Consider the following 69,304-nt stretch of genomic DNA (forward strand, 5'->3'; position numbering starts at 1 on the left):
TGCCACCACCTGCAATGCCAGATGTCTTGGCTTGAGAAGACAGCCATAAAGCTACAGGGAATTCAGAGTGGGGCCAAGGAACACCGGGACAGCAGCAAAGCCCATGAAAGGATGTGAATGAAGACCAGGGTCTTTAAGATGCTTATCAGAAAAGGGGAAGTTGGAGCTTGGATCCCCAGGTATGCTGGAGGATACTGGAAGCTTTTCAGGGTAGCTCCCTGGCTGAACTGCTCGGGGATGCCTGAGGCTTTAGGGAATTGAGGCAGGAGCAGAAATGCAAAAGTGAATCCGGAGTCTCCGGTCTGGAATAGCTGCTGTGGCTTTTGAAAGGGGGGCATGAAGCTGTGGCTCTGACCCGCGCTCCTCAGCTGCCCATGGGGACAGCGCTGCCTGTGCGTGCCTGGGAAGCGTCCTGCTCTGACAGCAGCAGGGGACATCGAGCTGAAGTCACCCTGGGCTGGGGTTAGTGTGTTATTGCTGTGCTTGATCTCTGCCTACTTGGTGATATTGCTGGGGAAAGTCTCAGAGATAAGGTAGAAAAATGCACTGCCCTTACTGAGAGGGGAAGGAGACAGTGACTGCTGCTGCTTGGAGGTGTTGTAACAAGCTGTGGTTGAACCGGGCAGGTATCTGCTGCTCCAGATAGATAACAGCAGGGCTCTTAAAAGGATAGGTCTTAACTCAGTGAAGCCAGTCTTCCTCTTGTGTTCTGTGACCTTCCTCTGCTTATCAGTGTACCGCTGGCTTGTGCTTCCCCACCCTGAGATCCATCGCACTTCCTCGCTAAGAGCTGGGGCCGCGCTGCCTGCGGGATCGATGGAGCTGTGGCCTTAGAAGTGGGAGCGGAGCAATTCGTGCTCCTCAGGGATGAGTGGTCTCAAGTCCTGGCCCATTATGGCTGATGGAGTACAGCCCTGGGACCTACAAAAAAGCTACTTAATGTCAGGCTAAGGCAAGAAGTCTTTGTCTGTAATGGCATTAGAGAGATTGCTTTTGAAATTCAGTTCAGTGGGGTACCTGCCTGAAACGCTGACTGCAGGGAGAAGTCAGGTGGGAAATGAAGACATTTGAGCCCTTATTTATGGCCTAGTGTCTAGCTCCTGGCCTGTACCGAGGTCTAGCGGTGTCCAGTATCTTGACTGTAACAATAATCGTTTTAAAATGAAAGAGAGGAGATTCAGATTAGATATTTGGAAGAAATTCTTTCCTGTGGGGGTGATGAGACACTAGCCAGGGCTGCCCAGAGAAGCTGTGGCTGGCCCATCCCTGGAGGGGTTCAAGGCCAGGTTGGACGGGGCTTTGAACAACCCGGTCTAGTGGGAGGTGTCCCTGCCCAGGGCAGGGGGGTGGAACTGGATGATCCTTAAAGTCCCTTCCAACCCAAACCGTTCTGTGATTTCCTAGTTAAAGCACTCTACCCCTGCACAGTGTGCAAGGCTGAGCTGCGGTTACAGACCCTGACACATTGTCACCAGCTGACGGATGGCTTCCAAAGCAAGGCTTTGTACACCAGCGCTTGAAGCCCTCTGACAAAAAGGGGGGATAACGTGAAGTAAAGCGGTTAAAGTGTTCCGGTTCCCCTATATACCGTCCATCACGGAAAAAACACAGCTCTAAAGTGAAAATAAACATGGCTTTAATGAGAACTGGTTTTAACAGTTTGTAAAGTAACACCAAATGTCTCTTTACCTACCCTTTCAAGTCAGTGCCACCACTACCAGATAAGAAGATCAAAAAGTATAAACATGCATTGAAGTAATAAGCCAGACCTCAGCTGGGATGTTACTGCATATCTTCCACCCTGTAACACCCTGTAGCAACTGTTCCAAAAGGCACAGAGGAGCTAAAGTGGTTTTTAAAAAAACAACACAAAAAAACAACACAAAAAACACCCAATTGTAAAATTCCCAAGCACCCAGAATCTCAAAGTAGTAGTGCAGAGTGTAACAAGGCAGGCTTAACTTGCTGCTGTTTTCTTAAATGTGCAGAATAATTAAAAATAAAAGAAAACGGCTACTGCAAACATCTGCCCAGCCACTCTGAGCAGCAGAAACTCAGCTGAGGGCCAGCAGGTGTCAAGAGGGAACACGCTCAGCCCTGTGCAAGTAACTGTCCTGCTGTTACAAGAACAGTATGTGGTGCTGGGGCAACCACAGATGTTCCGGCATCAACCTTCCTTAAGTAATAGCAGCACAAATGCAGCAAAACTGTCACCTGAATAAGGACTAAAAAAACCCAACTCTGCTTGTAGCTCTTCAGAAAGAGAATAGCCACTTCACATGCGTCTTAGCCAACATGGAAAGAGTCCCTGAGGCCAAGAGTTATAGGCAAGTTGCCTTCAGCCAGGGAAGTTAACCTAGATGCCTCTCGGGGAGGAGCATTAAATCTTTGAATCGTCTTGGAGCCAGATAATAGAGTTTGATACAGATTGTGTGTCTTAACATTCACTGTGCTGGCACAGAACCTGTTACATCTTAGCAGCAGTGGGAAGTTGCGTTTCAGTACCCATCCTGCATTAAGACTGGTCCCTGTAAAAACATAGAAGAGAAAAAGCGTTCTTCTGCAGTGAAAAACAAAGCTTTCCTTGTTGCTTGGTTACCCTAGGCTCTGTTCAGTTCTTGCAGTAATCTCAGTGCAGCTGTGTTCTTTGGTTCAGTTTTCAACAAGCTCTTGATATCAGCAATACTTGATTTGTAATCCTAGGAGGAGAATATTTTTTTAAGTGTTAACAGATTGAAAATGCAGTCTCTAGCTGCAGAATTACTATGCTGCAACACAACTAAGCCCGTGACTCCCCTCTGTATAATTGCTTAAGCACTGGCATCAATGTGGCTGTTATAAAACATGCTTAAATGAGGGCTGAGAAGACCGTTTCATTACTCAAGTGGTTTCTGAGTCCAGCATCAATGCATTAAGTCTTGCAGTACTGCCTAGAGAATCTCTCTCCAGACACGAAAAGATAAAGCTCAGTGCAACACACAGCTGCTGCCAGCATCTCCAGAAATGGGACCTGTGAAAACTCACGAGATCCAACCATCAAATAGTGATGTGAAAGAGAAACCCCCCAAGTCCACACAGGTCTCGGCCATCTGATGGCGGATGCTGTCTAGCACAGAAATGAGTTCTAAAGGGCATCTCTTGCCCTGATCATGCATGAACAGGCTTCTCGTCCTGGCCTAAAACTCTTCAAAACCTCCTGACTTACCTTCAGTTCTTTAAGTGCTTGAGCACGTCTGTAGAGCGCCTTAACGTTTTTAGGATCTAATCTCAGAGCTTCCGTGCAGTCCTGCGCTGCTTCCTTGTACTGCTTCAGGGTCAGGTAACAGAGGGCTCTGCAATACAGATACCTGGTTAGAGACCCTTGGCTAACAGCAGCATCTACTGCTGCAATGAAAGTGGCAGACCTCAGCCAACCCCTGAGCAGCACAAAGCTGGACTCCAAAAACAAGTCTTTATCCTCATATGGTGTGTAATCTTATTTCTTGAGCTCAAGTTTGTTTCACTTACACGAGTGGGGGAAAAGAAAACATTTTTTCAGACTGAAAAAAAAAAAAAGAATTCTTAGAGCAACCTGCTCTAAAGCTAAGGACCTGCACCTGAAGGGTGCTATACCTGTCCCGGATATGCTCTGCCTGCTGCAATTGCCTTAGAAGTACTTTAAGTACAGCAGTCTGCAATTTGTGGTTCATGGGGCAGCAGACACTACGCAAAATACCAGAGTCCTGGCAGAGAAGCAGCAAAGGGGGAAAACTCTTCGCAGCCCTAAGCTGAGAGTCTCCAAGAGTTTTTGCAGTACTTGATCAAAGAACGTTATACAAGCTGCGGGGAAGACTGCACTTGGGGCAAATGTGTGGGTGGTTTTGTTTTATTCATTTGTTTAGGAGCAAGCAGTAGACAGCTCTGTCAGAAGTACCACGGTGGCTTTTATAAAGGTACTTTTATAAAGAAGGACTTGGGCAAAGAGACGAGTAGTACCTGTTGGTGTAAGTCGCACATTCCTGGCTGAGCTGTAAACTCTGGCTGTACTTCTCCACTGCTTTTTTATGGTTTCCTTTCTTTACAAGTTCATTTCCTTCTTCCTTCAGAGTTCGAGCTCTCTCCGTGCCAGCAGCAGTCTGGTCTGGAAACAGCATGAAAGAACACAGAATGCTATAAAACTGACAAGATCAGCACAGCCCCTCGGAAAGCAAATATCCCCATACCAGCGGCAAGACACAGAGACATCAAAGGAGCCAGAATCAACCAAAAAAGGCTGTGGCAGAACCAGGCCCAGGTTTCTCCTGGCCTCAGCCCCAGCTGCAGACACACCATGCAGGTGTGGCAGCTGCCACCTTCGTCACTTGTCTGAGCCACGGGGCTCCATGCCGGGCCCCAGGGCACGTTCTCACCTGGTTCTCCCTGCGGTGCAGTCGCAGGAGGAGTGTTTGCCCCGGGGGCTGCGGCAGAAGGAACGCTCCACCTCGTCTGGGCAGAAACAGGGACCGTGGGGATTGGCGGAAGCTTCTGGCGCCAGTTCACACCATCCTTCTCCAGCAGGGCTTTAGTCATCCTGGAAGAGATGGCTGGCCGTCACCCCATCATTGGCTGGACAGGCCATGCAGCAGGCAGTAGGGTGACTTTTTAACCTGGCTCACGTATCGGGATGGCATTTCTCCACTAACCCCTTTACATGCATCTAAACTAAGCTCCTTCTACAGACAGGACACTGATGAAAGGACCATCTTTGTGTCAGCAAGGCTAAAAATACCATAGGACGAGAGCTGGGACTGTCGGAGCAAGAGATGTGTGGGTCCCTCCTCAGCCTGGCAAGCGATGAAGTGAAGCAGAGAGCTCCAGGAAGAGAAAAGGACCACAGCAGCCTGTAAACCCAGTCGGCATAGGGAGGCTTAATGGATAGGGTGCTGGAGCCTGTAGTTTATTACTTGGTTTAAAATAGGCCCTGACCAAAGCAGAAACAGTCCCTGGGGAACCATTCCCACCCTGCAACCAGCATCTCAAAGGGAACAGACACAGGGAGCTGGGTCAGGCCTTGCCTGAAGCATCCGAGACCTCAGGTGTCTCATCCCTGTGCTCAGGACCCTGCTCGCTCCTGCCACGGCTGCAGACGCAGCACAGGGCCCGCAGCCATGGCTAACGAACCTGCCATACCCCCAAGCCCTCTGGCGTGACCCGCAGCCATGGCTAGCCAACCTGCCGTACCCCCGAGCCCTCCAGCGTGACCTGCCAAGGGCATGGTGTTACCTGTTGACGCCGTCGTGTGCCGCCTGTACGGTGCAGTCCACCTGCAGCACGGTCTTGTAGTCCACGTAGGCCAGCCGGTAGCTCTCCAGGGCCTCGTAGGCGGCCGCCCGCCTGAGGAGGGGCTTGATCCCGAAGGGGACCAGCTCCAGGGCGCTGCAGCAGAGAGGAGAGAGATGGCCGGGGCGGTTTAGGGATGGCGGGCAGCCTCGGAGCCCTGTCAGGGCGCGGCCCCCGTTGCTCCGGGGCTGTCACCGCCCCGGCCGCACCTCCCGCCAGACCCTAACGGCGGGGGGAGCAACGAGACCCCCGCCTCCGCCGGTCCCCCGGCCCCGCCGCCGCTCACCCGCTGCAGTCGGCGACGCAGAGGCGGCAGGCGCCGTCCTTGAGGTGGCAGGCGGCGCGGTTGGCCAGCAGCACGCTGCGCTCCTCGGCGGCGGCCTCCCCTGCACCGGGACACAAGCGGGAGAGAGATTCAGCCTGGGTCCTCCCGCCGCCCGCCCGGCCCGGGGCCGCGCCGTACCTGAGGCCTCCAGCAGCGCCAGGGCGCGGGTGTAGAGCGCGGCGGCCGGCCCATACTGCCCGCGGCGGAACTCCTCGTTGCCGGCCCGACGCAGGGCACCGGGCGACGCCGCCATCGCCGCGCCGGGCCGGGACCGGAACAGGCCACGCCCCTCGTACCAGACGGATGGGGGGGGCCTGTGTAGACCACACCCCCAGGGGATGAGGGGCGTGGTCTCTGCAGGGCCACGCCCCCCGCCAGGCAGCGGGGCGGGAGCTCCCCGCTGGCTTCCGGCGGCGGGCGGAAGTGGCGGCGCGGAGCGGCGGGCTGCCATGGAGGAGTGAGGGGTTCGACCGATCCATCGACCGCCGCCCCGCAGCGCCATGGAGACAGTGCAGCTGCGGAACCCCCGCCGGTAAGCAGTGGGGAGTGTATCCCCCGCGGGAACTAGAGGTACTGTGGGCTGGCCCACCCCTGTGTGCGTGCGCGTCGCGGCCCTCCTCTCGCCGGCGGGCCCCGGGCCTGAGGCGGCGGTGAGGGGCCTGAGGCGGCGGGAGCGAGGCAGCCGGGCGGGAGCGGGGCAGCCGGCCGCGCTCAGCTTCTGCCTCTCCGCCTCTCCGGGGCCCGGCCGGTGCTCCCCGCCCGGGCAGACAGCGGCTGACAGAGGGCCGAGGTCGCTTCGTACCGGAGCGAGCCGTGCAGCGCCGTGCGGTGACAGCGCCGAGCTCAGGTGGTGGAAAAGTGGCTTAAATTGAAGTACCGGCGCCTGCGGAGGAGGCGCTGGCCCCGGCGGCTTCGGGAGCTCGGTACACTCGCTGTACCGAGGGATGTCCCGGTGGTGACAGAGCCCCCAGGAGCTTATTCTTCCCTCTTTTGGGCGAGTTCCGTGCGGGTTGGTCACCCTCTCGCAGCGGCCTGCTTTTCGGGCACGGCGGCGAGGGCCGAGCCCGGCTCGGCCGGGGGCTTCGGGGCCACCTCGGAGCGAAGCCGTGAGGCACCCGCCTCCGAGCGGCGGCGTGGAGCGGGGCGGCGGGGGTGGGAATGGGGCACCGGGCGGTCGGAGCGCTATCGGTGGTTTGCAGCTGGGGCCCTTTGGGCAGCCCGGAGGAAGCAGCCTGCTCTGGGCTTCAGCAACACGGTCTCTTTTTGTTAAACATCACACATGTGGCTTCTGTTTTAAAATAAATTCCTCTGTATTTATTTATAATTGCTTAGGCCAGTTTTTAATTGGAAGGTGATTCTGATTAGATCTGAATAGCAACTCAGGGGAGGTGGGGTTTGTGTTGCTTATGTGTACATATAAATATATGTCTGTAAACATACACATATTTATTGTATGTTGGGTAAACATACAGTAAAAAGGCAGAGTGTGTCTGACAGCAGCGGCTGCACTGGGCAAACTGGGCAGTGCACAGTAATCGTGCTCCTGGATTATGGCAGAAATGAGGGACTTTGATGCAAGTGCAGGACTTGTCTGTCTGTTGTGTTTAGGTATGTGAAAAGCTGCTTTTTTTTTTTTTTAAATAGCATTTAGGCCTTATCTTAACTTCAGCAAGAAGGATCTGCCTCTTGCATCGCCACTTTTTGGGCTCCTTGGAAATGGCGGCTTGTGCGGTTACAGATACATCTTTATTTTTCCCCCTTTTCTTCTCTTCCCACACCTCCCTGTTTTCACAAGGACAAGTGACATTCTGTTGGTTAACACTTATCTTTGCAGGGAAGCTAGTGACTACTTTCAGTATTTCACCACTTCCTGAGTCTGCTGCTTTATAATGTTTCCTTTGCTTCAGGAAGCCATTGTGTGTGCCCCATGCGTGAGCAGCTTCTCCTGTGTGGCTTTTGTGCATAATAGCCAGGGATTAATGAGTGATTTCTCACTCTGTTTCTGAGGAAATTGTTGGGAAAAAATAAATATTTAGTATCAAAATTAGCCTGATAGTGGCTGGAGCTGTGATCCTTAGCAGCAGCGGTAAGAGCTTTCTGTCGTAATTTGCAGTTCAAGTGACCACGCACATTTCATTTTAAACACTGCTTACTGTGTGACCAGTAAGTTCTGAAAACTCCGAGACTAATAAGTTTCTGTGTTTCAAAAACTTGTATGAGCTGGTTTGAGGAGTTGGTAGGTTTTTTTTGTTTGGGTGGTTTTTGTGTTTTTTGTTGTTTTGGTTTATTATTTTTTTTTTTAGTTGGTGTGAAAGTGAAAGAGCGTTTGTTTGTGGTCTGTTGGTTACTGTTTGTTTGACAGTAAAATACTTTGTTTTCAGAACTTTTTTTCTTTAGGTAGTCTTCAGCTATTCGAAGAGGTTTCCTGGTGAACTGCCCTCTGTTGTGGTAGTGGTGGACTGAAACAAATGAGGTTGATCTCATGGCGTTTTGTACGGAATCTCCCTGAAAGTTGTTCTGGGGGTGAGGGGCCCGAAGTGAAGGATCACAGTACAGAGCATGGTAGCAATGCATTTAAAAGAGGTTTGAACCAAGCAGTGTTAAGATCCTGAAAGAGTCAGGTTATCAGTTTCCTTTCTTTTTATTTTTTTTTCGCCCTGATAGAATTTTCCTAGTATCTGTCCAGGCCTGCAAAGTTAATATCTGAACTTCTGATGTTAAAAATGTACAGGCAAGATCAGTATTGCCTCCTTCCTCCCAACAAATGTATTCCATGCATGCTCTGAGGCATCAGGGAAGATGATGTTTCTTTTTGCATGGCTTTAGTATGTATCCTTCCATTCAAGATATTGACCTTTAGCAGGTATGTGCAATAGTTGCAAGACTCTGCAGTGCTGTGTTGAGATTTGACCACCAGTGTACAGATTCTGAGATGCGTTTCCACCAAAAGGAACTGTAAATTTGTGTGCCTGGTCAGGTTCTGTTCTCTGTAATTCCCAGTCCTCTTTTGCTGTTGGATGTTAATAATATTCGGTCTCCTGGTCAGGTGAAATAAACTTTCTTCATAATCAATTTGCTTCATGCTAAGCCTTGCGTATGTTTAAGTGGTGCTATTTACTCTTCTGTTTCAGCAAAGCCCAAACTGCTCTAAAATTAGATGTAATAATTTCTCTATTCTCACTTATACAGGCAGCTGAAGAAGTTAGATGAAGACAGTTTAACCAAACAACCTGAAGAAGTATTTGATGTATTGGAGAAGCTTGGAGAAGGGTAAGTGTTCTATTCCAGTGTGTCCAATGTACGTTTCTCTAAGAAAAAATCTATGTAACAGGGATGTGTTCAGTGGTCTCTGATTTTTTCACTTCTGTTATGATCCTGTTACTGCGAAGGTAAGTATTAATGTAGTGACAATGTTTGGTTAGTAACAGAATAAGGAATTTCTTTCCCAAAAGTAAGATATCATAATCCAAACAGTAGCTTATGGTTCAGCAGCGGGGAGTCAACACTGTTGAAAAATGCCAGCCTAGAGTTGATAGGGCTCTGTGGAAACTCAAGAGGTTTTGTAGTTCATCCCTGGTACCTCTTGTGGAAGACCTGTGTGGTGGAAATGAACTTCTGTTGCATCGTGCCACTTGATAAGGCAGAGCAGCGTGGGAATGCTCATGTTTTCTGCCTTAAGCAGTTCATTTGAAAGACCCAAGTTGTAAATCTGCCTGGCTGCTGTAAGTAAAGAAGCTGGCAATAAGACAGATAACATCTGACAAGAACAAGCAAACCTCTTTGATCAGAGCCAAAGTAGACAGACGAAGTAGTTCTTACTGATGCTCAGCTGGTACTGTATGCTGGAAAAAGGGAGAATTGTATTTGGTTTTGTGTAAAAGGCCCTTCCAAAGCAATGAGCAGCATAATGATGGTTGGCTCATTTCTGACTGCCTCAGTGTGCTGTGACTTATTTGTATTATTACAGTGTTTAGAAGTTAGTGGATTGATTATTTACATTAGAATACAAAATATGTTTAGCAGGATAGTTAATTTTTACCTGATGTCTGCACTTGCAAAAAGCAAACCCGTAACATTTGCATTTTTAAAATGTTATTATATTCAGTGTTTGTTTAATATTTTGTTTCATAGTTCCTATGGCAGTGTGTTCAAAGCCATTCATAAAGAAACGGGTCAAGTTGTTGCAATTAAACAAGTTCCTGTGGAATCTGACCTGCAAGAGATTATAAAGGAAATATCCATAATGCAGCAATGTGACAGGTAAACGTATACTACAAAACCCATTATTGGTATGCAAAAAAAAGTATTGTCTGTGATTTGGCATTTAATCAAATAAAAGCCATGATGTTGCCTTAAATGTTTTTTAAAAGGCTGGACTTGTACGATCAAGTTACTTCATATCAGCTGAGTCATGTTAACTGACCATTTGGGTAGTGTTAACCCAGGTAAAGGTAAGACAACAAAAATTCAGCTTCCACCAAGAGAGCGTTAAGCCAAGTCGAATAACCTTGCACTTGCTGCCAGCGACAAGCCACGCGTGCGAGCAGTGACTGCGGTTCCCCCTGTGCGCCATCGCTTGTTGAACAGTGGTAACTTGATTGTGTGCTACAGCAGCAGTTCCCATGCCCAAAGGGGTGATGACTTCTAAATAAGTTTTGGTATGAACATAGAAAACTGATAGAAGTGGGGGTTTTGTTTGTTTTTAAGAGGCACGTGGATGAGAGCCACTAATGCATGACTGCTCTTGCATGTGCGTAATCTACGTGCTGTCATCTGCTTGGGTGGCAGAGTTGTCCTTCCCGGCCGTTTTCTGCCTGTGCAGGTTCTAGTGCGGTACGAGCTGTCTGCTGATCTGAGCATCCCCAGAATAACTCACTGGCAGCTCTGCAGGCTGGTGGTTGGCTCTCTGGGTTGCCTTTGCATGGTTCTTTTGGGAAAAGATGTTGTACTAACTTTGCTAATGAAGAGCTCATGGGTGCAGAAGACCTCCTCTCCAAGTGTGTCCTAGGCCGAAAGTTTAAAATATGCTAAGAAGCCTTAAGAAACACTACTTTGATGGAATTCAGGCATGGAAAACCATTTAAAATAAATTCCATTCGCAATATAAAACTATGGTCCCAGTCCCTTACCTCTATTGCACTTCACTCTCACTATCTTTAAATGAAGGTGACTGTGTGTCAGAGAACAAAATGTAACTTTAAAAGAATTTGTTCGTGAAAAATCTTACTGCGTAACTTGAAAAGCATTACTAGGTGTCTGTTTCTTAAAAGAAATTAAATATTAACATTGTAAGGCCTAAAATGAGAGCTTACGGTTATGAACAGCAGAGGGAGTTGATCACTGGAGCATCGCATTTTCTGTGCAAGCATTAAGGGACACAGCGCAGTGTGACTGACTTGCTAGTTTTATGGTTTCTCGTTAGAAAATACTCAGTGGATAATAGATTAAGTGCACTTTTGTTCCTTAGCTCCATTCCCATAAAATCAGGAACAGTCTTTCTGTTAGTTTTCTGCTTTACCTTTCCAGAGGACAGATGGTTATTCTGACCAACGTACTTTACTAGGTTGTTTGCTTTCTGCGCAGCCAGATACGAGAGGCAGTCTTAGGTTGTACTGGATTCCTAACATACATTGTCAACTAAATTGTAGGAACAGGTAGGTCCATGTGGTAGTGGGGGAACATTCCTCTTAATGAACATTATAGCCGTTTTCCAGCAAACTTTGGACCCTGTTTAATGTTTCCATTTGGTTGCAAATGCTCTGCAGCAGCTTTACCAGGGACTGCCATGGTCCGTTTCTCATTGCCTTCTCCTGCCTTCTTGCTTGCCACAGTGCTGACCTTGTTGTAATGCGGTTCAGGGAGTTAAACCAGGTTGAAGACTAATAACTCCTTATTTCTATAGGATTTATTTTCAGACAGTTTAGCTCTCTGAATTGCCTTACTGGCAGCTCGGATGAGCAGCGCTGTGGGGAAGAGGCTTGGCAGGACTGCAGTAGCCCTGGGCAAGTTCAGATTGTTTTGGAATACTTTCAGTCAGGGTTCCAGTGGCACTTCAGCTCTGAATTTCTAAAACATAGGTAGGGACTCTGGAGTTTTTTTGGTTTTTCGCTTATGCTGGTTACTGGTATTTGACCCTTTGTTTTCTTCTCCTTTTTTCACACTTCATAGTCCTCATGTGGTGAAATATTACGGCAGCTATTTTAAGAACACCGACCTGTGGATAGTCATGGAATACTGCGGCGCTGGATCTGTGTCTGATATTATTCGATTACGAAATAAAACTGTACGTCACTTCTCCTTTGAGCGTATGAATGTGAAGTACGGGTGTCCAGCAGCTCAAGGAAGCAGAGTAGTTTGGGCATAATTCTCCCGGGGTTCAATGTCTGACACAACCAGTGGCCATGGCTTGAGGTGCTGGTCCTTTGTTCCTCCGAAAATGGGAGAGATGATTGCACTGACTGAGTTTTGGTTATCTGGATAATGTAATTGGTGGAGCAGATTTTTGTTTGTTGGCTTTCCTGAAAACCCAGACTGATTCTGAATAACAGACTGCACTTTGCCTTGCTGTGGTTATTGCAGGGTAGGAATTAATAGTTGAGAAGAAGTTTTGGTGTGTGAAACATCGTACGTGTGTATATGTATGCTGATTGTAATCTAATTCTTCTGCATAATGCTGTAAGTCGCTAACTGATTTCACAGTAGTGTGGCAACCTTTAGTGAAGGCAATTAAATGGTAATTAGTGAATCTCAGGAAAACACGCTGAAACACCATAGTGTTACACCTCAGCGACTGAGAGGTTGGCGGTAACTCTTCTTTTCCTTAGCTCACAGAAGAAGAAATTGCTACAATAGTGCAATCAACACTGAAAGGACTAGAGTACCTGCATTTTATGAGGAAAATACACAGGGACATCAAAGCTGGAAATATATTACTAAATACAGAGGGACACGCTAAACTTGCAGATTTTGGAGTGGCAGGACAGCTTACAGTAAGTAAACCCAAGATGGTTGTGTACCCTTCAGTTTATCTTCTTAACTTGTATGCAAGTGTGGTGTGCTTGCGAATACTTTGAGAAATTGTTCTAAACTGTTTTTTAGCACTTTATATCAACATAATGAGATACTAAAACAGCAAAACATTAGAGCAGAGCTTCCTCTGTGGAAGCTGCTGTACCTGCGTAATGGTTTGCAATAGCATTTGCTGTTTTCTTCAGGATATTTTTAACTTCTGTAAGCACATTTCAGTTCCTCTTTGCAGCCCCCCTGTATCCCAGTCTTGCTGAATCTAATAACGTGCATCGTGTGCAAGTGAAAGATAATTAGAGTGATAACTCATTAGTGAGTGTTTGTGGCTAATACAATTACTGTTGTCTGGATCTTTATCCTGCTCTTCTCAGGACACCATGGCGAAGCGGAACACAGTTATAGGGACCCCATTTTGGATGGCTCCAGAAGTGATTCAAGAAATTGGGTATAATTGTGTTGCAGACATCTGGTCCTTGGGAATCACTGCAATAGAAATGGCTGAAGGCAAGCCACCGTACGCCGATATTCATCCTATGAGGGTAAGGACTGTGGTCTCTTGAAATGTATTGCTGTATGGAAAGGATTTGCTATTCTAGCTGGCTGAACATCAACGTAACGTCTTGCTTTTAATTTAGAGTAAATGATTTGTTTTCTGTCAGTTCTTTTTACTGTTGATTAAATGAAAAACAGGTCTTTGAGAAGGAAAATCTTAATGGGGAGGAAAATCATGATCCTCTTCTGCTAAGACATAGCTGAAGCTCCTTGTGTTGGGTGTGAAGAAACATATTTTTAGCTGTATTATCCAAAGTGATTTCTTTTTTTTTTTTTCTTTACATAAGCACAAATTTTTAAGACTTAAAAATGGCAGATTCACACCTTTTGCGGCATAAAATGGCTCAGACAGAAGTGTAAGCACCTGGTGAGAAAAGTCAGATTTCTGGCTGCTTGATCCCTCTGAGCAAATTTTTGTATAATATTGTCACAAACTCTTCAGAAGCAGCAAACTTGAAATATCTATAGTTCTTTAGTACCAGTGTATGTCTGAGTGTATTTATGTTGTATTGTTCGAAAGCTTTAAACTGAAATCTGGAATATTATTCTGTTTTCAGGCAATTTTCATGATTCCTACCAATCCACCTCCAACATTCCGGAAGCCAGAACTCTGGTCAGACAATTTTACGGACTTTGTAAAACAGTGTCTTGTGAAGAGCCCAGAGCAGCGTGCCACTGCAACGCAGCTTCTGCAGGTCTGCCTTTTCTTACGAGAACGTAAGCTCTAGAGAATTCTTGCTAGGGTAGGCAGTGCTGCCTGTCTGCCAAGCTGTTGGTTTCATTTCTTGCTGCTCTTGCTCACTGCAGATTTTACTTTTTAATATCTCATTTTAAGAAATCTTCCACTTAACTTCAACTTTTCAGTTCTTCTCTAAGAACCAGTCCAACTTCCTATCTTTGTCTTCTCTGGGTTATTCTTTCTTTGTTTGGCTTTTGGAGTTATTTTTACTTTCAATTTCTCACCAGCATGGCCAAGGAACTGCCTCTTAAAGCACTAGAAAGGAGAGGCTAAATTAAAGTGATTGCTCAGAATGGTCTAGGCATGGTGATGACCTGTGTAGTTGGTTCTTGACAATTAAGCTGCTAAGGAAAGAAAGTAAGAGTTGTGGGAGGGGAATGAGCCCAAGGTCCCACAGCAGTAGTGCCTCTGGAGCATGTTTGGAGGGCAGGAGGTCTCCCTCCTCGGCCAAACAGAAGTATTGGGTTTTTATTTTAGTAATGTATTGAGTTAAACCTTAATTTTGATTAAAAGTAGGCCATAGTAACAGTGTTTTACCATTATATCTTGGTTTGGATGCAGTGCTTATTTGTTTTTAATATACTTCTCAGCATCCGTTTGTTAAAAGTGCCAAAGGAGTGTCGATTCTGCGAGACTTGATTAATGAAGCAATGGATATCAAGCTGAAACGGCAAGAGGCGCAACAGCGTGAACTAGATCAAGATGATGAAGAAAATTCAGTGAGTATTTAATAGCAACGGTGTACGAAGTCCAAACTCTTGCTCCTTTCATAAAACTTAGCTGCTCTGGGTTTTGGGTTTGCAATATTTTATCCAATTACTCGTGGATTTGACTTAATTCTTGAGTTTTCTACTTTATGACTGCTTGACCCAATGCTTGGTATCCGCTAAATCTTTATATTTGAACAGGGTAGCCAGCATGGATGGCTTACTGCTTAGCTTAGAGTGTAGCTAGAGACTTGTGATTGAACAAGCCTGCAAAGTAGCGTACGCAAAAGACTTGATACATTTTCCCAGTTAAATTATATTATTTATGCAGTAATGAGAATTTTTCACTGTAGATTCAGTTCTTAGACTGCTCTCCTAGTATAAGATAATAATATCGTCTGAAATGCACTATGATATAAGTATGTTATGTTGTTTTACTATTGTTGTGCTTTAGAACCCCCCTTATAGAAACTTTCTACTCCACAAGAGCAGCCGACAGAAACCTGAGGTGAGGGCATGACAAGTGTTCAGGGGATTGCTGTGAATTTAAGCTCGGGCTCCTTGTTTCAGTGGTTCCAGCATGTGAATATGGAAAGCATGTTGAAAGCTGTTTTTTGAGCCTGCCTGCTTCAACCTGAATAAATGAAACGGGCAACAAAAGGCATTGTATGCCAGAGTCCTTCTCAGAGGTTAGATTTGAATAGCATGGTCCACGGTATCTATGCTGAAGATGTTGTTCGTCTAATTTTCCAGTTTAGGACTGCCTATTTGTTCAGTGTGGAAGTATCGGTCATGTTGCCATGATGTTGACTCTATGAGTATTGTCCCTACCCTCTCTGCTTAATTTCTGACCGATCTGGAGTCACGTTGCTGAGAGATGGTGTCTATGTAACGGAGCTGAGTGGTTTCTGTTGGTGTGTGTGTTTTCCTGAATCTGCTCTGCTCTGTGTCTGCCAGCAGGAAAGTGTTCCCAAGCACTTCCCAAGTGCTGTGGAAATTTCTGCTCTAGTCCTTTGTTAAATGATGTGTAGCTGACAAATTTATTACTTCCTCTCACTCATTCATCCCCACATAAAATTGCTTTTCCTCTGTTAACATCACATGTAGTTTTCTCCTTCTCTTGCAGTTGTTTTTGAGGTTGGAAGTAAATTATATAGACATCCTTGACAGAACAGACGAAATGTATGAAACACCAGAATGTGGAGGGGTGTCCTTTCTTTCAATGACATTGAGATGGAGTATTAGAGTTTGATGTGCAAGACCTGTGTTTTCCCTCTAGCACTAATACAGATCAATAAGCCCATGGTCACACCATAACAAAGCATGAGCATCACTGTAAACCTAGGAAGTGACTTCTGTTGCTATAGTTGGATACCTGGTCCACGTTTCCAAGACTAAACAGATTGTGGAAATTTTAACCTTGTTCTTCATGAAATCCTAGGCACAATATATACCTGGTGAAGCACACACCATCTAATGAAACTACTGTCTCTGGCCAGGGTAACTGTCTGCCAGGAAGTCTTCCTACCAGAATTTGTTTCAGGAGCTTGTGTTTTCCTACACAGTCAGTCTCTCAAGCCTTGACAGCAATAATTCAAACTTCTATAATATTAGTACCTGTTAAGAAAAGAAATCATTTTCATCTGAAAACAATGACTAGACTTTGATAATTTCATTCCTTTTTAAAGATTTGCAAATTCAGTTCATGTTTCTTCAGTGCTTCTGAAGTTTACAGCAAGTAAAACTACCTAAATGTTAAAGACAAACTCCTAAAAAATAGGTAAATCATTTTTCTTCAGTGTGCCACATGCACTCCAGACTTAGACCTGTTGTTGTCTAATAACTAATGACTCCTCAGTGAAGTGTACCATGTGAGATAGGGGGTTTAGGTTAAATGTTAAAACTAACAACATAAATAGAAACGCGAAGATTGAATGAGTATTGTGATCTGCTCCTACAGACAGGTCACCAGGTCAGAAATGAGATACAATTTGCATTGAGAAGCTTTTGCTGATTGTTTATTCGTTCTCTTATTTATTAAGCTGACTGAAAAGTCTGAAGACTTTTCGTTACCTGCTTGGAGATGACAGGGAGAGAACTAAGTACATAAAATAAAAATGTTGTTGGCTTCCATGTGTATTTGTAAAAATCTCTGAATTACTAAGACTTGCCAGGGTCCTTGCATATGGACACTCTTAATCAGACTTCACCACCATCAGTAAAAATGTATTTACTGCATCCTTGTACAGGAAGAAGATGAAACCGATTCAGGTACCATGGTGAGGGCGAGTGGAGATGAAACTGGTACCATAAGAGCTGTCAACACGATGAGTGATGGAGCCAACACCATGATAGAACATGACGGCACCTTGGAATCCCAGCTGGGTACAATGGTCATAAACACAGAAGAGGAAGAGGAGGAGGGCACTATGAAAAGTAAGAAAACTTCTTTAACTTCTAGAAGATTACTTAGGAGCTACTGCGGGCAATGAAATGTATTCCCAATCTGCTTTGTTATTTTCTGTAGCTTTTTGTGATGTCTTTTGGTTGTAGGGAGCTAAAACTCTGGCAGCAGTGAAGAGATCCTTTCTAGGTCCTAGTTTCAAGCCATTCTTCTTAGTCTTGCACTTGGTATAGCTGATGAGTTGTGCACAATTTCCATGAGCTGTGCTGGTCGAGTAAGAGCTGATTCTAGCTAGTATGGGGGGGGTTGTTGGTTCTTTTTTGTCTGTTTTGTCTGTTTTGTCTTTTTCACAGAATGTAGAGGAGGGACGCTCTAGCAAAGGGTTAGTAAAAAATTTTCTGTTGCTGTAGAAGGTGATCTGGCTGTAACCTGTTACCTAAAAGAGAAAGTCTGTTTCGGAACTGATGCATCAAATCAATGGCTACTTCTATGAAACGAGAAATACCTTGTACATTTCAAGCGCAGCAAGGCACAGTGGGAGGAGCTAGCATCTCTCCAGGCTTGGTGTTCCTTTAGTGCTACTTTAATCACTAAGGACCACTGAATAAACTATGTGTTGCTGTTCTGAGATATTCAAGTTGAAATCCCTTCTGCCCTAAAATAGAAAAGCTTACTAAAACTACAAGCCTTGTTGTAGGATGTAAGATTTAAAATGATGTGACTCTGATCCCTGATAGTCTGTGGAAGACTTCACAGCTTGACCTGGGAAAGGGTTAAAAATGCTTTTTTGATTAAAGAGATGGCAGAAAGAGCCTTCCTGGAAAAGTATAACTAGAAGAAAAAGAGTCTTTTCTCAATAATGGATTCTCACAGAGATCCATTCCCACTGGTTTGGGCAGTCTGGACAGTATTGAGGCAGAGGAAGATGACTCAGATGGCCAGTGTGGATGTTTGCTCAAGCACTGAAGAAAGTGCTGAGTTGGGGCTCAGCACTAGTAAAATAAAATATGACCATCATAAGGTTGTTCCTTTGGCTCTTGCATGGATTTCCTTGGCCATCGGATTTTTGAACTTCTAGCTATTGTGGGAGAGGAAAAAATTCTCCACGGGACTTTGGGATAATCCTTTTCTCGGGAATTTCTGTGTTGAAAGCTTCTGCCATGCGGGGTCCCTCTAGGGCTTGTGGAAAGATACTGGTTTTGAGAGTGAAATTTAAGCAGAACCCGTATAAAGAATTTTGTGAACTTTGGCAAATGCTGATTCAGCACATTAAAAACCAGAGGTGCCAGCCTGTGTAGCAGCCTGTGGCAACAGTGACGATAGACTAATGCCATGGGGTTTTGTGGAACAAGGTGGCTCTAGCAAGGAGGTGGAGGAATGCCTAGAGTAGCTTAAAGGGACACACAAAGAGTGGGACATGTTAACAGCCTTCAGTAAACCAAGTGAAGTTGCTGTTTCTTTACAAATAGACAACACCGTTAATTTCTCATCGTTAGTGTTTGCTGTTCCATTTCCTGATTCACCGTAACAGAGGTTTTACTGGCTGTGGTGCTCCTGCACTGGCTCCCAAAGGTGTGTATGTAAAGTGCCTCTTTTTCAGTTTATCTTCCTGTGTTGAACATGTGCTTACCTTCTCACCATCTTTTCGAGATTGCAGCTCAAAAGCATCTATTGCTCTCTACAAACGAGTGTACAGAGGTTTGAGGAGATGCCTTTGATAGTGTCTCTTTTGCAAGGACACGCTCTCATTTTGAGTAGCATTGGTTATGAGGCCGTTGCAGTGTCTTTAATACGGTGTAGTAGCTAACCTCAAGAGGGAGCTCCAGAACAAGCTCTAAGAGCTCTGGGTGTCTGTGACTAGAAAGTTGAGTTTTTGCTTTTAACCCCTTCTAGTCTTCAGACTTCTTAAAACCACTGTTCTTCTCTGGAGGAAGCGTTTGGAGCCCCTGGGTGCGAGCGCTGGTTGGCACCAGTATCGCGTCCCTCCCCGGTAAAACCCAACTGTGCTCAGCGCTCACAGAATCACAGAATGGCAGGGGTTGGAAGGGACCTCTGGAGATCATCCAGTCCAACTCCCTTCCAGAGCAGGGCCACCCAGAGCAGGTTGCACAGGAACGCGTCCAGGTGGGTTTTGAATGTCTCCAGAGATGGAGACTCCACCACCTCTCTGGGCAGCCTGTTCCAGCGCTCGTTTTGCTGCAGGTTGAATAAGCTTAACTTTTCCTTCACGCCTTATTCCGCTTCCTTCCTCAGTAGCAGGATGCTGAGGTTGGTGCTGCCGCGCAGAGCAGTTCTGTGTGTGTTCCTTGGGCGCGCTGCAGGGCAGCATCTCTGAGCAGCTTGCCCTCCACGTGAATTGCCTATAGCTCCATCGTTTACAGCTTGCCATTTCCATATTTATATTCTCTTAACAGTCAGTTATGTTAATTTAACTGCGAAGCTCATCAGCCTGCTGCAGAACTCTCTGGAGCAAGTTCGTTTTGTAATCTTAAACATAAATGTAATAATCCTGCTTGGAAACCACTGAGTTTGAAGAAGCTTCATTGATTCATGTTTTTAAAGAAGGCTATATTTCACTTGGCCACTTGTGTTATGACTCACAATAAGACCTATTTTAAGTCAATAAAAAAATTCTGATTTTTTTTTCTTGCCTGGCATTAGTAGGAAAATTTAGCTTTCCTGCGTGTCTGGTGCTTTTTAAGTGCAGGCTTCTGAGCTAGTGGTCCAGCCCTTCCTCCTAATTTAAAAAAAACCTCTTTCTCTTTGCCAGATTTTGGGTTGGTTTTCTTTCTTTTTAATGTAAAAAGTGTTTGTAGGACATCGGAATGCGATGCTTTAGGTAGGATTGTCTTTGAAATTTCTAGCAAACGACTTCCAATAGCCTTGAAAGCGACTCTTGCTTAAATCGATTCATAACTTTTCAGGCTCAGAGGAAAAACATTCTTGAATTCTAGTATTTTACATTGCAGGGGAAGTTTTGTTTAGTAGTCAATTGAGCTGTAATTCTGTTTGCTGAAATTCTTTCATTTGCTTGGCTTTTTTCTGGACACTCAATATAAATATCCAGGCGGCATTAAAAATGTCACTATGACATTCTGTTATGCATTTTGAAAGCACTCAAGTGATTGCCTGAAACCGCAGATACTAAATTGCACTGCGACACATTTTACTTATAAATCGATTGCTAACAGATTACTTATGGATTGCAGTTAAACTATTCCAGGAAAACTTTGGGAGTAGCTGAAGAACTACAGATGAACAATCACTTGTAATAACAGACATTTCCATTGTGCTTGAGAGACAGAATAACTTTTGCACTGTGTATATGTCTGAAATAATCTTTTTTTAATTTTCCTATGAGAGAATATATAGTGCTAGTAAATAGCGCGGCATTTTTTAATGTATTTTCTTGGGGTTTTTTTTTCTGCTTTATTTGCTGTATGTCTTTAGATAGTGGAAACTTGGCATGAGTTTGTCTCTTTGATTTAAAGAGTGGAACATAATTTTATAATAAAGCAGATAAACATATTGTCTTCCTTGGACACTGCAATACAACTGGGTCCAAGTGAAATAGGATCTAGTTTGTCTTATTTTCTATGTTAAAGTGCCTCTGGCTTGTTGAAGCACCAAATAAAATGACACTGGAGAATGTAGAACTGCCGACAGCGGTGTGAGTTGGGCTCTCTGGTTTCTGGGTGGAGACGGACGAGGGGTCTGCAGAGGGTGGAAGAACTGGGGGGCCGGGGGTTTTTGTTAATGTGGCGCACGCTCAGTAGAGCATCTGCTGCAGAGGGAGATAAGAAGCTCTAATAATGCTGTTGCCTCTACCTTGATAATGTAACATGTAGGTAAAAATTCATAATAGTTGGTAAATGTTTAAAAGAAAAAATTCTAGGCTTAATTCTTGTAATAAAGTTAGGGGTGGTTTGGGGTTTTTTATGCTTTTACCGTGTCCCACGCTGCTAAGCCTGGTTGTGTCCTTTTAAAAAGCTATTTCCCCTTTTGAGGGGAGATTGGGTTTCATTAGCAAATTAAATGAGCTGAGATGCAAACTCGGCAATTTCCTTTTACAAAAATGATTCCATGTAAGCTTGTTAGTCTTGGTGGCTTTGCGAGACATCCAGTGGGTGACACTGAAACCTAAACCAAAGAAGTGTCGCTGCCAAGGCTCAGGAAACTTTTTGTCTCTGCTAATTAACCTGTAATTTTTCATGTAGAGCAATGACTGTAAAAGCTGTAACGTGGACAGCAGAATGAATTTGGATGGCAGAAGGTTTATGTGACTGCATTAATATTATAATTGAATAAAGTATTCCTGGTATGCAGCTGAGGTAGCTATAGGTGGTGGAATATCAGTAGTTGTCCAAAAAAAGTCCAGATGCGCATTATCCAAATAGCTAAAGCAGGTACTGGAGAGAATAGCTCCATGCTTTGTCAGGGTTTACATCATCTGTATGTCAGAGATATTGGCTGTGTTTTGCTTCTGTTTTTCTGCGTAGACAATAGCTCTTCAGAGCAGCTTCCCACTGCTTAGTGTTATTAATGTCCAGTGGTGCTTTTCTGTGTTTAAAATAAATTGGTCCATTTAGGCATAACCAGACCATAAAACACTCAGCGTTATGCATTTAAATAACACACTGTTTATAGAAACGCCTACATTGATTAAATCCTTCTCGAACCGTAAGAAGCATTATACTGCCACTCTTGAGATGCAGAGAATATAAATCTTCAAAGATAAGACTTCCAACTGTGTTACTTTTTTACTTTTATCTTAATAGCAGCCTTGCTGGCAAACTTGGCATAAACAGCGGCCAGCACAGTTTGTTTAAAAATATCAAGTTGTGTGGACATGTGGACAGTATTTTTGAGCGATGGGAGTTGTAGATGCTGTCGTTCTTATAGTTGGATTTTTGCTGCGGGTTTTGGTTTTTTTTTTTCCTATTTGAATAGTGGTGGCCTGCTGGACTTCTGTGCAGCATGTTAGCAATTGAAATAGCGGTTCTGTGCAGACTGACGCATGAAGAAAAGTTAAGTCTGGGGTCTGAGATGGATGATTGTCCACCTTCGGCTGTCCTGAATGTTTGGCAAAGCTTTAATGCTAAGGCAAAGTTCATCATCTGTTAATATTTGTATTTTCAGAGATATTGGAATTGGAGAAAGAGAAGTAGCTGTGTTTAACATGGCTGTTTTTGCTGTTCCTTACACTTTATTATTAAGCAGCCCTGCATTTGTGATGGTGGGGATAGAAAGTAGGGGGATTTTTTTTTTTTTTTTTTCTGGGTGGAAGCATTGTCTTGAGGAAGATGGGAAGTATGACCAACAGAGTCCTGAGTAGCGTACGGGAGGAAATATGTTTCAGGAGACTCAAGCAAGAGGCAGAGTAGTAGTAAATCCCTTAGTAAGTATTATCTCTGTCCCATACACATGCATATATTTGCACGTACAGGCAAACTGTAAATCTACCTGTCTCTTCTAAGAATAAACTCACTTCCTACTGGATCAAAATAAACCATGGAGAAGGGTTTCCTCCTGAGCAGGAAGGAGGAAAACTCTGTAAACTCTTAAATTCCTTAATTGCAGAAGTTTTAAACCAATTTTGGTTTTACCAGCAGGTTTTCTAGCTTCAGAAAAAAAAAAAGTTCAATTTCATTGCTGTGTTGTTTCCTGTTCTCTCTAGATAATGAGTTTTTAGGTTGTGAATATGACAGATGAGTTTCTGTGTTATGAATAGAAAGGGTGTTAGAAAATGCCATTTGGGCAGCCTGAGCTGTTGCCCACGGGGCACTGGACCTGAAGACTCACAGCCCTGTTGATGAGGTTGTTTCTCATTAAGATTCATCAGGACCTGAGCCAGATGATGCAGAATATGAAATGTTCACTTCTTTTCCTGATGCACCTTCACATCTCCCTGCCTCTGTCGTGGACTGTACTTGCTGGACTAAATTAGCAATTCAAGCTAATGAGGTGAAAGATATAGGTGTCCACTGAAAATTTGTGATGGAGAAAGAAAGCTGCTGTATGTTTATAATCTTTTCTGAGGTTTTATGTAAGAAAGATCCAAAAGGTGATCCAAACTTGGTCTTAAACAGCTTTCATTACTGTGAGGATTTCCTCCTCGTTCAGAAAGTCCTCAATTATATAAACCACAGCTTTTGACAAGTGTTGCTGCTCTTTTCCTTAGATGACTTTGATGTCTTTTACTCATTAAAAGAGATTAGTTAGGATACCTAGCGTTGATTTTTATGGTCATTTAGGAGCTCCTTCTTAATAGCAGGACCTGTCAGGTGTGTTCTGCTTTGATTTAGTTTGAGATAGGCCGTAATTATGGAAAGGCTTGTCCTTATAAGCTTCAATAGATATGAAGTGTTATGTGGGCTGCTTTTAATGTGAGGAAATATCAGCTTGTGTTGCCATGGGGTGAATTCATTAATGATGGAGCACTTTTTACTCTGGTTGAATAAATTGGTATCTCTCTGCTTTGCTGCATAAAACGACTCAGTCCTGTTACAAATTATGCTGTCCCGCTGCTAAAGTTCATCTCTGATATCTAAGAAATAGCCTGAAGTGAATAAAACTGCAGTTCCAGTTGAAATTTAATATTAATGAAGTGTTGCTTGCACATAATCATCGGGCACTGTTTTGTGCATCCTAAATGTGTGCATTTTCAGCTTTAAAGTTCCATAATTCAATCCAAAGCAGACAGAAGCTTGCTGAGATTGGTGGGGACGGAGCCTGTTATGTGAGAAGTCAATGAGAGAGCGATGCTTGTTTAGACCACTAAAATGAAAGATGTCATTGGATATGAGAACTCTTAAAAAAAAAAAAAAAAATAAAAATGGGATGGAGGTAAGCTGAATGCTGTAGAGGATGATGGTTTGAATGCCGAAGAGCTGAGGCTTGCTCAAGAGCAAGCACTCATACACTGTTTACCCATAAATTTCGGACTGGAAGTGAGAGGGTTCATAACTCCAGGGGAACAGCGAGTCTGTCAACAGCAAAGACAAAGCAAACCAACTGCTTTATAACAGATCTTGATCCCGCAGTGAAAGGGACTATATAATCTTGTATAGGGTAGTAGAAGACTGCTGTGTGTCCCAGGGGATCCTTTCTGGCATTAATGTCTGACTAAAGGCAGTGATAGCTCTGCTTGCTTTAAAGTTAACGTGAGTGCTCTTCACTGCATCTCTACAGAGCTGGTTTGAGCTCCTGCTCACAGGGATGCATCTTCCTGGGCTTTGTGCAGGGCATTTGTGATACCTCCCTAGCACAAATAGACTTCAAAATTTTTGGTTTTGTTGCTCCTGACACCCCACTGTCACAAACACAAGTATTCTTCAGAGCTGAGGCCAGTTGTCTTTCTAAAAAAGTGAAACCTCACGTCACCTTGACAAATAGGTATATGTGTACCAAGTACCACATTTTAGTTTGATCCTGCTAATTTAGCAACTGATCACTTCATTGTTGTTGCTTTACATTACCTTCTTCGTAGATGCATTTGTGGCACGATCTCCTGACTGTTCCCAGCCACAGCTTGAGCACCGATCTTTGTGATATAAGGAAGGAAATCTCTCACCATAGCTTCAATAAGAAGTATTTTAAGTATTAACTGACTTGAACAAAGAGCACACAAAATGTGTTGCCGAGGTTATCTTACTCTCTCTCGTGATAAGCTTTGTGACTCTAGAATATTCACTCTAGGTAGATAATAACAATCTCTTTCAAGAGGAAAGAATAACAAAACAGGGATTCTTCTGCTGCCAAGTTTGAGTAAAGAAGAATAATTTTAGAGAAAAGCAGAAATTGTAGTTTCGTTACTCGGCAAGCTTGTTCAGATGGATAGAAGGACTTTGTAAATCCCACTTTCCTTTTGAGGCATCCTTTGAAGCTCATGAGCTTCTGAAAATTCTCAATTGTGAGAGCTAATTTGACAAAATCAACAAAATGAGTACTTTGATTTCTGCGACTAGATGATACTGAGTGTTCTGGTTTCACAGATATTCTTTACTGCTGGGAAAAAACCTAAATCTCTTGCTGGCTTAATTGACTGTTCTATTTTTTTCTTTATCATGCTGCTTTCTCTGCAGCATCCTATGGAAATACGAATGGCTTGAAGGCTCTCCACACTTTCTTTGTCATCTTCGGCTTGATGTGAGGATGTCTGTGTGCTGCAGTCAGCCACTAAGATGGACCTCTTCCATTCTCTCAAGTATTCAGACAGGTGACATTTTTTGACAGGGAGCACATTGTTTTTTAAGTTCTTCCGTAAAGGAAACAAGGGCATGTTGCAGCCTGGCAGAGGAGAGGATCCAGTGTGCCGAGGCCACCGGCTGTTGCTGATGTTGCCTCGCTGGCTTCTTGCAGTGCCCTGCCTGTATCTGTCCGTTCTCTTTTGGCTTGTCTGGGCTATTGGCTCTTTGGGTAAGGACTGTCCCAATTTCCATGGTACCACATGCAGTTGGACTTGTGCTTTCCAGTGCTGAAAGGGTAACACTATTACTGAGGTAGTAAATTCCTTTCAAAATCAAAATCTAAGGGGGTATTTGTTGTTCACAACTTATGGCATTCTCTGCCTTTGGACCCACCAATTTCACATCCTTTCCTGTTGTCACACACAACAATACTGATGTTCTTGCACTTTTCTAAATGTGACTTTATACCAGGCAGCACTCGTGAGTTTTTCGTGGAGGGCTTCTGCTCTTCACCGCCCGGCAGGCTGGACGCCGAGCGGCCGTGCCAGCGCCTGCACAGCGAGCCCAAACCCGCCATCCTGCAGTCAGCTGGACAGGCTCCAGCAGCGCCGTGCTGTTCCATTTGCGTAATTAATACAGCTCCTAAAAAGATGACTGCGTATCTAAATGGTAGACCGTTAATGGCTCTGGGGAGCTCTCGTGGCTCATCCTTGTAAGCAACTCTTTAGGTTCCAAAATAAATGCATGGAGAAGCCTTTCTTGTCACCGCAGGGTGACCTTCTCTTCTCTTGCTCTTCTCTGCCACACTTGTGATCTCATTTTCTGTCAAATGTTCATATTTTAGTCTAACCCTATAGAATTAGGAAGTTAAATGCTTTTTGGCACAGTGCAGTGTCATCTTTCAGCAGCTTCTGCAAATAGCAGTGATCGATTTGTTGGTTTTTTTTTTTTTTTTTTTTTTTGTCTTCAGCTGCCCGTTATCAAAATCTTAAAGATATAGTGGGGTGACTCTTGTGTTAGATTAATAGCGGATCGTCTTTGGAAAGATGACGCTGCTGTTAAGTGCCAAGATTGACGAAAAGAAATCCAGTCATGCTGAGATGATAATTGATTTGGTGTAATGTCTTTCTGTCTCCGGGAATGTTTCTGTTGGTCTTGCTGCATGCACACCCCTACTGAGATCATAGCGGCAACTAACATTTCAGACCCCTTAGATCTGTGTTTTGCCTATTTTTCACTTTATATTATCTTTTTTTCCATTTTTTTGTTTGTCAGTTAGCAATATCTATTTTAATCTGTTTAAACAGAAAACAAACCAACACTAAATAAAGATGCAGTGTAATGTGCTGATGTGTAGAAATGTACTAAAGTTGGTGACTAAATGTGGCGTGCAGTTGAAAGGCCTATGGTGACTGCAAGGTTGGAGGTGTCTGACAGCGAGTGTGAAAAGTGCAAGTTGCAGAATCATAGAACGGTTTAGGTTGGAAGGGACCTTAAAGACCAGTTCCAACCTCCCTGCTGTGAACAGGGACACCTCCCACTAGACCAAGTTGCTCCAAGCCCCATCCAACCTGGTCTTGAACACCCCCAGGGATGGGGCATCCACAGCTTCTCTGGGCAACCTGTCCCAGTGTCTCACCACCCTCAAGAGTGGCTTGGCAGGAACAACTGAAGCCCATCAGTCCAGTTCCCCCTGTGATGGCTGGGACCAAGTGCAGGGTCAGATCTGGTTGCTCAGGGTCTTGCACGGCCGCTCCAGCCCCACTGCATTGCACAACCTTCCTTCTTGTGGAAACTTTCTTCCTTGCGTTCAGCTGCAGTGCCCTTGCTGCAGTTCAGACCCTTCCTGCCATCCTCTCGCTGGGGAGAGCGGGGCTCTGATGGCCTGTTGAGGTGGGAGACTGCAGCTAGAGCCCCTCCTGCCCTCCCACCCAAGGCAGGGAGCCCTTTGGTGTCCCAGCAGCCTTCCGCTGCAGCCCCCCAGCTTTTCCATCACTTGTACTGGTGGGGCTGAAAATCCAGTTGTACTCTTCAGGATTATAAACTGCCACCACCACTTCATGTGCGTCCTTCTTTGTCTGTTTTATTTCTGCATGAAAACAGAAGTTCTATTAAATATTGAATATCAAAAGGCGTATCCAAACACAAGCTTTATTTAGTAAAACTTGGGATGGTTATGCCTTTTGATAACTCAGTGATGCTACAATAGGTGGTTGTTCAGTAGATGTAACTAGTTCTTTATGAATGTTGCAGTTCTTGGTGAAATACAAGGTGTGGGGAAATGAGCATGATTACTTTAAGTGATGCTCTGAATTAAGCTCTGGTATGAGCGAACAGTCTTTTAAAAAACAAAACAAACCCAACAAAAAACAACCAACCAAAAAAAAAAACTGAATAAGCCAATGTCACTGGAGTGAAACACTTGCTTTCCAAGTCTCCTGTGCTGCAAACAACTCTTTTCAAAACGTACAGTACAAACTTGATTTAGATTTTCTTTTTTTCTCTCCTAGGAAGCCTAAATTACTGCGACCTAGGCTGGCGGTCAGTAAGCTGTGTATAGATTAGCCTAGGTGGTCATGAACTCCTCTATTTCTGCAAAACTTGTCGGTGTTAAACATTGCTGTGATTTGCCATAACAACTTACCTCCCGCTCCAAACAGGCTGCACTGCAGCAGAACGCAAGGGGTGTATTTACCTCGTTCTAAATAAATGTTTTATCGCTTAGCAGTAATTGGATTGCTATTGTATTTCAGTAATTATTCCCAACAGCAAATCTGTTCTCCACTTTGCAGACGTGTTTCCTGACTGACCTTCACGCAGCCTGTCTGAAGGTGTCTTTCTCTATGTAATTCTGTATGATGAGGTTTTTGTTTTTTTAAAAAAAGGGGGAACTACTGCCAGGGGTAGAATAATTTGTCTTTGCTCCAGTTGTCATAGTGTAAAAGTATAAGCACTTTAGTTCGTGCTTGAGCTTTTAGCTGACCCTGGAGAGGCAGCGCAAGGCAGGGCTTTTTCAAAATGCATCGTGACATTTCAGGCTGTGCAGAACCACCCGTCCCTCGGTATCACAACCCAAATATCCTGCCAAGATTTCTCGTACTTTGCGGAAATTTGTATTTAACATGTCTATAGACAAATAACTTCCTCAAGTATCTCATAGCTGACCAAGGAATTCATCCACTTGTCTGAGGATCAGACAGAGTCTGCCAGGGAAGTTCTGGATCACTGGATGGCAATTTTATGTGGAAGAATAATATTCTGTGATTAAATCTTAATGGGTTTCCAGAGTAGCTAATATTTTTTCAAGAAGAAAGAGCTGCTGGATGTCCTCAGTAAGGATGTCTTGCGATAGCCTGCCTTCTGTACAAACTGTGGTAGGAGAGTCTCTGCAGTACGCAGACCCCACAGACCCATCAAGAGACGGCTCCATCCCCTGGGTGTTTGTCTGAAGCTCTAAACTGTTGGTCGATCGCCTGCCTGACATTATATTTATTTCAAATGTATGGCATTGGACAGTGAACTTATTTACCCAGTTCAGAATTAGGCTATTCTGATGCCATTTTCTGTTAAGTCTAGTCCTAATCCTGCTTTCTGAAAATGATGGTTTCTGCATTGACAAAAACATATGTTTCAAGTGTGGTTAACCTACTCCAGTGTCTAGAGAACTGTATTTTATCAGAACAAACCTGTTTTACTAGGTATTGTTACACTGCTTATTTCCATAATGCTCACAGGTTTTTATGAGGTGTTTTATCCCAAAGAGCAGCACGGTGGCATTGAGCTGCGTGTAGCCTTTACCCGTGGTGTCAACTCTCCTGGTGGTGTGGTGCGGCCCTGGTAAAGCACATCTGCTATGTGAACTGGCCTCTTCATTTGGATTGAGACTCTTGACGAGGTATTAACAGCACTGTAAGTCACGGGACAGGCCAGAATTAAGCGTGAGTAGCCCAGGCAGCATGCGATGCTGTACTGGCTGCACCAGTGCAGAAATCTTCTCTTGGAGATAGTGAAGGTCATCTGGTCTTCACTGTCTGCGAAGTTAAATTTTGTGTGTTATTCCTGTATTGACTTTTATGCGGGCTCTGTTAGGAATCAGTATTTTCATCCTCTCGCTTTTCATCACTTCCTCCCCTATTTCACTGTCGTCACCCTGCAGCTGGAGCTGCCCTCGGCGATAGAGCCCAGCACTGGGGATCTGCTTTGATTTGTGAACTTCTGACCCCGCGTTTCTTCCTTCAGGGATGGAAACCTGTTGGCTGAATGGATTGCTAGATTTATTTGTATGTAATGGTGCTTAAATCACAAGAGCAGGGATTTGGATGGTGCAATGGCTAAAGGAAGAAGGACTACATTGGTGCTTGTATCCCTGATCCCACCAACCACGCAACATACCTGGGCACCCGATGAGAACATAGTTTTACTGACTCATTAATCTTAATGGATCAGCAGCCTTCGTCCTTTTCTGTTAACTTCTGCTTGTTCTAAAGAATAATTTAGACAAATGAGAATAATGTAAATCTAGATGTGCTAAAGCTTTGTGCTCTTGGCTGTACCCTTTCTTCTACCATCGGTATGGGTGAACTCTTTGTTATTGAGAATGGTGCTTGGGAGGCTTATGAGACCTGCTCTTAAAAATCAAAGTATTCATATTTAGGGGGTTATTTTGACTCCTCTGTCTCTCTTTATACCCTTGCCCATTTCTTATTACCCCAATTTTCTTAAGTGCAGTCTAGAATTGAATGGTTCATCTCTATCTCTGGTTTATTTGAGTAATCCACTCAGAACGTGCGTTCAGAGGAATTAACTTAGAAAAGAAAACTAGGGCAGTAAACTTGAAAACTTACTGACTGTTTATAAAAAGAAAAAATACCAGCTCTGCAAACTAATTAATCCGTTCTACCCAAGAAGTGTAGAACATGACTTCTTCTACCCAAGGTGAGTGATGGGACATTTGCATGGTAGACATTGTCTTTGAAGGCCTTGCTTTTGTACTGTTCCTTTCATAAATATAACGGTGAGTTTCTGCTTGTAAAACAATGCTGTTTAGTTTTGGAACGTTGTGTATTTCGCAGTGCTGGTTGGGATGAAAAAAAAAAACAACGTCTGTAGTTGGTTGCAGTTTAGTTCTTGTGTTCAGTGGATGAAGCTCGGTTGCCTGGTAGGGAGCTTTGATGGAGGGGTTGCAGGTCCAGAGGCCAAGGCCTCCAGCATTGTAATCAGTTGTTTGGTGCGCTTTGAGCTCCCCTTCTCCAATTTTCTCGCTGTACAATCAGTTTTATGGTTGAAAACCTTCTGAAAAAAATAGTGCTTTAGCAGTACTACGTGATTTAGTGTGTGCTAAAAAAACCAAAATCACTTTTGGGCATGATGTAAAGCTGTATAACTGAAAATATATTTTTCAAAACAACATATTTTTTTTAATTTTTAATATTTCCAGGGAGGGATGAAACGATGCAGCCAGCCAAACCATCATTCCTTGAATATTTTGAGCAGAAGGAGAAAGAGAATCAAATCAATAGCTTTGGGAAGAATGTGTCTGGCCAGACAAAAAATTCATCTGATTGGAAAGTACCACAGGATGGAGACTACGAATTTGTAAGTCTATACTTTGAAATTCAATCAATGTGACAATCTTTAAGAGTTTTAGTCAGAGCTGCTCTAAGATTATTTCTTGTTTTGACAGACTAATGGAAACTTGAGGAGAATCTAATTGCTAATGCATTTGGATGGGGCATTTTGAAAAACTCATTTTCTTTAGGTATTTCTTGGTAATCATAACCAGTCATTATCTGTATATTGTCCTTGTTTTAAAGCAAACAAACGAACAAAAAAGCCTGAGGACATGAAGGTACAAGCGATCTTGCTTTACTTCCTCATTACGCATTTAAAATAAAAAAATAGAATTCCAGATGGTAGTTGGAAAATGCAGATCCTGAATGTATAGCATTTGACAAAAAACAGTGTTAGAACCATTGAATTTCCTTGTTTTTCTCAAGCTTTGGCACTGGGTTTTGTTTTATTATATAAACATCGAGCTTGTCTTCATTTCTCTTTCAAGTCCTCAATTTCAGCCTTCCTAACTAAGGTTCACATGCTCAGAGTCTTCAGGAACTTTTCAGAAGTCAAAAGAAAGATCTATTACTCATAAAATGGATTTAATTTTTTTTTTGTGTGTGTGAGGATGGAAAATTTATGGTTTGAGTTCAAAATGCCAGTAGATGCATGCTCTGCTGAACAGAACACCGCATTTTCTTTCAATGATATTTCACTGCAAGCACTTTTTTTGCTTTAAGCGCACTGTGCACCCGTATGCCGGCTGTTTGCACTGCCCGTGGTCGGGGTTGTCGTGCTGCGTTCAGGAGCTGCTGAGATTCACTCCACCTTCACAAAGCAGCGTGGAAAGCGAATTCCCTCTGCCAGTCACGACTCGAGGAGGTGCTTTACTTTAAGGCTGGAATAATAGCTGGAGCCTTTCATTCTCTTTGTACAGATTGTATAGACTACTGCTGTTACATATATTTTTGTTATCTTTTCTTTACTGCTGCATCCCAGATCTTTGTATTTAGACTGAAAAGGACGGCTAGCGGAGGGGACCTGCTGCGTTCTCTCTCTTGTAGCCCTTTGCACTACATTATGTTTAGCCTGAAGGCTTAAAGCCACTGCATAAACATGTTTTGCAAAAATAACCTGCAAGCTGCCTGCGTATCACAGGGTCTGGGCCAAACACGATTCTAGTTGAGTCAGATACTCGGTTTATCTCATTCACCTTACATGCTGTAACTTAATTTAATGATAAACAATCATTTTTTTGACGTGTGGTATTTCCCAGGAAAGATGGTCTGGTTTGGAGTATCTTTTGTAGTCTGCAGAAAATGGCCCAAGGGGAAACTTGCTGTAATTATTTTACTTTCTAATTCGGTTGATAACAAGTTTAGCAATTACCCTTATTTCCAGCGAGCAGGATGTATTCCACCCCGCGTACCGCGAGCTGTAGGTGCAGGCTACAACCCAGCGAGCGGCACAGGCAGCGCGGATGACACAGGGAAAGGTCGGTGCCATCCTAGCAAACAGCACCTACAAATATTTTTAGAAAGTGCAAAGCAACTGTTTGACACGCCTGTGACCTTGTTTACTGATTTCCATTAGTACTGAAGTATCGCCATGTGCGTAGATTACCAGTGCGCTGGAAGCAACAAAAGGAGGCGATAAAAGCTTGCAATAAATCGGGCTTTAGGTCACCTTCATATAGTAATTTGCAGAAATTTCGCTTCCCGGCTATATGTATTTCTCTAGTTCAATTGTGTATGAATGTACCAGCCTGTCTTGCATGCAGATTTTGTAACAGAGCTACTTTCTTTTCTGTAGGGTAAGAAAAGTGCTTGAAAGCAACCTTAAGAAATGCACGTGGGTATTTGTATAGCGCTTATCTGAGCGTTAGTAGGAGTAACCTCAGGTTGCGTAATGTATTCAGAGACTTAAAACTGGGTATTTGGCTGAAAATAGATCAATTTGGCTAGCTATGGGTGAAAGTCACGTTTACTGATTGAAGGCATCAATGCAATAAGCATTGTGGAATAAGAAAATACACATTCGCTAGTAGGTGCATGAAGTGCATCTGTCCTAGACGTGCCTGCGGCTATGACTTATTTCTGCATTGTCAAAGTAGGCAGGTTTGAGCAGCCGTTGCCCATAGAGTTTGCAGGATTCCAAGTAAAGATGAGATCAGCGAGATGCTGGGTGAATACTAGTTCCTCCTGGGTCTTAAGAAATGATTGAAATATTATTGCTTTGTGCTACTGCAGACTGCGTAAATATGCTTTGGCTTCTCTTCTGTATTCCTCTCCCTCCTGTGTGACCAGCACCTGGCGTCTCCTCTCTTCCAAAAAAAACCCAAAAAGGGCAATATTAATTTACAAAAGATTTTTGCTCTTTTCCTCTGTGGCAAAACCATTTGACCTTTTCTTGACTAACATCGTTCCTCTCAAGCAGGCAAATAAGACACTATTTATATCACAATGGCCATGTCATGTTAGATAAGGGTAAGACCGAGCCAGCCCCATCCACTGCAGCGCTGAAAACCCAGACATCCTCTTCTAAAAGGTGATGAACTCCATTCCTCTCCAACGTGATGCTCTGGCTATTCCTGGTTGTGGTCTGAGATGGCATAAACCCTGTGTATTCCAGCAGTGTATTTCCAGCGTTGGATTTCTGAGGTAGACGTTGTTATAAACTGATTAGTCGATGCCCGGTAATGTTTATCTCCACTCATGTTTCAACAAGGATCTCTAAAGTCTGAAGCCCTGCTTGATTGTGAAAAATGTTTTCAAGAACATTATTATTTATTTAACATGGGGAAAAAAAAATACTAATCATGGGCAAGAATTCTTGCTTTCAGGAAGAATATAACAAACTAATAGGAAAATGCTGCAGGGTAGGCTGTTAATGGGCAGGCTGCATTGTATGTAGGATTCCTAATTGCCATAATCAGATCTCAAAGTTTTTGTAGTTGAATTTAATTTTGCCAGTGAACATTAGTTGCATACTGTTGCACAGACTTATATTAATAATGATAGAGGATTTGTTTAGACCATGCCGTACATTTTTTCACTTTAATCTTTCAGTAGCTTGCTGTAGCACTGTAACATACAGCAAAACTTGTTGTGTGGTGTTTCCTGCCCTTAGACACAACAAACTCTTTGCCTATTCCTATTTTAAAAACCTTTTAACTGCTCTGAGCAGGTCAGTGTTCTAGTATCACATGTGGCTAAAGTGGGATCACTTTGTTTTATATTCTGCCCCTGCTTGAAAGGCCGTCAGTCTTGACAGACCTATTGTAGCAAGTAGGTGTGGATCATCCAGTCATAAATGTTGGGTATTCTATCACTGATCGTTCTATTGAAAGCCTATTTTATTAGCAAATTAGCAGGTTCCAGCCATTCATGGCTTATGGTAGCTATGACAATACTGAAATATTTTCATTTTTATTTAATGAGTGTGATTTCACTGGTGAAAATGAGTGGAGGTAGAGCCCCTGTCAATCTTGAATTTTGCCATCATGATTCAACTCCCGTTTCTTTAATACCTGTAGTGTTGAGCTTAGGTTTTGCCGTAGGTCTAATTCATAATTTTTCATGTAATCTATGCTAATTAAGTATTCTAGGGGCTTGTTTTGTATGTGGAGTAAAATAGGACTAGACACTAGAGCGAGAGCACTGCAGGACACCAAGTGTTTCCGCAGGCTTTACGCCAGGAGTTGAAGCTGTTTGCTCGAAGGCTTTTTGCTTCCAGCACCCGTGTATCTGCTGACCGTTCCTGGCTTGTGTAAGCCTGTCAAGAGCTTAATTGGTACAGACACTTTTATGTTGTCTTCAGCTGCTCTTGCTCTCTGTGCTTCGCTGGAAGAGCACCAGGTGATAGCTGAGTGTTTGAAGGGGAGCGATGTTGATCACCTGCAGGACCTCGGTGGAGAACTGCAGCCATCAGCAGTCGTCTTCTGCCCTGGCGATCTCCGTCCTGCTGCTGCAGCTCTGGGAAGGAAGCTGACCTTCAGAAACAAGGTTTATGTCTTCTTTCCTAAGAAGTATCCTACTTCCTTTGGGAACACTTTGATTAGCTTGCATCTGCTAAGTCTTGGTGAATCAGACCTTTCCTGTTCCTAGTTATTTGGGTCTGTCCTTCTCACTCCTTGGCTGAATGAAGAAGATCAGCCTTCACAGGTTCTCTCATTGAAGCAGAAAAACTTTGGAGCAGAGCTTTTTTTTCTTTACAAAAATAAAATTGATGTATATCCTTGAGAGTGTCGAGGTTTGCAGAAGAAGGAGGAGTAGACATGGCAAATCCTTCAGCTGACTGTTGATGGCTGCTGTCATGGCCTTTGTTCGCAGGTTCACCACCCTTCAGTCTGCTGTGAGCGAACCTGTGTTTTTCGGGTCTTGTGTCTCCGTGCTGGGAGTGCTGTTCTCACACCAGCTCATCTTTTTAGCTCCCTTTGGGAAGTGTCTCGTTGGCTGCTGATGGGAATTTCGTTGGATGGGAGAGATTGCTGTGATATTACCTAGTTCCAAAACAGACTTTATCACTTTGCAGCGCAGCGTGTCATCCGTTTCTCCACTGCTGGGGAAGACTGTCCTGCAAGCAGCAGAACTGCTGCTTCTGAAATTTTTGCAGGGCAAAAGAAGGATGAGCAGGAGGTGTTAATGTTCTCTAATTGGGGGGAAGAATGAAGGTGCTGATCGGCTGCCACTTTTGCCAGGGCTGCACAGCCAGAGCCCTCGTGTACAAGCTGATGTTCTTGTCTCCACCTCACCATCTGCTAGAGAGAGATGGGCAGAGAAGGGACTTTGAGTTACAGGAGCTGGAGGAAAGGCTGGGTTTGATCCCGCAGCTACAGTTCTCTTTCCAGTAACCAGTTATCTAGCCTGCTGCTCCCAAAGTGCTTGGGCCACAGCTCGCTGTCGATACCCGACTTCTCCGTGGATTGTGCTCCTTAAAATTCACTCATTTTGAAATGAGGCGTCTTTGTTTCAAAAGTGGTTTTGTTTAGGAGCTCCTGCTGCAGACAGCGTCCCTCTTCCTTATGCCGGGTCCTGTCAGGGGCTCCTTGGAGCATGAGGCTGTTGGAGCGGGATGCTTCACCGAGCCGGTGGGACAAAGGAGTGAGCAACAGAGATGTATTTCACTCTCACGTTTGCAGTTTGTGCTGGTAAGAGACAAAGCAGTAGTCTGTCAAACTGTTGAAGCAAAACATCAAGAAAACACATTTTCATGAAGTCCAGTTTCTAAAAGTATATTCACATCTTTTTGAGTTCTTGAATTAGCTGCAAGAGTTCGTATCGCAACTGCAGCCTCCTTTAAATAACTTTGGGTAACTGAACGTCCATTTATACTTACTTGGTAGGAAACCGTGGTAGTTTTTGTGTCTGTCTGTAAGCAGCTTCTAGCCAGAGCTTTTAACAGCTACTGCTTTGATCTTTCTTTTTTACAAGTATAACGTAAATGAAAGTGAGCTTTCTTCTTAGCGGAGTGGGGGTATAATTCCTTTGCTTGAAGTAGTAAAGAAAAATACAATTTTCTGTTTATTGAGACAATGTTTCATTATGCTGCTCTCATCTGGGATATAGTGTTTTTTATTAACATCCTAGTTTCTGTGCTTTTACTTAGTAGTTTGAAACATTACATTGGAAACAAAGTAATTAAATAAGTAGAACAAACAACTTCTGGTTTCTTTACTAGCAGAAAAGGAAAGTGTGTTAAGTCTAATGGTGTTCAGCTTGTTCAGTTGGACAAATGGCTGTTGGTTGCAGTGAAATCGTCAATGTGAATCCTTTTCCTTCTAGTTAGACAGATTAAGTATTGGTGTGATAGCAAGAGATTGAAGTTCTTACTGAAAAGTTTTATAGAAAGCTTAATTCTTTCAAAGCAAGTCAAATCGCATTAGGATCATACTGTAATTTTGAGCCTGGTGGTAGACACCAGCCTGACAACGCCCGCAGATCAGTGGTTACTTATGCATATCAGGTGTGGTCCAGGCGGTGGGGATGCCAGCCAGGATGGACGGCTGCGGGCTGGAGTCCAGACCAGGGTGCTGCGGGGAGGGATGGAGGGATGCGCCCTGCAGGGAGGGATGGAGGGATGCACAGCATGGGGAGGGATGCACGCTGCAGCTCTGGGTGCTGCCCAGCCCTGCCATGAGTCTGCAAAAGCCGCAGCTGGTATTGCACGGTGTTATGTCTCTTGCATTGCCCTGCTGCTTCCCCTACGCCACCATAGAATGACTACAGTTAAAAGTAGAGATCACTCAGTGCAGTATATTTCTTCCCCCAGCTCAGCACTGTGGTGAAGAATGGTACTGGAACCATCTGTTTCTTTCATTGGAAGTGATTTATAGGGAGGAACTGCTGGAGGGCGAGTGATTTATTGCTTATCAATAAGAGTAAACACGTTCTGCTTTGCAATGACCAGAGTCTCTAGTTCATTGTATTCTGTCTGTGAAGGTGTCATTTGTCTTGTGAACAGCTTGTTGTCTACCAGTACCTGGAACATTTGATGTCTTTGGTTTCTCTTGAACATTCATTTGGATAGCATTTATTAGCAATCTAATATTGATGCTTTATAGCTTTATTGCCTTTTGTCTGTCCTTCTGAAAGTTCGATCGATTCAAAACTTGGGAGTATTTTCTGTACAGTTGCAGGCTTTGAAAATGATGACAGGCTAAATAATTGGTACTCATTTTGTTGGAACGGGGCTTTGGGTCTCTTCTAGCAGTAGGAAGAAGCATGCTGAGGATACACAGATAGGGTAGAAGCTAGAAGAAAAGTACTTGTATTATATGGGTAAGCTGCTGTTGTGTGACTCTCTATAGTTTATCATTTTATAGTGTTTCCTGATTCTACTGTGATCCCCTGTGCTTTATCTTCTTTTTACTTCTGTCTTTTAAGCAGCTTGGTAAAGGTGTCAGATGCAGCCTCTACACTAATCTTTTTGTTCCTCCTTTACCCCATCCAAATTATTCAAGTGAATAATCTGAGCTGGTTTCTAAGACTCCAAGAAGTCTATCCACTTGGACAGGCGTGAAAAAAAAAAAAAGCTTGATTAGAGTGCGCACGTTTGCATGTCGTTTAAGTGGGATTATTTGGGAACCAAGTAATCTTGAGACTTCTACTGAATTATTAGGAAACTTGCAATACATTCTTTCTTTTCTAAGAGAGCAAGTTACTCTGACCCTTGTGAGATGAATGAAGATTGACTGTTCCGAAAATACATTTGAATACATATAATTTTACACAGAAGAAAAATAATGTTTGGTTAAAGCAGAGCATTTTTCAGTAACATTTTTTCCAAGACTAAACCAAACATGTTGAGTGAATCTTCAGGGATTTCTCTGTCCAAAAGTTTCTTCCCCTCATCTGTCATGAGCTCCTCCTTTTCCCAGTGGTGGCTGGAATAAAAATTACTTCTCAGGCACTGATTTCTTCCAATAGTCTTACCTTGATTATAAAATGAACTTATTTGCTGGGGCATTCATCAGTTTGAGAGAGAAAGCCAGATCTGGGATGGCTGATAGATAACCCTGTCTAGGTCCTGTGGAACCGGGGCTGATTCCTAGTTGGGAAACGAGTCAACTTGTTTGTGCTGGGCTGAATCTAAAATAAAGCTTTTGTTCAGTGGCGGAGTAATAATACCATAATTTTTTTGAGGAAAAAAACCAGACTCTGATCTAAAGAATATTTTTCTGACAAGAGAAGACAGTCCAGAATAGACAACTATTAATTTCCAAACCCCACGGTATCTCCTGCTAATTGAGGGAGATCTTAAAGTGTAGTACCTAGCTGTAACTTACGCTGTGAAGTATGATTTATAAAGAGACAGGTTTTTGTGATGTTTTATTCATTGGTTTTAAATGTCACCTGCCTTGATTCATAACATTGATATCCCTTAAATGGATTTCCTTCTTTTTTTTTTTCCTTCAGCCATCTGCCAAGAATTTTTAAAGCTCTGCTAATTGTTTGTGTTTCTCTTAAGCATTACCTCTTCAGTATATTTGGTATGTTCTATCCAGCAAATACTTTTAACTGGTGACATCTTTATTAAGGAAAAATGGTTCATTTTATCCCCCTGTAATCACACATACAGTCATTTTAAAAATAAGCCCAGGAATAGCTTGTTTGTCTCTCTTATTGTTTAAGTGGTCTTGAATCTTCTGTAACATTTGCATAAGGAAGATGCTCTGAACCTCACTGCAAACCTCATCAAATTCATGGCTGCTTCAAGCCACCAATGTGATTTACAGCAAGCTCTATGTACGTAGGTTTTATAAACCGTTCTAAATTCCTGTTATAACAACAACCAAAAAAAAAAAAAACCAACCCAGAAGGTACCACATTTGGTATTAAGATTTGCTAGCAATATTTGAAACTGGAAAAAGGTGGGTCAGTGGCTTGACTCTTCTATCTGTTGGGGAAGAGAATAGATTTCTCCTGTCTTACGTTTGGTAACAGGGTCGTTGTTCACCGCCTGCTTTCACTTTGGTGCATACTGACATTGATTGCAAAGCACTTACTGCCACAACTTGCTGTCAAAATTTCATTTTTTTGCTATATTTTTGTGTATAGCAGGCCTTCTGTGACATAAGGCTTTTTAAATGAAACTTGCGGTGAGTGGGAAGTAAAATGAGTTGCTGTTGTTTGTGTTGAATTGCTGAGGTCATAGCCCTTAATGGAGAATGAAATAATGTAACCTGAAATCAACTTTCTCTGAGAGTATTCCGACTTGTAAATTCAGCATCCTGGGCTATCTTTGAGGCCCCGTTGCTACCGTAGCATTCAATCAGCGGAGACCTTGACTGAAAGTTTTGTGGATGAGCTGAATAACCAGCAGAACTTCAGCCAGGGTCTTTGACTGTGGGATTTGTTCCACTACTGCCGTATGTTTGAGGTCAGGCTGCAACGTGCATTTCTGCTTTGGGAGAAAGGGAAGAGGAATTAATAATTGACAGTGCAACGCTGGAAAAATCTCCGAGCATGCTGAATTCTTTAGAAAAACCTGTTTGAGCCTTCTTATGCCTTGAGATCTGTTTTCAAGGCTGGATGTGTTCTTGGCACAGCATCTCACTTAAAGAAAGAACACTGCTGCTCAAACGAGAACTATTTGAAATGCTTCTAAAATCTTCTTGCAACTCATCTGTCAGTACAAATGTTTGTAAAGGGTAATGTAGCTTAAAAAGACACGCTTGTCCAGGTTTTTCTCATCTGTAGCAAAAAGGGCTCCTTTTGGGGACTCTTTGCAGGAACCTAATGGAACTGCTCTGGATTGCCTCTTGGAGGATGGAGTCTCTGGACCATAAGGGAAAAGCCTGGGGATAAAGTCTCCATCAAGCCTCTGTGAACACTTTCCGGTGGGCAGGAGCTCATCTGGACAAGTGCCTGAAATGAAGCACTGGAGGGGCAAAGTTACGTCAGCTCTGACTTCTGGGCCTGGTGCATTTGCCTTTATGCACCCTCTTCTTGTATCACTATAAAATCTGCAGAAAAATCTCGATGCTGTTTGGTGCGTGGAATTACTGGGTGTCTCCCTGAGTACCTCACCAGGAGGCTTTGCAGGGAGGAGTTTCATTGTGTGAGAGGCATGTTTGAGGTCTTGCTCATCCAGAGAAGGTGATGCAGTGGGCTGTGGCTGCTTCCAATGGCCAGGGTACCCTGGCAGGTTTGCCTACAACTTATTTTAATAACCTCAGTGACCAGATCACTTCACAATTCAAGCTTTGACCTTCAAGAAAGAGGGAGAGAAGAGTAGCTTAATACGTAGAGACTGATATAGACTGAAAGGAATATTATTCAGAAATTAAGTGCTTGATTCCTCCTTGTTTTGTGTCTTGCCATCATGCAGGATCATTATAAATAGATGCCCAAGTAAGAGGCGAACGCTTGGGAAAACCATGCATGGCGAGGCAGGCAAGTTCATGCAACGTGGATTTTATGGAGGTGGTTCACTGGGGCCTTGTCCCAAAAAAATATTTGTCTCTGAGATATTAAACATATGCCCCTGGTTTTAAAGACAACAGCCTTTCCCACGGTCATGCAGCTATTCATTTTTCAAAATGCCCTGGAAATCTCTGTAGTTCATTCTTTCCTCAGAAAGCTTTTAATTCTCTCTCCTGTCTTCCTTGCCTTCAAATTGTGGCGATTTCTGCCTTTCCCTTAGTGAAGGAGGGGAGGTAGACCAGTGTTGGAGTGGGGTTTTACAGTGAGCCACGAGGGAGGGAACTGGTGTGGTCCTCCTGGAAACAACCCCCCATCAGCAGCTCTCCTGGAGGTGGAAATAAATTGGGAGACCAAGACTCAAATTAAAAACAGTTGATGAATAACGATTAATACTCTTAAGTGTTAAGATAGATAGATAGGCCAAATTCGTCTAAAACTATAATGGTTCCTTACCATGGATGATACAGTCTTAAGCCTTTGAAACTGAATCTGGATGTCTTAAGCCTTCATTGTGCATTGCAGGTTTAAGTGTGTGAAGTTTTCAGATAAGTTAATGACGTTAATATACCAGGAGCAAACTTCTCACTCCACGTTCTTAACAAAGACTACATTCACATACTGATTTAGTGTTAACTAATTGGTTACCACTTCAGTTACATGTGTGTTTCACGGTAACAGTACACTGAGCAATATTGTGTGAAGGTAGTATCGCTCTTACTTTCAGGTATTCTTACTACTTATTCTTCAGGAATTCTGCTTTATTCAGGATAAGTGATCCTGAATGAGTAAATTAATTGTTAATCCTTAAGGGAGTAGAGCTGTTAAGAGCAAGGGAGAGAGGAGGAAAGGGTATGTCGGGTTGGAAGGAAACTCCATTACAGACCCATGTACCCTTCCTAGCAGAACGTAGTTAAGTATCTCAGATTTGTAGACAATTTTATTTGGTTTAAAGGAATCAGCATTTTATGACAGATTGCTTTTCTTAAAAAAGAAAAAAAGAAAACAATAAAAACCCACATTGGTCAGCTGTGTACTTTACAGTTGATTTGTGCAGCTAGCTAGATCTTCAAAGCCCAATGACATGATTTATTTTAGCATGTCCAGAGGTATTTTGGTACTCTTACTTAAGAAAATTAAAAGCATAATCACTTAGAGAAGGAAAAAAAAAAACCTAAAACCCTCTGCTGTGTTTTTCCTTAATCAAATCTCAGGCAAGCGTTTTTTATAAGCAAGTGATGCTGCTTTTTTTTTTTCTTTTTTCCTTTGTCCAGACAGGCTGACCTTTTATCTTGGTTTCTAATTCAGTTACTGAAAAAAAACCAAAAACCAGGGAGATATCTTGCCTTTGTGGTTACAGGATTAGTCAGACACTTTCTGAGTCTCTGAAGGATTTTAAGGTTTGGACCTCTTGAAGTTCAGTGCTGCAGAATGCCACTGACACAATTTGTCATTTCCTTTGTTTGGATTAAGTGTCTATGGTCCTTGGGATGATTTTTGGAAGTGAATAAGGTTATTCATACTCATAATTGATACTAAGGCTAAAAAAGGAAATTTAATCTTGGAACTCAGAAGATTAAAATGCATTGGTCTTTTTAAAAAAGACTTCTTTTATGACCACTCATATCTCTGAGTAGAGCTTTGGATGGGTTTTCTTCCTTAATATAATTCCTGTACAATGCAGAAGGTAATAACAGTACAGCAAAAGCTATACGGATGTGCTGGCTGTAACACCAAAACTTTCTTGAGCCTTTTACGGATTACAGTAAGGCTTGATAAAGTCCAATTCTTGGCTGAGAGCATCTGGGGGATGCCAGTGTTATGGATGCAGGCTGCGGTGCTCCCGCAGTTGTGTTGCTTTCTCTGCTCCGTGGATGACTGCTCTGCGTAATCTCTGTGTAGTCACGTCTGGAGTGGCCAGGGAGATCTGTGTGTTTGCTGTAATCCTCTGAAATCTGTTTCTGTATTGGGAATTTTCTGACATCTTGCCGACAGCAGAGCTCCCCCCTGGCTCTTACAGGCTTCTGGGAAATGGGGGGAAACTTCCAAACTGTGGGTAGGGCGAGAAAGCAAAGATGCCTTTTAGCTGGTGAAGAGCAGTTGTGTGTCTAAAGCATGTATGTATGGAGGTATTTAAAAGACAGGTAGACGTAGTGCTTAGTGATGTGGCTTAGTGATGGTTTTTGTCAGTGTTGTGTTGATTGCTGGACTTGATGATCTGAAAGGTCCCACCCAACCTAGGCGGTTCTACGATTCTATGGATGGCTCTTCCATAGCAGTCACAGGAATGACCTACTGAAAGTGCATCTGAGGAAGGTCCTTGCTGAACCAGCAGGTTCAAACAGTATGGGTGTAAATATACCCTCAAATAAAAGATAGTTGAGTAATAGTACTATGGCAGCTCTTGCTATGGAAGAGACAAATCCTGAGCATAGTGTGGGACTTAGCGGACATACATACACGTATACTCTCGCTCTCATATAGACCCTGGTATCAGATGATCAAGTATTAGGATAGGATGTATCAACCGAGGAATGGGGGGTGACTGGGAAAATGTGTGAGTAGTTTCCATCGAGGAGCTGTTGGTGACTGTGTAGCTTGGGCTAGCAAGCCAGGGTGCAGCAGAAGCCCCCAGCCTGAAAACAAGCTGGGCGGGTGGTTGCGGGGGCTGCCTAGCCCCAAGGTATAGCAGAGCGGTCATTCAGGCTGAGCTGCATCCAGGCTCAGCTTGAATCCATGGTACAGCATTCCGCTGCTGCCACCCAAGCAATAGCCAGCAAGATGGTATTGACGAAGCTTGGGCTTTTTTCCTTGTCCGCCTCATCGGCTGCTGGTGAGTGAGGTTCCATCAGTAAAGTGGTACTTGGCGCTACAAGTGGAGGGGCAGCTTCCCAAGAAAAGCCCATCAGACTTCATCGTGTGGCATGTTGAGAGAAGCCTTGCTAAGCTCGCAAGCTGCTAAGCTGGGGAGAGAGGTCTTGGCAGCAGTTCTTCTGTGGATGCAGGACAGAGGGAAGTTTCCAGTTTAGACATGGTCTTCACAGTGTGTCTGGCAGGGAGCAGAATGGCACACATCGCCTTCCAGTCATTCTGTGGGAATAGCACAGACACAGGGGCCTGCTATCACGCACCTTTATTTCAATCAAATAAGCAGAGCTACATAGACAATAACTAGGGTCCTCACTGGCATTGTAGCAGTAACATGTTTCGCTTTCAGTAGCCATAAAACATAAAGGTAGAGCTAGCCCAAACACGCCATCCGAGAAGGTCTGGGTCTCCTCTGATGTAACTCTATTAAAATACTTTTTCCAGTTCACCTAGAGACCAAATGCTGAGTGGCTGTTAGTGTCTGTCTTTCCTCCCCAAAAAGTCGTGTTGTGGTTGTTCTCACTTAACTGTTTCAGCTGCCGGACTTGCATCGACTTAAGTTGACTTGGCCTCTAGAGCAGATGCTGATCTCGTTGAAACTTGGGAGTTATTTCTTTGTGGGAAGTCATCTGCTGTCCAGATGGGGTGGCCTGAAACAGCTGGCTCCAGATGCGCCCTGATGGCGGATCCTGTTTGCTTTCTTTGGGAAGTTGTAGCCGCAGTGCTGTCCTGACTTGTGCTGGATGCTGCAGCCCATCATGTGTTTTGCTAGCACATTGCCTAAATAATTAAGATGCATTAAAAGCAGAAGCTTGTGCTGCTGAGACTTATTTTTCAAATCCTTTGAAAGATTAATATCTGTATTTTTAATCTTGCATGAAATCCCACGGTGAGTGCATTTCATCCACCGCTTTCATAACAGTGAGAAACTTCACTGACATGCTATGGCTAAAAGGGAGGGAAAATCAAGATAATTAATGTTTGTGTAGGCACTGGGGTTTGTTCTGATTTACTGTAGCCCCTTTGTAGCATGGCTCCTTGACAGATTTGTGAAGTTGTAGGGACCTGACAATCATGATGAAAAGTGGGTGGTGAGTTGCCTGTAGGTTCTTAGATCCTTGTGTCCCTTGCATTGGACAACTTACAGTGAATAAATAGTTAATGCCTGCTCATACATTGCATCGAAGCCTCCTTATGCTAGAAACAGAAATGAGAACAAGGCACTTAATTTTTAGATCGGTGATTGAAAGTATGCCAAATGGTATTGAGCCAGCATTTCAGGAAAAATGCTAAGGAAAAAAATGGCATGCTATTCCAACACCAATTTATATCACCGTTTTCGAGACCTAAAGTCTGGAGCACTGCTTAGCATGAGAAATCACCCTCTGCATTTAATTTTGGCCAGAGAAATTGAATGCTTTTTTAGCTGATTTAAAAAAAGTGCATAGTACTATTCACTAATCTGTTCCCTCCAAGTATATTTGATACGAGCATTTAATTGATACCGTGTTTAACCAGTCTTTCAAGTTACGGAAGGCTAATTCCAGAATAATCTCGGTTCTTACACTTGTCAGAGCTCACATTCATGAATTCTTGAGTTCTGACACCTCTCCCCAGCTCGTGGTCTCTCGCACCCGTGCACTCTCGCACGCCGCAGCCTGAATTACGCTGCGAGGTGGTTGCTACAAATAGTTGCAGCAAGTGGCATCCAATGGGTGATCGCCTGCCAAAAATAAAACCCTGCTTGGGGAGGTGAGAGAAGAAAAGTTCAGAAGTTGAGGTGTGGATATGCATCGAAGGGGTCTGCAGGATCCTGGAGAGGATCTGCCAGGGTGCCCTTGGCTTTATCGGAAGGGAAACGTCTCGATAGCGTTGCTGATAGCCAAGGTTGAGTGAAGCAAGAGTTTAATTAGCCTCTTCTGTGAAGAGCCTCCCTTCCCAAAGGACACCTGGACACTTAATAGACTATTTGCAGGAATTTTTTCTGCTTCTCTCTAATACGTAGCCACTTCTGGTGTGGAATGTGATAATTAGAAGCCCTCTATGAGGGGCTCAGATGTGATTCCGTGCAATTGGAGTCCCGGTTGGCTGTTTTCTTTTTCATTTTGTTTTTCCAAAGAAGCCTGTTGCTACTGTATTACAGTGGTAATATTTTTCATTCTCTCTAGCAGCAAATTTCTATTTTGCATTTAATGTTTAGCATAGCTTGGATAACTTGGTTTGGAGGAAAACCCTTTTCAAGCCCTGTTTAGATTTTGCCTGTCAAAATACACACAAGTCAATGAGTTGTGCTGCCTATTACTGTGATTCAAGATGTTTTGAGTTTCTTGGGGGGGCTTTGATCACTGGGCACGCAGTCAAGAACTGTTAGGTAACAGTGTAAAACTAAGCAGAAAAGGAAGATATGACAATAAAAGCTGTGCTAAATAGACAATTAATCTGTTTTTTTTTTTTTCTTCAGTTCCCATCTAGCTCATATCTTTGCCACCAAGAATTTATTTCCCTGTGTAGCGTAGGAAGCTGCAATTTTATTACTTCTGTATTTTAGTCGTCAAACTCCCACTGCCCCTTATGAAGTGATAATTGCTGAAGCCATTTTTTTCTAAAGGCTATTTAAAACTTAAAAGTTTGACATCAAGTTAATGTTGAACAGTAAATGCCACCTGGAATATTTGGGTTAAAGGCAGAGCAATTGCTGCAGCCGGGTGTTTCCTTCCTAAAAAGCCACGGGCTATTGGTGGTAAAGGTGGGAGGATATTCAGAAAATACTCTGTGTGAGCATGTGGAAGGCAAGTGTTCAAACTCGCAGAAATTAGAGGGTATGCGGGGTATTAGAAGGTAGAGGGTTATGACTGGAGGGCTAAGGAAGCAAAGAACAACTTCCTAATTTTATTTGTAGGATTTGCTGTAGTATCAAGACTTGAAAACGTCCTCCTTCTGCAAAACTGTTCAAATACTTTCACCGTGAGGAAAATAACCCCATCTCACCAATATCATGTATATTCTGATTTTGTTGCAGAAGTCAGGGTCCATCTGCGCGTTTCAAAGATGATGGCAGAAGACCTGCATCCCCTCCCTGGAGATGGAGGGTTCATGTTTGGCACAAGCTTCAGGACTTCTAAGACGCTATTTAAAAACAAAGCCTAGATAGCGTGAAACCTTGCAAAGATGCAAAGAAAAGACTTTGTGCTAAATCCAGGGATCGGATTCAGTGTCAACAACTAAAAAGAAAGTTACAGGAGAAACGTGTTTTTTCACTTGCCCCAAGATAATATTTTCTGATTCCTGTGCAGCTGGTGAGTTTGCTCTGCCGAAACCATTTGTTGGGGAGAAATGAGTGAAAGCTGCTGGGAAACAGCTCCTTTCTATTTGATGCTCGTAATTCATGCAGCAGGAGGTTTTTGCCGGCAGTGTTTTTGGTAGAAGAGCAAATAAGAATGATAGCAGAAGTGACTTGGGGATTACTGGGTGCCGTGGTATTTATGTCGGTCCGAGTCAGTGGTGACCTTGTGCTGCTGAAGGGCCACTGAGGGACCAGAGGAGCACACGAGGTCCCAAACTGGACAAGCTCCAGACCCTGCTGTAGGAAAACCAGGCACAGGCGCCCTTCAGCGTAAGGACTGTGGGTACCAAGAGACCTGTGATAAATCATTTGCATCGGCTTCTAATTCAAAAAGTTTTCACTGAGGTTTTTGTTTGTTTTTCCTGGGGACAGGGAAGGGGCTGAGGCAGCTCTCTAGGCTTTATGTTTTACACTGGATCTCGTGTGAAGCATAAATCTGGCACGGTCTGTTTAAAAATACCGTGGCAGGTTTTTAGACAGCCTCTTGCTCAGGACAGAACTGCACAAGTATAAATTTCAAGACCATGGTGCCCTTGAGTATTGAACCTGTGGCTCTGTCTAACGTGTCTGCAGAGAGCCTTTATTTATTCTCCTTTTGCTGCTTAGATTCATTTACATTCAGCAGAATATCATGTTGCAGTGACACTTTACCTGACTGTAACAAATGCAAGCGGAATTTTTTTTTCTTTCCCCCCTATTTTTAAAATGCTGATTTGAAAGGAGGGTAACTCAGAAGCAGCTTGCTGAGGTGAACGTTGTTCAGCGGAGTAGTGATCCCCAAGTCTGCCCAAAAGGCCAGCAAAGGGATGTCATGAACAGCTTACAAATCTCCTTCAGGAAGAAATTGTATATCAAATGATCTGTTCCCGATTTTTCTATCATTACTACATATGCATGGAAAGGCCGTAGGTTATGTCCTTCTGAAGGATGTGATGATATATGTCCTTCTGAATTACATAGTAGGAATCATCAGCATATTAAAATAAGATGTTGGTGCCAGTGGTGTCCGCAGCCTGAGGATTCCGAACGGTGTGGTCATGGGCTTTCAGGCTTTTGTACCTCTGACTTTTGTCTTCAGTTGGGCGTTTTTACAGAGTTAAGATCATTCTCAAAACATTGAGTAAAAATACAGCTGTTAATCAAATGGTTAAAAATTAGCTTTCTGCACATACAGCCTTGCTTGAACAGTTTTTCTGCACTGCCGCCTCTCCCTGTTGATAGACGTCTTTGCCCAACCTTAGAACAAGTATTTCATGTTGGTCTTTACATTTGAAATGAGATTCCTTCCTTTAAAAGTTTGTCTTGGCTATTTGATCGCTGTGGACAAAAATAGCTGGCTTTTACAAAGACACTTACGACTTCTTACAACAGGATTGCCGAGGAGAAGGGAGGAGCAGAATGGGGCTGAGCCCGTGGCTAAAACCCGCTCTAATTGCAGCTCTTCAGTGCTGAGATTTACCCCGAGTAACCGTCTGTCATGAGATGCTCTGTCCTTGTCCTTCTTTTTCTTATTTTGCTTCTGGCGTTTCTCTCGGAGAATAATGTCAGTATCCCAGGAGCCTACTGCTGTGGAGACAGATATGCCAGAGTTTAAAAACTTCATTTCTGGGAGAAAGCCTGTCTGTGGCATTGGCTCGCAGTGAAATGCCACACAGCAAAGTGAAATGGAGGCCATCACATTTTAAGCAGTTCTTTTTTTTTGTGTGTGTGTGGTTTTTTTCCTTTTAAAGATGCATGTGTGCGTGAAGGACAAGCTGGGTAATAGCCCGGCCCAGGTCGTAGGGTGGTGGTGTGGCAGGGCTGAAGCACGGAGGGAGCAGCGGGTTGGGTGTCCCGCAACTGCGTGGGCGCTCATTAGTAATTAGGCACTCATCAGTCCCTCGTCAGCTCATCTGTGGTGAGCAGTCGTATTTGGAACCTTTTACTAGTGTTGCCCTTTGGCTTCTGTGCCTCTTTTAGGAGCAGCAGGAGTTTCTGGATGAAAACTCTGCAATTAGTTCATCCTTATCAATGCGCAGCATTGTGCACGGGATGTGTTCCTCTGCCCTTAGATTTTTCACCCAGCATCGCCTTGCCTCTCTTCCTTCTCCCACTGGCCCCGTTCTGTTCAACCCGTGATCAGTCTCCTTAAGTAGCTACTTTGTCCTGCATCGTGCGTCTGCGCAGGTAACCCACGTCCCGATTTGTTCATATTAATATATATCTGTAGGCTTTTGCCCACTCCAGGCTCAGCTGTACTTCCATACTGTTAGCCATCTGTCCTGGCAAACACACAGTCCCAGGAATTGTCACAGCCGCCGCGTCCCTTGGCAAGCAGTGGCTTACAGTTAGCAGAAAGGCTTTGTGTGTCGGTATCCGTGGATGCTAGATCCTGTTGGAGAACATTGGTAGGGCAGTCTTTTCCTCTTACTGCCACCTTCTCGGGGTCTGGAGAGACTGTCGCTGTAAATCTGCTCTGCCCTCTAGCCCGTCAGCTCTGGCAGTTTGTTTCTGGCACCCAGCACTTCGGGAGGATGGTGGAGGAGGCTCAAGGGGCATCCATGGAAAACCGCAGCCCTAGGACAATTTCTGACATCTAGTAGTTGGCTTAAGCCATGAGCGAGGTATTTCAGATCTGTTCCAAAACTCTCTTTTAGTATTCTAGCACTGGGTGCTCTGGGAGAGCTGGCAGCCATTTGCTCTGATACAGCTGCTCGGTGTTCAGTACTTGAATTAATGTTTGCTTCTTTTTTTCACATTTTTATTTGACTGTTCAATTCCCTGGACTGTAAGGAAGGGGAATGTTGAATAATTACCTGCTCCATAATAAATTAGTGTGAAAAGGCAATGGGTGCCATGCATCAGCTTAAACTGCTGTCTGGTAAAGTTGCATTAATGTGTATAAATAATGTATATCTTTGTGGAGGAAGTGCTTTGTCTTTCTAATGAACAGTTGCCTGATTAGAGAGGCCGAAAGACTGCATACCCTTGCAAGAAAGGTTTTGTTACGCGTGTGCCTAGATTATTAAAGTGGCTTCGTGATCCTGTAACTGCAACTAGGAAATATCTTTAGCAGAATATGCTGAAGAATTTCAAAAGACCTTGTGAGAAATCCGCTGGCAGATGACTTTGTGGTTTGGGGACCGGTATCTCTTCCACCGCAGGAAGAAGGGTCAGGATTTCTGTATTTTAGTATTTACATACGTTTTAAGGACTGATGCAAACTGTACAACTGCCATTAAACAGCCAGTAATTCAGTGGTTGCCTTATAATGGGCAGCGAGCGTTTCACTGTGTGTTTGGCTTCAGAAATGGCTTGAAGAATAACCACAATAGCTGACTAATTAACAGCTAAACCAAGACAGCGGCATCACTTGCATTTAACTGCAGTAAAGATAAGTTGCTTGATGACGATGTTTGTTGAAAGTCTAAAAATCGACACTTCTTTGTTCGCAAAAAAAACCCAAATTATTTTGTGTGTTCTTAGTGTCCGCAGCAGGTGGTCAGTGAAAGCAGGTGGTGCAGATGGTCATTCCCATCCTCTGCAGTGGCTGTGAAATAGCGTCTCCATGTGTTTCTGGGGGTCACTTGGTCTTGGATGGGAAAAGGTGAAGATTTGAACACTTCCAGTGCCCATATTTTTTAACATTGTCCTAAAATCCTGTCTGTTCCACAGGTTATAATATTATAATATTACATAAAGGGTGTAGCTCTGGCCAGTGTAGACTGTCCCAGGCCACACTTGGCATCTCTAACCGCAGAATAAAACTTTCCTGTGCCAGTGCTTGGCAAACTGGCAGGCAGAAGACAGCCAATTAAACAAAGGGCAGGCAGATAGGGAATTCGGTGAAGGAGAGATTGTCCAGACTAGCCTGACATCTTCACGTGTACAGTAAAATACAAATTGTACTGGCATATTATGTCAGCATGAGGCTGACCCAAAGTGACCTGGCATGTGTGTGTGTGCTGGGATTTCTGGCTTACAGGAGTCTGAATTCCTCACCGTGACTGAGGTTCAGCCTGATTGTATATAAATGCTTTTTTCTTTTTTCAAATGCAACTTTTGTCATTTTTTTTTTTCTTTCTGTTCCCTTCTGTCTCCTTTTGTCACAGCCGAAGGAAGTTTAGTTGCAGAGAAAGGGGAGGGGGAGAGAACTTGGCTTCTGCTCCATCTCAATGCAGTATTTCTCTTTGAAGCCCGCAAAATGAAGCGTTAGAAAAACAACTCAATGGGGGAAACATTTCACCGGTTGTTTTATACACTCGTGTTGTCACTAAACAGAGCATGTAATGTATCTGTAAAATGAGCAAAAGCAGCCCAGTATCCTGAGGCTCGCGCCAGTCTGACTGAGAGCGGCATCTGGAGCAGAACTCTTCTGCCTTCTCCTGCTGGAAGATGTGTTGCGAGTGTCGGGTGGGCGGCAGAATCCCTCTGGGTGTGTGGATGGTGGCTGTACTGACGCCAGTGTCTGTTCTGTTGTCTCCCTGCTAGCTGAAGACTTGGAGTGTTGATGAACTTCAGAGGAGGCTCTCGGCCCTGGACCCCATGATGGAGCAGGAGATTGAAGAAATCCGCCAGAAATACCAGTCAAAGCGGCAGCCGATCCTCGATGCCATTGAAGCCAAGAAGCGGCAGCAGCAGAACTTCTGAGCCACTGGTAGAATATTCTTCCATCCTCAAACAATCACCTCCTCGCTTTTATGACTACTAAACATATTGATTTCTATTGAAATACGCTAGCAAGATAGAGGGCAATACTTCTGCTCATTTATTTTTCCATAGCACCTTTGTGAACTCAGGAATGCCATTAAGTGCAAAATCCTGATGGTATGTTTTAATGTTAGATGTATATTTAAAACCTTATTCCGAAGGAGTTTTTGTTACTGGTTTTAGGGGGGTTGTTTTTAAATCAGAGGAACAGATAGAAATAGGCTAATGAAAGTTGGCTCACTCTCTTTTCAACTGAACTTTCAGTGGTCCATTTTGTTTTAAGTTAATATGGATTGTGGTATTTAACGGCTGCATCTTTTGTGGGTTTTGGTTTTGTTTGTCAGTGCACAGACACAATTCCAAGCTGTTAAATGTATCTTTCTACTGTTAAGGTACTGATAAGTTTTAGGTCACTGAAGAGAGCAGGTGAGAACACGTGCAAACTGTTCCAGCCTTTTGAAAGAAACTTAAATCTCATTTTTTTTAAAAAGCCTGTAATAAGCCCCATGCCTTACACTGTGTGCTTTTTAAGCAAGTGTGGTTTCTTCAAGACTTCAGTTTTGTCTTTTTGTGTACTTTACAAATTAATACGAGTAGATAAAGCATGTTGTGCCTCCATCAGAAATTACATTCTGCAATTTAAAATCCACACCAACTTAAAAAAAAAAAAGCCAATCGACGAGACCATTTCTCTTCGTCTGTTTGAAAATGTCCTTCAGGGAGACCCTGCTGACAGTGGAGTACAGGAAAAAGAAACAGTATTGGAATGGGTGGAAGCTGTGTGAACCTCTCTCAGGAATTAGGTACTTCTGCTGTGTCTGAGAGGATTTAATAATCTCCACAGTTTGAGAAATATTTTATAGACTTCATTTCAGATTTACATCTTTAGGTGCTTGAATAAAAACCTAATTTCACAATCCTTCACATTTCTGCAAGGTTTAGCACATCAGAAAAGTTGAAACTGAAAGTAAAGACTTTGTTGAATTAGCGAAGATGAGCATTTATGGTGGTGGAGCGAAGGCGGAGTTGGTCTGGATGAGAAGACAATTACTGCTGTCCTGCTGGAAGGGATTCAGTCTCTTCCTGTTCCTCTGGATGCTCTTGTGTTCTTTCTTTAAATTTCCCTGCTGTTCCTGCCCGGTATAGCTCAATCAACGAAAATGCCCCAGCGTGTACAATCGCTGTGACGATGGTGCAATGAACTCACTCCGGTAGAGTGGAGAGTAAAAGAGAAGCAACGAAGAAATGAGCCTAATTTGCAGGGCAGAGACCAAGTGACGCCCCTGCCGCATGGGCTGTAACAGCAGAATTACGTAGTTTTAGATTTATCTAGCATATGGTGAAATATTTGGACAGAGCAAGTATTTCTACCGATTTATATTTATTTTGCTCTGATAGAGGCAACAGTTCCCATGTCGTTCTTCTGAAATAGGCCTTGGTGCATCACCTAGATAATTAACTAAATAGCAGTGTCTCCTGAATCAAATGCTGCTAGAGAGGTGAAGTGTTCATTTCACGCCTCCGTAGGCTCTTTTTTTTTTTTTTCCCCTTGGAGCAGACTCTTGGCTACCGTTACCAGTTATACGCCATTGCTGTGAAAGGAACCAAGCCATTTTTACCCCCTCTGCAGATCTGGTTGCATCGGTTTGTCTGAGTTTGATGCGCAGTGCGAACACGGCTGTCCAGAGATCAGCAAACCAGCTCCCCGAAGGGAAAAGGGAGGCGGGGAGCAGCGTATCCAGGGTGCCGAAGTAAGGTACATCCTGGGATAACCCAGCTATTTGATAGCCTCGAGTATTGTGAAAGTTCTGAATTAGGAAAACGAAGTAATTAAAAGCTTTGTTGCTATTAAAATCCTTTAGTCCGGGCTCTCTAAGGGTCTGGTGACGTGCTGTGTGAACATCAGGGCTCATACAGTGCTCCTCTGAAATCCGTGCAATACATTTTGCCCTAAACGTGTGTTTATTATGAGCAATATTCGTGAGCGTCCTTTGTGTCAAAAAAACTCCCACAACTATGATTCTGTAACTTAGGAGGGAGTTCTCTGGTCAAGTGTTGATCTTGAATTAGTCACTTGGATGGCTCTGGCCCAGCATCTCCGGTGGGACAGGCGTACGGATATGTGACGTGGTAAATGGCGCACTGCCTGCATGCGGCGTGGATCAAGCAGATTCTGCTGGGAGTAGTTTTACCTCTGCACTGTGTAGGTAACTTTCGAGTGATCGGAGGGCATTAGAAAACCCAAGTTTTAGGTGAAACACCACAGGGTGGTGTCTACTTACAGAATATGCAACCCGTGACTGCTGTAACTGAATGTAAGCACTCTTGAAATACTCTGCTTTGCTGATGTGATTGTCTTAAAATACAGCAAATGAACCAAAATAAGTACAACTGGTCCAATGGCTTAACTGTCTCTGAACCTTTCTTAAATGCTTGCAGTGGCTGAGACTTGATGATGTTTCTTGCACTTGGAGCTCTAATGCAGAGAAATTATTTTCTCCTTCGCTGATTTTCAATCTGTTAGAGAAAATAATTCCCTTTTTGGTCCCTTTGTAGAGCATCTGGGAGCATAGTAACTGCTCACTTTCAGAGTTCTCCAGGCTAAGACCAAGGCTCGTACCGTAAGAGAAAGCTGTTCCGGCCAAGTTTTTAAGCAAAAAAGCTTACTTAATTGTGAAGCTGCATTTGTGTGCTCCTGGGGTCTGTCTGCCATTGCTGAAAGCGTTCTGGACACAAACCATTATCTTTGCTTCTAAAACCCAGAGATACTGATGATGTCAGTCATGTGAGACTTAAAAATGTGAAGTTTGTAGCTTTAACTTTTTTGTAACAAAGAAATTAGCAACACTGGCATAAAGTGCTGACTTGAAATGCTATTTTGTAAGATCTGGCTGTTTGTATATAAGTGTTGGGTCATTAGTTTGTATATGTATGAAATAGTAACTTTTATTGCATTCCTCTGAGTTTGATACAGGAGACTTTGTTTGATCTTTCTCAAATATCTTGCCTTATTTGTTCAAAGGGGCAAATAAACTGTCCTTATCTGAAAGCATTGGTGTCGTGAGTCATATTTATGCATTAAAATACTCTGGTTTATCAGGACAAGTTGGAACGTGCCATGCCTCCAGTCAGCCAGGACTATGTAAAATTCTTGAGTATACAAACTTTAATAACCACGAGCAGTAAACATGTCAGATACACATTTATTTTATTTTTTTTTAATTTTTTTTTTGATCAGGCAATTCTTTAGCCTTGAAACGTTACTAATTCTGCACCTTGAGGAGAGATTTGCTTCAGTTTGGGGGCAGCTCCGTGTGCTGCCGGCCCCGGGGCGGTTCCGAAGGATGGGCGATGGATGTTCAGGCTGCTTCCCTGCAGCGAGGAGTGTTGGCAGCCCCTCCTGCAGCTGCAATCCCAGGTTCTTTGCCCCCAAGGGATGCTCCGGGAGATGGGGAGGGTGCACTCTGCTGTAGATACTTGCTATTTCTGCTCTTATTTCACACTGCACTTTCCGGAGCCTGCAGTCAGGTTTGGGACTAGGTACGCACCAATTTATCCACCTTCCTACACACCAGGTGAGGCTAGAGGCTTGCTCTCCTAATTCTGGCTGACTTGCTGCACTTTCAGCTTTCTAGCTCGGGAAAAGATGAAGTTGACAGTGAGTGGGTGCTGCCTTCCAACAGTGAACTGTTGGCTTCTACGTGGTTTCCCTGAGCAGTTACTAAATCTGTCCTGGAGGGATGACTAACCGAAGCAGAGACAGAATTCATTCAGGAGTCAGCTTTGGTTAGCAATCCCGGAAGAAACAAAATAGATCTGAGCTTTTAAATGTTAGGAAGGAGCGTGGAAATCAAAGGGAGGGAGACCACGGGCATTTCTAGTGACTGGGAAAGCCTGGAGCTCTTGCATATTCTCAGTAACGTTACCGGGATATGGTGGAGCCCCAGCGCGAAGGGAGGGTTGTACTCCCAGTGCTGCAGCAGCTGCTCCTGGGGGAGCTTCATGCTGGGAGCAGGGCACCTGCTGCACAATTAATCGCGTATCGCTGAACAAAACCCACACCTGACAGGTAGCCATGAACCGGGGCTGATGTTCAGCCAGGTTTTTCCCCACCATGGGGAAAAGTCAAGTTCCCATGAAGCTGTAGCACCGGCAGTTCTTCTGCTGGTGAATGATTATCAGAATTAAGGTACAGGTGTTGCCGGTGTCCTTTATGCCCAGCTGCTCTTTCCTACACCCTCGTTTTGTCCCATTTCCTCCTGTCCACAGGCCAAAGAGTCTGAGCATGTGCTTAGATAAATGCTTTGAGTGTTGGCTGACAGCCCTGACTTGAGAGTTGACAGTTTTTCATCGCGTTCATCACTCTGGCAAAAATCTAAAGAGTCAAACCAGGAAAACACCCATTAGCTCTTTCCAGACTGAAAGTGACTTAATTGCCCTTTAATTTAAGAGGCCGGGAAGACAGCCAACTTGTTTAAAAACTTTTAAAACAATTCAATTCCATCTACGAAGCACAGTCTGTTCTGCTCCCCTCTGGGTTGTCGCTATTAAAATCGATAACAGTGGAGGGAGCCCTGAGTCCCATCCAGGGTGGCCACAGAACGGCCTCTTGTGGACCAGTTTGTGCTCCACCAAAGGGTGGCCGACCTGCAGGGTGGCCTTTCCTCAGCCCTGAGAGGCTGACGAGCTCCGGACCGTCGCTCGTTGACTGTAGAGGGGATGATCTTGAAAGAAAAGACGCGGGGCATGTTCTCCACCCTCTGCCGCTCGGGTTCGAGGTCTGGCTGTGAACACGTATCGCTGGTGCTTCCCTGCGCGCCTGGAGTTGTGTGGCCTGTCTAGGCGTATTCGGTTACCTTAATTCCACCCCTTCAAGGCTATTCCTTTCGCTCTCTCAAATGATTAGAATGAAAGCCTTGAGTTTACACGTTTCTTACAACTAAGTTAATAGCTGTGGTTCAGATAAAGGCTGAAGTGAACCCATGAGGATATACAGACCTTGGGGATTTCTTGCTACCAGGAGAAAGTGTTTTAATCTTGTTAAAAAGAAAAAAAAAAAAAAGAATTGCGCTGTTTGTCTTTACTGGTCTCCATACACAGTTCAGCAAATACAGGAATTACAAGTAATGCTGATTTAACAGGTACATGCTTAAACAGTCAGCTCCGATTTTCACTCCCTGAGCTGGGATCGCAGGGCAGATCCCAGAAACGCTGCTGGCCGGTCGTCTTTCCTTCCTACAGATCCCTGTAAAATCTCCTGGGTTTTCCCATAACCAGCCGAGCCCACAGACCACGCTCTGGATCTGGAAGTTGGCAAAGAAGTTTTAAAGAGAAGTAATGACGTTTACTTTGTCTCTTTGGAGCGGAGTTGTATAATTCTCCGCTGCGGGGAATGGCTTAATAAGGTCATTCCTTAATCACCATTCCCTGGGGGCAAGAGAGTCACTCTTTCATCAATCATCTCGTGAGTGCGCAGAGCACTTTTTGTAGAAATAACCTGATAAAGCGTTTAATTGATTTACCCACTGTACCAAATGAAAACGCAGGCACCCTCAGGAAAACTGCTTAGGGATTGGCGAAAGAACACAAATTTCCTCCTTGCCTTAGAAATAGTAAGTCGGACCAGTCCTGGCAACCCGTCGCCGCACAGAAGCGTCTCGCTGAGATGAAGGTGGGCTGCGATCACCCACTCCTCTGCTGCTGGGCACCTTCCCGCACCCGGCTCTTCCCGGCTCTGCAGAGCTCCGGCTCCGCTGGCTCTGCCTGCGCAGCAGTGGGAGGATTTTCCTGGTGCGGTTACTCACAGCCATGCAAACCCCGACGCCTTCGACAGAGAGCAGGAGGCTAAAAAAAGAAAACATCTTCCCTGGCTTTCCCCATCCCTGGAGCTCTGGCACACCAGCCCCGCTCCCCGGGCAGCCGCCGGTCGCAGCGCGGCGGGAGGCGGGAGGCGGGGGGGGGTCCTGCCTCGCTTTTAACCCCCAAACTGGGGGGAGCTTTGGCCTTGGAAAGATTAGCGGCATGCAGATTTTATTTTTTTTAATGGAAAAACTCTCAAAGGAATGAAGATTAAGCTATTTTTAATCCTCCCCTGCTATCGCATCTAGCAGAGGAATGCACTTGATGCGGGGAGAGCGGTGGTGAGTCGCCCCCTGCCCGGCCAGACCCCTGCACACCAGAGACACCCCCCCCCCTCATTTCAGAGCACCAGAGAGGCCGCCTGCAGCATCGGCAACAAGCTCAGCTTTTTATGCTGCCTTCAGGATAAAGGAGGATAAAGCCCAGGCAGCATCAGAGCACAAAGTACACCCCCTGAAAAGCGGGACAGCCAGCTCCCCAAGAGCAGCCTCTCCCCCCTTGTCCCAGCGGGGCGTGCTGGGGGGATACCTCCTCCCTGGGAGAAACTCCATGCTGGGGATGCTGCTCCCGGTGTGCGCAGCTCCTGCCTGGGGGCCTGAAACCCTCTGCAGGTGCAAAGGTGTTTCCTTGGGCAGCCTGGTGCTGCGTGCTGCTCTCCCCTGGGCTCTTCTCAACCTCCCGAGGGGCTACCCAGCTCTTCGAAGTCTAAAAGCAGCGTTGGGCAGGGCCCATCTGTGATAACGCAGCTTAATTGGTGATAGCTCTCATCTGCTGATGACCGCGGTCCCTGCCACGGGCAGTTTGCTGGCTGGAAGCCGGGCTGAGCTTTGCCTTGGCAGCAAGGAAAGCAGCGGAGGCTGGATGCGATTAGGGCCACTGGAGCCGAGGGGACGTTCTCCATGGCAGGAGATGGGATATAATCACAGCTTTGAGCAGCTGCTGGCCTGGGCAAAACGGCATGAATTTGTCTGGGTGGGCTTCAGCCCTCCCGGCGTTAATCCTTGGAGTCAAGGAAAGCAGCAGGGATGGAGCAGGGATGAACCATCGGTGTGATGGACCGGCTCCTCCCGGGTCTCCGGAGCTGTGTGTGCTGTATCCGCTCCTCATCCCGATCACTGCTCCCCTGCCCTTGCTGACAGCCAGCGGAACAGCTGGGACACGGGCAGGGAACACACACACACACGCCCTCCAGCCTTCTGCTGGCCAAGGTGTGCCTAAAACCCTGCTTAACCAAGTTAAGCAATTAACTCTTGCTACCTAAACTATATTTTCTATTAAAATGGAGCCTTTTCTACCTTCAGGCCAAAACACGGCCCACAAGCCTGGGGTTAAAATTAATTCCTTAAAACCAGAGTGGCTATTTGGGGAAATAGTGGCTGGCGGTGGCTCGGCTGCTCCTCAGCTCCCAGCACTGGGTCTGCTCACGCCAGCAGCTCAGCTCTCGTGTCCCATGGTGCTGCCGATCCCAGTGTGTGCCTTTCTGCCAATTCCTCCTCCTCCCTGCCTGCTTCCCAGATTCCACGGGTGCAGAACGAATAGGACGGAGGAACGCACCGTGCTTGGATGGGGCAAGCTCTTGCTCTGGGAATCATCCTGCATTTTTAATGTTAATTATGAGTCTTTCCTTCTCAAAGCTGCTCTGTGCTTCCCTCCTTCCATGCGGCTCGTGCCGGACCCCACCAGCTCCCAACCATTCCCTCCCACCCCAGGGGATGCCCATTCCTTTGGGCCTCCTGGGAGATGGGTTATCCAAAATACTCCAGCCGGGATGTCGCCAGTGGTCCAGGCACGAGGAATAGCTGTCACCCGCCATAGGGGCAGGGATGAGGTGGGGACTGTCTCCGAGACGGTGCTGGATCTGGCTCTGGGGACCCTGCAGTGGCTCCGGGAGCAGCCTGGCACCGACCCACCGCCCCGTCCGCAGCGCGGCTGATAAGCTGTACGAGCACAGGCGCCCCGAGCCGCCGCGAAACACAAAACCAGCCTCCAAAGCGGGTCACTGAGGTCTTTAATAAAATATACAGTATGCATCCCATGCATAGATAGAAAATTCATTTACATGCTCTTTTAATTATTTGCATAATGCTTTTTAATTAATACATGTAATTCAGTCTTCACATTTTAATATACTTTGCTACTGGAATATTTATGGAGAGAAGGGGAAACTCCTTCCTTTATTCAAGTAACAGTGCAGCGGGAGCTGGCCAGGGCAGGCGATGGAGCTGGCCGGTCCCTGCTCGCGGTAAGAAGGAGCACAGAGCGGACACAAACCGTCGATACTGGAAGACTCAATGCTGCCGGGGGCTTGAACACCCTCCCACCCCACACCGCCGTTCCCTGGGGACCCCTCCCCGCGTCCCACGGGGGTTCAGAAAGGCTGGACCCGCACCGGCGTTGGTTTGTCTTTCCTTCCCCGTGACCAGCAGCTCGCTACAGGCAGAGCCAGAGCCGGCAGCTGCGGCTGTGCCGAAAGCCAGCCGGGACAACCAGTGGCAAACACCGCCATCCTGCAGCCATCAGCCTATTTTTGAGCCAATGGGGTGACTGCAGGGCGCACTTTTCTCCTGCTGGGAACGGGCAGTGCTGGGTGTATTCCTCTGCACGCCAAGGAGCTGCACGGGTTTCCAAACAGAGAACTGGGGATCCAAGGGAAAAACTCCAGAGGGAATTAACGCTGTGCTGGGAGCAGCCCCGAACGTGCCCAGCCGGGTCGTGTGTCCGGGTGGGAGTGCCGGACCCCCCTGCCCGGCTGCGGGGTGCTCAGAGGCTGCGGTGACGAGGAGCAGCGCGAGGTCCCCTCTGCCCCGGCTCTCCCGCAGACATGGGGGGTGCTCCCCCCATGACAGAGGGAAGGCGAGTGCTTTGGCACCCGGGGAGCTCGGCTTCCTGCAGGGACATCGGTGACGCCCGGGGTGGTGTGACCCCCCTCCTGCCCCTGCCTGGCCCCAGGGTGGGGAGGGACGAGGCGGCAGAGCGAAGCCGGGCTGGGGGTTGTGGTGAGAGGGACCGGGGCAAGTACGCAACCTGGCTGGCTTTGGTCACCTCCTCCGTCCCATCATGGGCTGCTGCAGCCCCTGGGCTCTCCGGCAGCTCTTCCCGCAGTGGAAATCACGAACACACAGCAATGGCAGAGGCAGTTTCTCTGCACCCAGGAGCATCCCCCCCATGCCCGCTCCCTGGCAGCCCTTTGCAGGGACTCTGCCTCCTCTCTGCCGTGGGGCTGGGTGCCAGCAGCCGCAGAGACCAGACGCTCCTCACAAACAAACACCCCGTGGCTTGGGAGCCCCGTGGAGCGAAGGGCTTGGGGAGGAGACCCCCATCAGGGGTGGCCCCCTGGTGCCCCCAGGCTCATCCCCTCTGGCTGTTCCTGCCTCGGAGGACAGGGTCCTTTTTGCCCCGCAATTCCCTTCAGGTGTCCCCCAGCGCTGCCAGCTGTGCCACACACCCGGCACAGTCCCAGCCCCTGATCCCTGGGCGTCCCAGCAGCAGCAGCACAGGACAGGGGTTAAATCCCACCTGCAGCGGAAGGAAGGTGAGGTCCAGCTGGTCCCACCACAGGGACTGGGGACAGTGGGACTCACCCTGAGCTGGACACGACACCTCCTCCCATGCAGACTAGTTTCCAGCCCCCTCTCCCCCAAGACAAGTGGGGCAACTGAGCCTCTAGAGGCCGTTTCCAGCTGGGGGTAGGACGAGGTTGGGGCTGGAGCTGATGCCGACCTGGCACAGGACCTGCAAAGGCAGCCAGCCTGGTCGGGGGCTGCGTCACCCTCAGGCTATTTAACCTCACCCTGGACCCTGGGTGCCACTGGGAAATCCCCCTTCACGCAGCCGGGGCAGTGCCTGGTCGGGGGTCACCTCTATTTCTTTTTCTTCTCACCCCTTTTCTGGCAGGGGTACGTCCAGTGCTGCAGCCTCCGTGTGCAGCCACGGGGGAGTAGGGCCATCGCTGGGTGAAGGCTGAGACACGTCCAGGTGGACCCGGCCGCTGCGTCCAGGGGGCTGGAAGCACCTGGCACCCCCTGGGCATCCTCTCCAACCCCTCCTGTCCTTGGCAGGGCAGGGGGGGCGCCAGGTGCAGTGTGAGACGGGGAGAGCCCGGCTCCTCCGCCGTGTCCCGGTGCCACAGCCGTGCCGTGCTTGCGGTGAGCGAGGGGTCCCCCGTGCGCCCCGGTGCCGCTGCATGGTGGGTGTCAAGGTGTGGGGTGGGCGCCGGGGGTCAGACCGCGGCGGTCGGGGCTGCCTCTGCCCAGGGAGGTCTCGCTCAGAGCCTCCGAGTCTCGGTCGCGGCTGGAAATGCTCTCCACGTCCTCGGGGTCTTTCTTCCCGCTGTTCCTCACGGCCGCCTCCAGCGCCTTCTGCTTGCGGTAGAAGTGGGAGAACTTGTTGAAGATGATGGTGATGGGCAGCGCCACGACCAGGATGCCCCCCAGGATGCAGCCCGAGGCGGCCAGCTTGCCTGCCACCGTGACGGGCACCACGTCGCCGTAGCCCACGGTGGTCATGCTGACCGTGCCCCACCACCAGCACGCCGGGATGGTGTCGAAGCCAACGTCTTCCTCCTTCTCAGCGGTGTAGGCCACGCCGGAGAAGACAGAGACCCCCACAGCCAGGTAGAGCAGCAGGATCCCCACCTCCCGGTAGCTGTGCTGGAAGGCAAAGCAGAGCGGTGGTCAGTGGGTGCCACCGCACCCATCACAGCCAGGACACCGGGATCCCACAGCGCAAATACCACCCTGCACAAAGACTCCCTGCACGCCTCCATCAGGGGTCTCGGTGCCTCTATCTGTCTCTGCTGTGGGACGTCCCGCTGCGGGGCCGGGCTGAGACGGGTTGGGGGTTGCGTGGGTGACCCACACCTGGAGCAGCTGGAAAATCAGCCCCGGCACCCCCAGCCGCCCCTCCAAGCAGCCCGCGAGGGGCAGGCAGCGCTGGGAGGGGAAGGGGAGCTCTGCTCCCCGGCAGGGGCTGCCCCCCTGCCTCCAGCACTCGCGCCAACCTGATCCCGGCTAACAATATTTAGACACATTTTCCTTTTATCTTGGCAGGTCCCCAGAAACCGCCTCATAGGCAGCCTCTAAGTGGAGTGATTTGTATTTTCCCGAGGCGCGGGCGATGCGCTCGCAGGGGGGACGTGCCTCTGCTGCAGGCGCAGCTCCAGCCCTTCGGCCCCGGGCTCCCCACAGCCAGAGCCCCAGGGACCTCATCCTTCCTGTACCCCAACACCATCTACAGGCTCACCAGCCATTTAACCCTTTGTTACCCACATGGAGGGGGGAGGAATTTTCTTGCAGAAATTACCGTTCCTGAGATAATTACATTTCCCTGCAGGTTTTGCATGGGAGATTCAAAGCGAACCTGAGAGCTGACATGAACCGAGCAGCCCTGGTCATCGGGTCGGTGCAGGGATCCATCCAACGTCAGCGCGGGCTGGTCTCAGCTCCCACTCTCATGGGGTGCTGCACCCCCTGGCTCGCCAAGCCCCACACCGAGGGGTCTGGGACCCCCAGTGGGAACGGGACCATGGGACACTCAAGCTCCCAGGAGGGCGTGCAGGACCTGGGGGAACAGACTGATGGCAGAAGTGTCCAATGCTCCTTGAAGAAGCCATGGTTCCTCTGGTTTCACACTAAAACATTTACGTTGCGATCTTTCTTTGGATATTCTTAATTTTTGAGAAAAGTATAAACCTGTGCCAAAAGCCCGGGGGGGGGGAGGAGGGAAAGGCAGTGGGCACAAGGGGACAAGGCAGCAAGTGATAGCGGGAAGGGGACTGCTGGAGGACAAGCTGAGACCAGGCAAAACACTCTGGGCCGGCGCTGGGCCAAATCCAGCACCCAGCTCCTGCCCTGGGGCTGGCGAGGGGTGAGCCGAGAGCCCTGCACACAGCAGGGACGGGGACCCCAGCTCTTACAGCCTCTCAGATCGGGGGGGGACCGCAGAGCCCCCGTTTACTGGCAGGGCCAGGCCAACAACCCGCCAGTGCCAAAGCCACCGCCGTCCTCGCAGGCCACTCGCTTTTTGATTGTCACAAGGGAATATCTGGGATGTTATTGCCCACTGATGTGCCGGCTTGCTCTTCATCTTTTGGGGAGAGGAAAGCAGAGCTCTCATCATCACCATGGCGGGGGGGTTCCAGTCCCCTAACAGCCAGAGAATGCTTTATTGGAGACCACATGATGACTAAACGAAACAACATTTGAGCAAAGCAAACAGCAGAAGAAGTGGGAAAAGAGCTTCCACGGTCAAGATGAGACATAAAGGAAGTGGATTCACGGCAGGGAGCGAGAAGACTTTGCTCAGAGTGCTGGCAAAAGCTGCTCAGCTAATGCCAGTAATACCAAGGGGAAATAACACCCTCCGCTGCCGCCACCATCGCCTGTGGCTGCAAATGCCCTGTAGCAGCTCCGAGGGAGCTCCTTGAGAAGGACAAACAGCTCAGAGCCACCGAGTTTCAGGGATGTATCACTTGGCCATGAAAGGCTTGCTCCTGGCTGGAGCTTAACAGCTCCTCTGTGCGTCCCAGCCGGGGAGCAGCAGAGCCGAATAACCTTATACATTTTTAAAGAGTATCAGTTATGGCCCTGGGATGTGTTGGAGGGCGAAGGCGAGGGGGAAGTCAGGCAGCTCGATAGCTCCTACTGCTTTAATTTACAAGCAGGGTCAGGGCGCGCGGCACAGGGCGGCTCCAGGAATCTCCCAGCTGGTCCTCAGGCACTGGCTGCCACCTATTTGCAGCCATTTATCCTAAAAATGTGTGGTGGTTGGCTCATTGATCCAGGGACAGGCAGCCACAGCTGGAGTCCGGGTGGGGATGCGGTTTTAGCTGTGGTTTAGGTGGGATGCGATTTTAGCCGTGGTTTGAGTGGGGATGCAGTTTTAGCCGTGGTTTGGGTGGGATGCAGGCTTAGCTGGGGTTCAGTTGGGGTGCAGGCTCAGCGGGGTTCAGGTGGGGATGCAGTTTTAGCCATGGTTTTGGGGGGAAGCAGGCTTAGCAAGCAGCCTGGGGAGGCGATGCTGGGTAATAAAAGGCTCCAGCGAAGCAGCCCTCCCAGCAGCAGTCTCTTTGGGCTCCTGCCCTGGGAGGAGGTTTGCCTGCCCTTGCAACAGCCAAGGGCGGGCTCCTTCCCCAGCTGAATGCACACCTTTTCTCCAGTACGGCAGAAGACAAATGAAATGGAAGAGCCTGGTTTGAGGCTGGACGGAGACAGCAGCGTGGGGACGGAGCACGGAGACGGCCCGCGGAGGTGGCTGCGGTAGCAGGGTGATGCATCTGCTGTCTGGAGACGTGCAGCTCCATCTCTTCCAACCTATTTGTGTATTTAGGCCCCTAAGGGCACAGACGGCAACTCCTGTAGATCCCTGCAGACGCCTAAATTACTCGGTGCCTGACACCTATTGACTGCCAGTGGGATAGAGGCCACCAAGCCCGCACCCGGGAAGCTGCAATAACAGCAATGGATGTCGTGCACGGCTGGGAGGAAGGGCAGGGACGTGTGGGAAGCCTCTCCTCAAATTAAATAGACCCTGGATCAGGCCCCAAGCAATCTCAAGACGGTTCGGGGTTTATGATGCACAAATGGCAGAAATCCCTCTGCTAGCACTTTCGTGGCAGGGGAACAATTACTCGCTTTGCCAGAGCCATCGCTCCCGCTTCCTGGCTGTTAACAGCCTTTACTCCTCTGCTGCTGCTTTATGCTCCTGCAATAGGAAGTAAATTATGATTAACAAGACGTTGTAATTTATGTGCCCAGTAAATCACAACGCCAGGCTGCTGCGTCAGATTTGTGTCTTCGCTCATCCCCATTTACAGCTGGCTCCGGAGTTCCCGGGAAGCGGCACTTTCCAGCACGTCACTCGGTGAATCAGCGGCTCGGCAGAGGCCGGAGCCGGGATGCTGCCGGCTCCCCGGATCTCATCTGCTGCTTAATAACATGCAGATGAGCCCATCAGTCCAAGCTCTGCTGCAACGTGTTGTTCACGCTTAAATGGAGCACAGAAAGGGTTCAGGGAGCCGTTCCCACGTGTGCAATTTCATTTAAATTCCACAAGGTCCGTCACTTGCTAATTGTTCTCTCAAGGTGAGTGTTCAGAAGTACGGTGAAGGTAGGACTTCAGTCATCTTCATTTCAAACGATCCCCCCCGGACCCTGTTTCCAGCAGGCTTTGAGGATGCCAGGAATTTCCCCCCCACCACCACCTCATTTTTTCTGGTGCTCTCTGGGCTTTGCAGGATTGATGCAGGGCTGGTCCTGCTTCACAGCAGAAGTTGCCAGACCTTTCCTGTCGCCCATCCTCATCCCCAGCCGCAACTGGGGGTTGCTTTTCTCCACAGCTCACCCATGGGTCCAACCCCTGCAGTCAAGTCCTGCCGACACCAGGACATCCCATGCTGGCCCAGCCGCTGCTGCAGCGGCGAGAAAGGGGGTGTCCCCACCCGCAGCTGTGCCCGCTTCATCCCTGCGGTGGCCCTTCGGAGGGAGCAGCACCAGGAGCTGCAGCTCTGGCCCCTGCCAGGCGCCGAGTGGGAGGAGAGCGTCCCTTTGGTTGAATTTCAAGCTCTGTTATGAAGATTGCTTTCCTTGGCCATTTGTTTGGCACACCTTTTGTTTGAAGGGAGAAAAAGCACAGGGATATTTGTATGAGCAGTGCTTAAAAACCAGTCTTCTGGTTTGAATGTGGGGACCAGAGGCAGTCCCACCAGCAGAGGAGGTGTGTGCCCTGGTGACCATCGCCCCATGCCCAGCACGAGCGCCACGTGTAGTGGGGCACTGGGAGCGCGTGTCACTCTGTGTCTTGGCAGGCTCGAGGACCGGCTTTCGTATTTGTCTTGATGTAGTCGCCAAGAATCAGAGACAATTAAAGGCTGAGTTTAACTGGCCTCTGCATCAAGCTGGATCTTCCGTGTGAGCGCAGGAGGTGAGGGCAGAGTTTCACCCTCCCCAGATCTGGGCACGCAGCCCCCGGCAGGAGAGGGATGGAGGATGGAGGGGGAGAGCAGGGAGCTGCGCCAGGCACCACGGCTGGTCCGTGCTGCACAACCGCGCTGCAGCAACGGGGGTCTGGGCTGCAGCACCAGGCTCTGGTGAGGATTCCGTGATGGCTTCGTGCTTACTCCTGTCACAGCTGCTCTTGCCTCTGTTTAAGGCGGCTGGGGGTGCTGCAGAGGGGGTCTGGAGAGACACAGCCTTGGGGCATGCCATGGAGGGTGAGGACCTCCTCTCACCAAACCTGCAGGGGTGTCACCTTTCGGCGTGCCTGGACCCTGGTCCTTCACTGTCTCAGCATCTCCTCATCCAGCTCTTCCTCCTGAGGACTGTGTTGTCCTGGGGCCAGCTTGCCCCAGTCCTGAATACCGTGCTTTCCCCAAGCCTTTTCAGCACGCTGAGGAGCAGCTGCTGGTAGCCCAGGTTCTGCTGGGGGCACAGACCCTGCCTTGGGCTGGTCGTCCCTGGCCCTGCTGCCCTTTGCTTTTCTATCGCCGCTCTGCGCTACCCATGGCTAACCATGTGCCAGTCCCAGCTTCATCATCCCCTGGAGCATCCCGGTGTTGGCTCAGCTGGACCTGGATCTCCAAATCTCCCTAGATGGGCAGACACCAAGGGCTGGACGCTGGCCTCTGGCCACCTGGCAGCACGCCCTTAGGAGGCTCCCCCTTCTCCCAGACTGGGGACAGGAGCAGCTCCAAGCCACGCACCCTGGTGCTGGCATACCCAGCAGACGCTGGCTGGCCGGGTCCCTGCTCAGCAGGGTGCTTGCAGCCCAGCTAGGCCCTGACCTGCTTCTGGTGGGACATCACCACCCACCCATGCATGGCTGAGCCTGTTCCAACACCGTGCGATGGGGCTTGCACACCATGGTGGGGAAGGGATGGCTGAGTCCCTGGAAACACCCGCTCTGCATGAAGCAAAGTCTGCGTCCCTGGAGTGACTTGCTGTTTGCTGGGGGCATGTGTACAAAGAGGATTCATGCCGTGCTCTCCATGCTTGGTTGCTTTAGCAGACACACAAACCAACAACCCAGCCCACCACCCCAAGCAAGCTCATCAGACACCAGCCAGAGCTGGTAACTCACTGGGAACGGGAATGTCCACATTCCCTGTTTGTACCAGAGGTCTCCTTCTCACCCATAGCCCAGGAGCAGATAAGGAGATAGAGAGCCAGTTTACCTTCAAGGTGGCTCCCAGAGACCTCAGTCCGGTGGAGTGCCGAGCCAGCTTCAGCACCCGGAATATCCTCATGAGTCGAAACACCTGCACCACCTTGCCCAGGTTGCCCAGCTCCGAGTCACTGCCCATGGTCACATCCACCAAGAGGGTGAAGTAGAAGGGCAACACTGAGACAATGTCAATTATGTTCAACGGGTGCTTGAAGAACTTTCTGGGATTTGGGGAAAGCAGGAGGCGGGAAGACACTTCGAAGGTGAACCAGGAGATGCAGAAATACTCCAGATTGTGCAGGACGGGTTCATCGAGCATGTTGCCGTTCTCGTCCACCTCCTGGTACTCAGGCATGCTGTGGATGCACATGGTGGCTATGGAAACCAGCACCACGCTGATGGACACGAAGCTGAAGAGCTTGCTGGGGATGGAGTAGCCGGGGTTCTCCATGGTGAGCCAGAGGCGTTTGCGCACATTGCCGCAGCGCAGCGTGCTGTAGCGCAGCAGGTCATGGTTGATATCAGAGATCTCATCAGGGGACGTGTCCACACTGCTGACCTCGCTCTCCTCATCCCAGTTGTGATGCCGGCTCTCCAGCTTGCGCTCATGGTAGCGGTAGCTGCAGCAGGAGTCCAGGAAGAACTCATTGATGCCCCAGTACTCGATCTCCTGGCAGAAGGAGAAGACGCAGAGCTCCTCCATGACGTGCAGCTTCCCCGTCTGGTAGAAGTGGAGCACGTAGAGGAAGAAGCCGGGGTTTCGGTCAAAGTAGAACTCCCTGGCACTCACGTCGTAGTCATCGCAGAGCTGCAGGATGGACTCCTCCGAGTCGCAGGAGAGCAGGCGTCCCAGGCGGGTGTCGGGGAATTTGGAGAGGGCACTGGAGCTGAGCCGCCTTCTCAGACCCCCCACATTGATGTTGATAACGTCCTCCTCAAAACCAGGACCCCAGTAATTTAAGGTCTTGTTGACCATGATCAGCAGAGCGGGAGCTGGTTCCACCTGCGGGCGAGACATAGCAGGGCTGGAGGGGACACAGGGCTCCCCCTGGCCCCGGTGCTCCCGGGGGGCAGAGGGCCAGGAGCACCCCAGGGATGTGAGGGGGGACGTCTGCATTTTGAAAAGTGAGAACTAGGGAGAAGGGAGGGAAACAGCTTTGGACAGTTGTTCTCTGGTTGTATGGAAGTGGGGGGGGGGAAAGAAAAAAGTCAATGATTTTTCCAGGTCACACTTTTCCTTGCTTTTTTTTTAACCTCTTAAAGTTTCCCCCTTTGCTAATGGCCTAAGGCAGGCAGTTTGCTGCACCTCCAGCACCTCATCCACGGGGCTTTCCTTGTTCAGACAGGTAATTAGTCACTGAGGAGGGACTTATGCCCCCAAAGAGGCTCCTGGGTGGAAAAAACAGCTCTCATCAAATCACCACCCCAGCGATTCCGCCCAAGAGCTTTGTAGCCCAGCTACCTATGTTGCTAATTAGACCTGGTCAAAAAGCCCTCAGATGGTGCAATCTTCCCATCGTCAAAGGCAGTTTTGCCAAAATCAAAGTGTTTTCACAGAAGGTGTCAGCTTTAGGGAGAGTTTCAGCGGAAGAAGTGTCAAAACAATTCATCTGCCTGCTTTGTTTCCTCTTGTGTGTTCTGCCATGTAAAATATTAAATTATTTTTATAAT

The 69,304-nt window shown here is 46.4% G+C and overlaps 3 protein-coding genes across 8 annotated transcripts; 1 reads left to right on the forward strand and 2 right to left on the reverse strand.

Moving 5' to 3' along the window:
• Positions 1–1,619: 1,619 nt before the first annotated feature.
• TOMM34 (translocase of outer mitochondrial membrane 34) lies at positions 1,620–5,905 on the reverse strand. Its single transcript, XM_054218797.1, has 7 exons — positions 5,762–5,905; positions 5,585–5,684; positions 5,242–5,394; positions 4,389–4,549; positions 3,976–4,120; positions 3,206–3,332; positions 1,620–2,699 (listed from the first exon to the last, which is right to left on the reverse strand). The coding sequence occupies exons 1-7, from the start codon at positions 5,874–5,876 to the stop codon at positions 2,601–2,603; spliced, it is 900 nt and encodes a 299-aa protein (XP_054074772.1). The 5' UTR covers positions 5,877–5,905; the 3' UTR covers positions 1,620–2,600.
• Positions 5,906–6,025: 120 nt separating this feature from the next.
• Positions 6,026–54,665, forward strand: STK4 (serine/threonine kinase 4). Of its 6 annotated transcripts, XR_008468974.1 has the most exons (13): positions 6,026–6,155; positions 8,813–8,893; positions 9,755–9,883; positions 11,792–11,906; positions 12,448–12,612; positions 13,021–13,188; positions 13,759–13,896; positions 14,531–14,659; positions 16,897–17,083; positions 30,678–30,835; positions 31,534–31,675; positions 46,604–46,880; positions 51,398–51,527. XR_008468974.1 is itself a non-coding variant. In XM_054218192.1 (12 exons), exons 1-11 carry the CDS (start codon positions 6,124–6,126, stop codon positions 51,554–51,556), a joined length of 1,461 nt encoding a protein of 486 aa, XP_054074167.1. In that variant the 5' UTR covers positions 6,026–6,123; the 3' UTR covers positions 51,557–51,563; positions 53,247–54,665. The 6 variants fall into 6 exon arrangements, 4 of the variants coding, with proteins under 4 accessions (XP_054074167.1, XP_054074165.1, XP_054074164.1 ...); XM_054218192.1 differs by lacking the exons at positions 31,534–31,675; positions 46,604–46,880 and adding an exon at positions 53,247–54,665 and having other exon boundaries at positions 51,398–51,563; XM_054218190.1 differs by lacking the exon at positions 46,604–46,880 and having other exon boundaries at positions 51,398–51,557.
• A 7,003-nt stretch (positions 54,666–61,668) lies between these two features.
• Positions 61,669–68,609, reverse strand: KCNS1 (potassium voltage-gated channel modifier subfamily S member 1). Its single transcript, XM_054218573.1, has 2 exons — positions 67,644–68,609; positions 61,669–62,124 (listed from the first exon to the last, which is right to left on the reverse strand). The coding sequence occupies exons 1-2, from the start codon at positions 68,607–68,609 to the stop codon at positions 61,669–61,671; spliced, it is 1,422 nt and encodes a 473-aa protein (XP_054074548.1).
• Between the last annotated feature and the right edge of the window lie 695 nt (positions 68,610–69,304).

This window comes from Rissa tridactyla, chromosome 12 (genome assembly GCF_028500815.1).
Source record: "Rissa tridactyla isolate bRisTri1 chromosome 12, bRisTri1.patW.cur.20221130, whole genome shotgun sequence".
In the NCBI taxonomy this organism is placed as follows: Eukaryota; Metazoa; Chordata; class Aves; order Charadriiformes; family Laridae; genus Rissa; species Rissa tridactyla.

What these genes read in the sequence shown, in the direction of transcription:
- KCNS1 (XM_054218573.1), bottom strand. Translation starts at nt 68,609, where the DNA reads ATGGTCAACAAGACCTTAAATTACTGGGGTCCTGGTTTTGAGGAGGAC. An exon ending in CTCTGGGAGCCACCTTGAAG is followed by an intron (nt 62,125 to 67,643) that starts GTAAACTGGCTC and finishes TTTGCCTTCCAG; the next exon opens with CACAGCTACCGGGAGGTGGG.
- TOMM34 (XM_054218797.1), bottom strand. Translation starts at nt 5,876, where the DNA reads ATGGCGGCGTCGCCCGGTGCCCTGCGTCGGGCCGGCAACGAGGAGTTC. An exon ending in TGCGTCGCCGACTGCAGCGG is followed by an intron (nt 5,395 to 5,584) that starts GTGAGCGGCGGC and finishes TCTCTGCTGCAG; the next exon opens with CGCCCTGGAGCTGGTCCCCT. An exon ending in GCACACGACGGCGTCAACAG is followed by an intron (nt 4,550 to 5,241) that starts GTAACACCATGC and finishes CATCTCTTCCAG; the next exon opens with GATGACTAAAGCCCTGCTGG.
- STK4 (XM_054218189.1), top strand. Translation starts at nt 6,124, where the DNA reads ATGGAGACAGTGCAGCTGCGGAACCCCCGCCG. An exon ending in TTCGATTACGAAATAAAACT is followed by an intron (nt 11,907 to 12,447) that starts GTACGTCACTTC and finishes TCTTTTCCTTAG; the next exon opens with CTCACAGAAGAAGAAATTGC. An exon ending in GGAGGAGGGCACTATGAAAA is followed by an intron (nt 17,084 to 30,677) that starts GTAAGAAAACTT and finishes TAATATTTCCAG; the next exon opens with GGAGGGATGAAACGATGCAG.